The sequence below is a fragment of the Gymnoscopelus microlampas genome, assembly GCF_963454915.1.
Source record: "Gymnoscopelus microlampas genome assembly, chromosome: 22".
NCBI lineage: Eukaryota > Metazoa > Chordata > Actinopteri > Myctophiformes > Myctophidae > Gymnoscopelus > Gymnoscopelus microlampas.
In genome coordinates, this window is record NC_139959.1 from 29,741,823 (window position 1) to 29,813,911 (window position 72,089).

General features: G+C 42.0%; 6 protein-coding genes across 6 annotated transcripts; 1 reads left to right on the top strand and 5 right to left on the bottom strand.

Annotated features, from left to right (window-relative positions):
• Positions 1 to 14,609: 14,609 nt before the first annotated feature.
• On the bottom strand, positions 14,610 to 15,458 carry LOC311038581 (store-operated calcium entry-associated regulatory factor-like; the record flags this gene model as incomplete). The annotated part of the gene is made up of 1 exon (XM_084048154.1): positions 14,610 to 15,458. The coding sequence occupies one exon, from the start codon at positions 15,456 to 15,458 to the stop codon at positions 14,610 to 14,612; it is 849 nt and encodes a 282-aa protein (XP_083904280.1).
• A 2,445-nt stretch (positions 15,459 to 17,903) lies between these two features.
• Positions 17,904 to 18,926, bottom strand: LOC311039435 (phosphatidate cytidylyltransferase, mitochondrial-like; the record flags this gene model as incomplete). Its single annotated transcript, XM_084049317.1, has 1 exon — positions 17,904 to 18,926. The coding sequence occupies one exon, from the start codon at positions 18,924 to 18,926 to the stop codon at positions 17,904 to 17,906; it is 1,023 nt and encodes a 340-aa protein (XP_083905443.1).
• A 1,620-nt stretch (positions 18,927 to 20,546) lies between these two features.
• LOC311038582 (proteasome subunit beta type-5-like) lies at positions 20,547 to 21,350 on the bottom strand (the record flags this gene model as incomplete). Its single annotated transcript, XM_084048155.1, has 1 exon — positions 20,547 to 21,350. One exon carries the CDS (start codon positions 21,348 to 21,350, stop codon positions 20,547 to 20,549), a length of 804 nt encoding a protein of 267 aa, XP_083904281.1.
• A 1,006-nt stretch (positions 21,351 to 22,356) lies between these two features.
• On the bottom strand, positions 22,357 to 24,240 carry LOC311038583 (putative lipid scramblase CLPTM1; the record flags this gene model as incomplete). The annotated part of the gene is made up of 1 exon (XM_084048156.1): positions 22,357 to 24,240. The coding sequence occupies one exon, from the start codon at positions 24,238 to 24,240 to the stop codon at positions 22,357 to 22,359; it is 1,884 nt and encodes a 627-aa protein (XP_083904282.1).
• Positions 24,241 to 27,005: 2,765 nt separating this feature from the next.
• On the bottom strand, positions 27,006 to 37,271 carry pdia4 (protein disulfide isomerase family A, member 4). Its single transcript, XM_084048418.1, has 10 exons — positions 37,049 to 37,271; positions 35,819 to 36,011; positions 35,056 to 35,261; positions 32,977 to 33,115; positions 32,435 to 32,640; positions 31,294 to 31,452; positions 29,964 to 30,115; positions 29,518 to 29,674; positions 28,385 to 28,618; positions 27,006 to 27,662 (listed from the first exon to the last, which is right to left on the bottom strand). The coding sequence occupies exons 1-10, from the start codon at positions 37,122 to 37,124 to the stop codon at positions 27,247 to 27,249; spliced, it is 1,938 nt and encodes a 645-aa protein (XP_083904544.1). The 5' UTR covers positions 37,125 to 37,271; the 3' UTR covers positions 27,006 to 27,246.
• Positions 37,272 to 43,895: 6,624 nt separating this feature from the next.
• On the top strand, positions 43,896 to 71,991 carry LOC311038584 (methionine synthase-like; the record flags this gene model as incomplete). The annotated part of the gene is made up of 33 exons (XM_084048157.1): positions 43,896 to 43,932; positions 44,714 to 44,925; positions 46,213 to 46,302; positions 46,594 to 46,663; positions 46,911 to 47,003; positions 47,206 to 47,312; positions 47,422 to 47,481; positions 47,666 to 47,760; positions 48,456 to 48,556; positions 49,292 to 49,353; positions 50,479 to 50,546; positions 50,812 to 50,891; positions 51,630 to 51,742; positions 52,807 to 52,947; positions 53,625 to 53,810; positions 55,445 to 55,624; positions 57,776 to 57,892; positions 60,360 to 60,500; positions 61,074 to 61,163; positions 61,552 to 61,704; positions 62,221 to 62,328; positions 63,505 to 63,605; positions 64,179 to 64,246; positions 65,648 to 65,768; positions 65,904 to 65,985; positions 66,634 to 66,732; positions 67,266 to 67,341; positions 68,454 to 68,609; positions 68,931 to 69,130; positions 69,652 to 69,852; positions 70,820 to 71,015; positions 71,645 to 71,757; positions 71,890 to 71,991. 33 exons carry the CDS (start codon positions 43,896 to 43,898, stop codon positions 71,989 to 71,991), a joined length of 3,819 nt encoding a protein of 1,272 aa, XP_083904283.1.
• Positions 71,992 to 72,089: the final 98 nt, after the last annotated feature.

The window sequence follows — 72,089 nt, forward strand, 5'->3', positions numbered from 1 at the left end:
AAAAGTACTTTTTTTACTTAAGTAAAAGTATCAATTCTGCAATGTAGAAATACTACTGTTACAAGTGAAAGCCCGGAATTCAAAATTTACTTGAGTAAAAGTGCAAAAGTATTGGTATCAAAAATGTACTTAAAGTACCAAAAGCAGAAATACTCATTATGTAGAATGTCCCATTTCACAGGTTTTCAAATGTATACATTGTATAAAAATCTTTTGAAAATAGCAGATTTAGTGGAGAAGTAAAAGTACTGAAAACTGGAGTAGCCTACTCCAGTAAAGTAAAAATACCTCAAAATTGTACTTAAGTATGGTACTTGAGTAAATGTACTTAGTTACTTTCCACCACTGGATTTGAGAGCTGTGAGTGACTAGATTTAAAATTATTTTTCCTTCACTCTCTTTCTCCAACTTCAAGTATAACTTGCACTCTTCTTCCTCTCTCATCGTCTTTCAGTCTATTACCTTTAATGCACACAGCCAAAAGTCTTATAGTGTTAACCACAAAGAAAAATATAGCTGCAAGCAGCGATAATACGGGGCCAGGAGAGAGAAAGAAAATTCATTTAACAGGTCAGTTCATGAAAGTCCTTGCGGTCTTGTTTCCAATGAGGGCCTGTGAGCAATTAGGGGTTAAGAGTCTTGCTCAGGGACAAATTTCATTGACACATTTGCTGACCTGGCCTGGAATCGTACCTGGGGCAACCAGAGCCTCTGGCTCCCTAGGCGGGCTCACTAACCACTCAGCTATGGCCGACCCTCTGAGAGAGAGAGAGAGAAGAGAGAGAGAGAGAGAGAGAGAGAGAGAGAGAGAGAGAGAGAGAGAGAGAGAGAGAGAGAGAGAGAGAGAGATAGATAGATAGATAGATAGATAGATAGATAGATAGATAGATAGATAGAAACGGAATAGATTGAAGAGAGAGAGACATGAAAACGGAATAGATTGAAGATAGAAACGGAATAGATTGAAGAGAGAGAGAGAGAGAGCCATGGAAACGGAATAGATTGAGTCATGTTTTTTGCAATTCAACTTAAATGAGTCTGCATCAAGTGAGGCTTGAACCGGCAACCTTGCGGTCGTGAGGCACTCTTAGGTAGCTGCAACACCACCTATAGTGCTATAGCTTTGTCCAGGCTGATATTGTCTGTTGAGGATCACAAACTCTTGCCTTCTGTCATGACCCAAGCCCCTGTTTCACTAACACTAAGATCACTCGTTCACAAACCATTTACCATTGAAGAAATTGTAAATCTCCTCAGAACCAAAACTAGTGAAAGTAGCCGATCTACAAGCTCACAAACCATTAAAAGTTGTCAGATTGTACATCGGCTATTTTCACAATGAAGTATGTTATACATTGAAAAAAAAAATACTCTCATTGCTATCTGAAAAGTTGTGAGATTGTAGATCAGCTATTTTCACAATGTAATATGTAAAAAAAAACTCAATTAAGTATTTCATGTTATCTTTAACAATTGCAAATGTATTCATTGATAGTCATGTTGTGTGAAATGCAACTTAGATGAAGTCTGCACCAAGTGAGGCTTGAACCTGTGACCTTGAGGTTGTGAGACATACACTTAAGCGGGACGCTATTGGACCAACAGACAAACCTCTGAAAAAAGAGATCACGCTGATCATACAGTTTCACGCAAATAGCTGAAAAATCCTGGGTTTAAGTGTTTTTCAAACTGCTCAAGATTGCGGACAATCTAAGGGCGGTGCTTACTGGTCAACGTGATAGATGTGTTCCTCATTAGTCAAGGCACATGTGTAAGCAGGTCTAATGGCTGTCGGCCAAACGAGGCATGACTTTTGCCTGTTTAAAGTTTCAATTTTCAAAAAATTGCTATAGCGCCCCCGTTTGACCAATTGGAGTAAGATTGGTTTCAGTGATATTTGGAATGGCCCTTTACATTTCTGCAAAGTTTCAAAGAATGGTAAGTCTGCATGTATGTGTTAGGGGCAGATGAATAATTGTCATAAAACTGCAATATTCATTGGCTCATTAAAGCTTCATTTTTTCACTTATGGAAGATATTTTGCAAACGTTTTTTGGTATAGGTCCAAAGTTCATGTGTAAAAAGTTTCGTGCAGATTACTCAAAAATCCCAGGAGGAGATAGGTTTTAACTGTTTTTCATATAATTCGAAATGGTGGGAGATCTAAGGGTCAGAGGTCAAAAGTCAGAGCGTGAAAGTTGTTCATCATGAGGAGACGCATGTGTGTATTGAAGTTTTATGGCTGTAGGTAAAACAGGGCATGAGTTGTACCTGTTCAAAGTTGGCATTTTCAACTGAGTGCTATAGCGCCACCTTTTGACGAAAGATTGTGAGATTTCTTTTTTGATCGTTTTTCATGACCATCTATCATATGGCCGAGTTTCATAAAAAGCGTATGCACGGTTCAGCCAGAACTGGCAAAAACGGCAGAAGAAGAAGAAGAAGAAGAAGAAATGGAATAATGCGAATAACAATACGGGTCCATGCTGGAAGCCTGGCCCCGTAAAAACAGCTGTGGTGTATTATAGCATTCTTATCTTGTCTCACAAGCCCTAGGCTTCTCCTGAATATCTGCTTCTCTCTCGGGTTGTACAAACTAATCCTCAGTAATCCAACAGAAGACGATATCAATTCACATAAGTGAATAAGTAAACAACATATACACATACACATATATATATATATATGTATATATATATGTATATATATATATATACACACACTCACACACACACACACACACATATATATATATATATATATATATATATATACACACACACATATATATAAACATATGTATATATATACACACACACACACACACACACACACACACACACACACACACACACACACACACACACACACACACACACACACACACACACACACACACACACACACACACACATATATATATATTACTGTACATAATTGTCATATCTGCTGCCAATCAAACGAAGCTATAGGATAATGAATGAAGAGGAATGAGTATGCCAGCAGGACCAGAAACCGAAGACTACAGTTATTTATGTACAGAGCCATCACCCTGACACTGTTTGACATTGATGGCACAAATCCTTATATGGTAACACCAGTACAGGACGTACCATTAACCTCCCCTATTTACAGCTTACAGTATGTCAACATGATGTTAGGGGTCTGATGGGGTGGACCCAATAGGCTCTATGCACAGCAGCCATATTATCACTTCCTTCACAGGTGTTACCAATGATACTAATGAAGGCTCTGTTCCATTTAGTGTAGCACAGTGGTTTCCACGACCTCCATAACTCTGAGAGTGTACAAATGGAACCAAATGGACCCTTACGGGTCCATTTGCACACCTGTAAGGGGTCATTTGGAAGCCCATTTGGAAGCCCATGTAGACCCACTGCTGTAACAGAGTGTTTCCAGTGAGCCAACATGCACAATACCAGCACCCTGACTCTGTTTGACCAGAATGGAACAGAGCCTTCATCAACAACCCTAAAACATGTGAATATTAATCAGCTGGCCCACTTGTGATATAGTCCAGACTCAAGATAAATCTCTATGACCCGCAGCATCACCAACAGTTCTTTCAAAAACACCCAGGTCAACTAAGGAAGTACGATTTACTCTCTACCCTCTGACTCAGCTCTAGAATGATGCACATAATATGTACAGTAAGTGGATTCCAGACGAAGTGTGCTAATATTAGGTTTCTCTACAATATTTATCTTTATTCCATGGGGCGGTTTAATGTTGTAATCCATCGTCAAAGTAAAAATTTGTCATTTCACAGCTATTCCATAATGGGAAACATGTACCTCTTTGTGCTATAATGTTCCGTCTGTCCAAAGTCAAATTAGACTCAAAACAAAACAATATACTGTATGTACCTAACCAAGGTTGCCAGTAAAATACGTGCAGTACCATCAATCTTATAAAGCTAATAAAAAACTGCTGATGGATCTGTTTTTTAATTTATTAATTTCTAAGGCATGTAGGGGTTAGGTAAGTGGGTGGGTGGGAGTAATGTGCTTCTTGTCTGTTTTTTGTTCAGTTTTTTCTTTGTTATTGTTCACTGTCATTTCAATGTATTTTTGTCTTGTGATAGTGTGTTTATTTTGTTGTCAATGTCTTGTTTATTTTTTTTTAAGAATACAGAAAGAAAGAAGCCTTTGTTCTTGCATTAATAATAAAACATAAAAAAAGATTTAAATGACCAAATCGCCATAACAAGGATGTCACTTATAGGCGGATTTCTGTACTGTCCACAGACCAAGTACTGTAGACAAATAATGGTACCACATTATAACCAATTATATGAAGATGAGTGAAGTCATCCTTTAAGTAGTTGAGAGGCTGATGAAATAATGTTGGTGCCTGAGTTTTATTTTTTAAGGTTTAATTCCAACTACATTTCCTCACATTCCCCTGGCTGTCTTTCCCCAGGCCACGGGGTTCATATATACATTTCCTAATGATTGATTAGAACTGGAGTTCCTAGCCTTTTCTCGTCTCACGAGGAGAAACACCTGGTAAGGAACTATAGCTGAAAATCATGTTCATGTTTGCTCAGTTATTGATTTAGTCTGGACCACAAGAATCTAATGAATTGCAAATCTATGCAAATCTAAGGAATTCCTCCCTTTAAGAGCCTTGAACCCTATAGCGTCCCTATTCTGTGGCGAACATGGTTGTGAAAATAGGTGATCTAGAAGCTCACAAGGCATTGCAACGCGACATGTTGTTAAGTTGTAGATTGGCATATGGGATTGGTTCAAATACCAGGCAGTGATGCAGTTTTCAGGATGCTCTCGATGCGGTTGTAGAACGTCCTGAGGACTGAGGATTTTTTTTCTTCCAGCCATCAGAGGTAGTGCAGGCGTTGTTGAGCCTTCTTCACCATGTGTGTGGCCTAAGTGAGGATCTCGACGATGTATGTGCAAAGGAAATTGAAGTCACTGACTGTCTCATCTGTGACGCGTCGATGTAGATGGGGAGTGCCCTGCAGTCAATGATCAGCTTCTTGCTTTTTTTGATGTCGAGTTCAAGGTTCTGTCAGTGATCTGACCTCGTCCCTGTAGGCCGTGATCAGGCCCATAACCGTTCTTAATAACATTGGAGCTGTGCGATACCACACAGACAAGTGCACGTACTTGTCGGAGTAAAGGATTCAGAACACAGCCCTGTGTTGAAGGTCAGTGTATCTGAGGTAATGCTGCCCAGTCTCATCACCTTAAGACAACCTGACAAAGGAAGTCCAGTATGCGCATGCATGGTCGGATGCAGGCCCAGATCTCTGAGCTTTGTCTGATCTCTTAAGCCTGTCAGGACCACAGCCTAGGAGAGGGAGAGGTTGAAAATATTTGCTAACACTCCTGCCAGCTGGTCTACACATTCTCTGAGGATGCAGCTCGGGATGACATCGTTGCTTGCCACATACTCCTTATGTCGCCACTATTTATTATTTAAGTGGTTAACTAAGCGTAGTCATTAAACCACAACAAACCCATGCCTAAACTTGACTCAAATAAATTAAACCATACCAAACAGCATTTGGTTGTTTGTTGGAGGCATTGTCAATAATTCTTGCATTCCTACACTTTATGGGATCTACCTCTAACCTAATAATCAATTTCCCCCTCCGTCATATCCAACGTTATTGTCATTTGGCTGAAGACAAATGTTGTATTTGATTTGAAGAAATACAAGTAAACACAATAAACTTGTACTGTATGTAGGTACAGTACAAGTTTATCCCCATATGTGCAGATCCTCCGTAAAGTCACATGAATTTCCAATGTTAATGATGGATTCCACTGATCCACTGTGTTTGATTACTCTCCAGATCTGCAGGTCATTGATTGGTCTCCAACTATCCAGAGACGAAAGTGCCCTTAAACACATTAACCTATTTTTCTTCTTCTAAAGTTCACATGTTCACAATCACATGTTCTTGGTGTTGCAGCCTAGTAGAGTCTACCAACTGTAAACTACTTGACTATACCAGTTGGAGTGATACCAATAAGCCTTAAAGAGATTTTGTTGCTATATGAACCGGATAGGAGACACAGCGAAGACACCAGAGGTTGCAATAGTGGGCAATTTCATAAATAAAAAAAACCATAATGATGCCACTAAGACAGTAAATGATAAATGTTCCTCCTTGACGCAATAGCAGATTTAACTCCAATACTACCATCAAAGAGCAGAGAATGTATCCACACAGCAAGAGAGCCTTCACTCATTAATAAGAAGTAGTTTCACAGCACCACAAATAGCAATACACAATAAATAGTTTACAACACTTTTGATGATGCCCAGACACGCATACAAAGTGGGTGGACCAATTATTTGTCTCCTTTGGGTTATATTTACCAGGAACATTCCAAAAATAGATAAACAAAATAAATACACATAAGGTTGCAATAAACAATCTGATATCATATGGACATTGGACATAATAGAAAAACATGCTTACCTGGATTCCAATTTGACGCCATATGACGTAACATGGCGGTGAATGTTCAGGTCCTTACACACCGGGGCGATTTTTTCGTGCGAATAATGCGTTTTTTTAAAAAACCTTATAAAGTCAATGGCTCCGTACATGGAGCGAAAAAGCGAAAAAGCGAAGCGAAAAGGCGTCTTTTAATTATTCGGAACGAGTCCGAATTTTTCGTATATTCGCCGGTATGTAAGGACCTTTAGCGCTCTGTGGTGTCTGACTCCAACCCGGCACAGAGAATAGAAACAGTTCAGGCTTTAAAGCTCAATTTATGAAGGGAAAACTTAACAGTTCATGGGGCATGCATCTCAGGCAAAAACAAACTTAGGTTCTTCCCACATCAGGGGTTAGTAGGGTTTAGGAGAAGCAGTGTAGGCTTCATGAGCGCTCGTACATTGCCTACAAAACAAAAGAAACATAACATGAGCCTTGTATTCAAACATAGCATTGATCTCTAATAACACTGAGAAATGAGTGGAGTGTATCGCTTACCGCCGGACGGTGTTTCCCCAGGGAGAGTCAGGAGTGAGTAAGCTCAAAACTCAGCCCAGCTGCCTTCTGATTGCCTAGCACGCAGGTGTCATCATTTCCAACTGATTGAGGATGCAGAGTGGCACATATCGCCCCTCAATCAGTTGCCCTAGGCAACAGGGCTGTCTGAGGTGCTGGACTCTAGGCTCACCGGCGGGACTGGAGCGAGACTCCACAGCTCGAAAAATGCAACAAAAGTTGTTCACTCGACAAATTGCTGTTCATTTACGGTAAAAAAAATAAACTTCTTGAATACTGTTTTTAATTCTCCAAAATGATCTTAAAGGACCACTTCAGTCATTTTCAACCTAGCTTCATATAATTAGCACGCTATCGTTCTACTCACTCTCAGGGGAGGGCTGTGGACAGTTAAGAAACATGCCAGTGCCATTATAGGTACGCAGGTTTGCTCATCCAATTAATGTAATGTAGAAATAAAAAAAGAAATAAAGTCCTGAGGACTTTTTTTGTGTTACCCTTTTAGCTCAAATGTCTGACAGTACCTCGTGCTGTTTACATATCTGTCTAATTAATTCAACCAATCAATCAATCAATCAATCATTCTAGTTGTATGCCTAATGTATAGTTCAAGTGTGGGTTTTTGGATGCAGCAGAGTATTTTGTATTTTGTTTTCAGCCTTCAAGTGTTTATAAGCATAAAGATGTGCGTAGAACTGCAACCAATGATATGAGGTTTTTCCCCATCTGAAACCTCATATCAAAGAGGGAAAATGTGTTCCGTGCCGTTTCTACCAATGCAGCCGTTATATCTACTTTTACATCTCATAATATGTGTTACGACCCGGACTAGGGGAGCCTACGGTCGCAACACAAAAGTGGACTCCCTCCTTCCCAGTCCCCAAACAGCCAGACAACACAGGTTCAAAATACCAAACACTGAGGATTTATTTACTAATAAAGATAAAAGTCATGACAATAGATACATATTACCTCAGGGTGGGATCTGCAAAACAACTACTAATACATAAGAGATTCCTCACCCCTACACACAAATCTTTTAACACATAAACATTAATACATTACAGAACACTGGTGTTTGGAGGCTGGCTAGGAGAAAGACATCTGAACTTCTGGAAGCAGGAAGCTTTATAGTGACGCCCAAGAAGATGGGAGCCAATCACCTGCGAGAATCTACATACTAGTTAGCGTTAGCCAATCACACTCAGCCACCATTCACACCAGCTGGTACCCAAATCACTCACTCCTCACCACACACACACACACACACACACACACACACACACACACACACACACACACACACACACACACACACACACACACACACACACACACACACACACACACACACACACACACACACACACACACACACACACAGGGGGAAAACACAGGAAAATACACAATATGACCCTAGGGTCATAACAATATGTATGTAAGAAAGCATAGATGGTATTCTTTTAAACTGCCAATGACTAACACATTTTCTTATTCTCTAGTATAGAGTTATTTGAAACTGCTGAATGCCATCATATTTTATCACAACCTCAGATATGAAAAGGCACACTTAAGTCATGAAACTCAATGGGTTAACATCTAGAAAAAGCCCTCATGATGGCTGGCTCATCTGAATATCAGTAGTATCAGAAATACTATAAGGTACATGAACGGAACCATCCAACTCAGAATAACACCATCCACAGTTTGGCTGTATCTGAGAACGCTCCCGAGCGTTGCACTAACAATGAACACTTTATTTATACCTGTAGGGTTTAGTGACCACAAGATGATCAGGAGAACCAAAATCCATGTGGTGTCAAAATTACACATAAGGGAATGTATGAGAAATTCATTTCTGAATGCTTTTTTCAGGATGTCAGAAATATAAACTGAGATGATGTGTATGCTACTCAGGACCCAGAGGTTTCTATACAGAATTGCAAACAAACATGCTCCAGCGTACTGCCAAATCCAGACCGGCTCCATGGCTGAATGAGAGTTTAGAAGACCTAATGAAAAAAGAGATGATGCCAAATCCTCATTAGGAGGTTCTCTAACAAAGAAGGATTAGGAATAAATGCAGCAAAACAAGATGGCAAGGAACTCTGGAAAACCTTGAATGAAATACAGTAAAAGAAAACCGTGAGCCCTTCTGTTGTAGAATCAGATGGCAGGTTTTTAATCAATCCATAAGACATAGCAAATCTTTTTTTTATGATTATTTTGTAAATACGGTCAATTCACTAAAGAATATAGACATAAATGAGTTATCTTTAACTGATAAGAAGCTTGTGTAACAGGAGTTGTACACTCTAATTGAACAGTGTGGATGAGAGTGAGGTAGGCATTTGCACATTTCTTCTAAAATGTCATTTGTATTCAAATTATTTAGCCTATTCTTTTGAACTAAAATGAGTTGCTTATACTGTGATATTGTCGCACCACCAAGCACTTTTAAGAGCATCAATGCTAGATCCTCACTATCTGTGCACTATCTGGCTGAGACACCAGGTACCCTGACAAAATACTCATCATATAGAAAGATAATCTGTTTTTGCCAATTATATTATGATGCTGCATTGTGATGCCACCCTGTGGTCAAATCGGAGAAGAGACAATACTATGAAAGGCCCAAATGTCATGGTGGGAGATGTAGGACCCAAATGCGGAGAAGACAGGCAGAAACAAACCAGGTCAAATCAAATGCACAAGGATTTATTCACCAAAAACCCAGCAACACATTGAGAATAAACATGAGGAGTAGCACTGCATATACTAGGCTAAGGGACCAGTCGAAATTTACAGAAGGGGGGGTATGGAGGAAATATATGTGCCCTAATTTAAAATGCCATGACCCTCCCTCTGAATGGGAAAAAAAATCAATGACCCTCCCCAAGTGATTAAAAAAAAACGAATGACCCTCCCCTAAAAATATCAATGACATTTACCTCAGTAAAATTCTGTCTATTATACATTAATCTTATTCCTAACCTTAACTTCGAGTAAATAAATTGACCGTAAGAAGTAACGTTGCTTCGCGGAAAATTATTAACTGTAGTGGGATTCGATCCCGCAGACTAAGGAACGCACGGATTCAGAGTCCGACGATTTACACATAAGCTACCCGTGCTGATGGAAGGACCAAGTTGTCAGAAAGACTTGAATTTAGCACCGCCCGTCTGGCCATGGAAGTGACTACGTTCTTCAAAGTAGCGCTGCTTGAGACGCATCATCAGGGGTGCAATGCTCACTAGACGGCCTATTTGACCAGGAGCACGCGCAGGCACACGCATAGATTTAAAACTACTTTAAATTCACACTTCAACAAAGTTTACAAAGGCTACCGACTCACGCCAGGTACATTAACATAGGAATTAGCCTGTGCATATCAAGTGTCCATTGTGTGACCTATATAGGTGTTAAGCGACGTGCGCGTCACATCATTAAAATACAGTGCAAGCACTTCCCAAATGAGCATAGCAACACTGCGCATCATCAATAGAGAACACTTGCTGTATTAAAAACAAATATGAAAGGCAAGCGCGGTATAATGAAGCAGGTGCCTGGAGTGCACAATCTGCACATGTGATGTGTACAGAGACGTGCAGAGAGATTTGGAGAGGCAGGGGCTGGAATTTCAAAAGGGCACCTACAGTATTGCTGGCGCCGAAATGTCAGCTTCAAAGCCCGTACTTCTCCAAACATGTACAAATGCTAAATATAAGGTGCTTACCCGCTTTCCCCAAATGTTAACTCGGTGTCCGTTGTGTTTGTGTAATGTATAAGTCCATATTTTCCCATGAAGAAGTGTTTTATTCCCGTTTGTTGCCGAACGCCATTTCCCCCCTCGTTTACTTTCTGTTTACATTGAGTGTAATTCTGGATTTCACCAGATGCGCCCCGTCACCAGTACCACCGCCCATTGGGAACCTCCGACAGAATTGGCCACAGGCGGGATCAAAACACTTATTTATTGAAAGATATGGACTAATACATTGCACAAACACGCCTTACACCGAGTTAACATTTGGGGCAAGCGGGTATTGCACCTTATATTTAGCATTTGTACATGTTTGGAGAAGTACGGGCTTTGAAGCTGACATTTCACAGCAATCTGGGGGGTGGTAGGTAGATAAGACTCGTAGAGATACAACATGTTACTTAAAATCGATGAAATACATCTACGAGAGATTTTATCTAAGGCTATATTAGATAAAGAGCGAGAGAGAGAGAGAGGATATGAACAGTATAATTATTTTTCGTCCACAAATACCTACTGTAGGCTATCTGTCTCAAATTAAGACGGATCACTGATTGTCTGCGCTTCTCTGTGTGCGTCTGCTGCTCTTGTTGAATGGACAATGGACATGTGAGTGCGTGCGCCCGGCAGGGTTATAGGTTTCGGTTGGACACTTTGTTGCGCGCTGTATCGCGTACCGAAAATAGCCGATCTACAAGCTCACAAACTGCGTCGCGCTGGGACGTGTTGTGAGCTTGTAGATCGGCTATGATTATGTGCGTGACACAGCGCTCAATTAGTATACTCAAGCTTTACTGGAGATGCGCGTTTAGAGAGTTAGGGCAATGTTCTTAGCCTTGGAGGAGGGCATTGCGTTTTTTTCACCATTTATTTTTCACCATAATAAATGCTACATTCATGGTCTGGAGAGGGCACCTTTTGGGAAGTACCATTGGGGAGAAAACGGAGGGGTAGATGATGTTGTGTTGATCACAGTTCTCCTGAATTCAGAAAAACTGTAGTAAAAACAAATATATAAAAACCCGGACTATTTTATTAATTTAAAAATGCATGACCCTCCCTTGGACTCAAAGTAAAATTAGTTGACCCTCCCTCGGACTAAATTTAAAATGGCATGACCCTCCCCCATTTTCCTCCATACCCCCCCTTTCCTAAATTTCGACTCGTCCCTAACAAGAACTATCACAGAAAACAGCAACAACATACAAATGGCAGTGAACTGATAGAACTGTGGGTTTATATACACAGGGTTAACTGGACACAGGTGGACAACATAACTAATCAAAGGGTAGGTGAGACAAGACAGACAGACAGACAGACAGACAGACAGACAGACAGACAGACAGACAGACAGACAGACAACAGCTACAAGGAGAACAGGAAACACTAGAAACATTACTACAAAATAAAATGTACACAACAGTAAAGTAAAGCCTGTGCACACCAGACAACAGGAAACAATAAACACTACAAAATAAAACATATGGACAGATCCTGACACAAAGTAAAAGAAAAACATTAATGCAAACAAACACTGACACAAAACAGCAACGTGTTAACATATTGTGCACATGGATGTACCTTAAACAAAGAATAATAGAACAAAATAATTGTATTATTAAAATTAATATTAAGACCATACCCGGTCGACGCATCCGTGGGGGGATATGCGCACATGATCTGGCAACCCGGGAGGCAGTTCGTCCCATAGCTGGGCAGCCCCGTAACCATGGCGACAGTGTTTGACACAAAAACGCTAATAAGAAGCTGAGATTTGATGAAATTGAGAAACGGGCTTCACAGTTGTGTTCAGATGGTAATGGTCAATGGCTGTGTGCAAAATCAGAGCAATTGGTCCAGCCAGTGAGGAGAACCGGGTGTCTTCACCACCACCACTACAAACGCACAGAGGTTACTAGAATTATAGTAGGATATTTTATATATTTTTGGGCGGTGCAACCGCCCCTATATGTGAGGTTTGGACATCGACATTCGCTGCACTGTGATTGGCCACCATTGTACCCCCCTAACCTTACACATTCAATGCAAATCACTGGCCACCATTGTACCCCCCTAACCCTGCACCGTGATTGGCCACCATTGTACACCCCTAACCCCTACACATTAAATGCAAATCTATTGGCTGACTCTATTCAGGACTGTGATTGGCTAGTGAAACACATGACACATGTGCATAGCCCTATAAATAGGACTATGCACTTTAAAAAAAACACATTTATGTTTTTTTTGTAAGTGAATCACCCATTGTGGACCAACCATTGTTTATTTATTGTTTATTGTTAATAAATAGCACCACACACTTCAGAAATATTACTTTTCTTTAAGTGAACTTCCATCACTGTGATGACCACTGTGACCACACCGCCCACTTCACACTGAGTGTGATTTTTGGGGCGGTGTAGCCACCCCCTATAAGTGAGTTTTGGACACTGACCAAAAGATTTGTATACCCCCTAACCCTTCCATTGTTAATGCAAATCGATACTTTTGAAAAGTCAGCCAATCACATTACAGCTAGTGTCATCACCACTAACTGTAATGTGATTGGCTGACTTTGCAAATTCAGGACTGTGATTGGCTAGCGAAACACATGACACATGTGCAGCCCTATGAATAGCAGTACGGACTTTTAAAAAAGTCATTTATCCTTTTTTAAAAGTGAGTCATGTTGTGATGACCACACACCGCCCACTTCACACTGGGTGTGATTTTCTAATATATATTATATATTTTTAAATCTTAGGCATCTGCAGGCCTATGCCTTTATTTGCCTAATGCCTAGATTTCCGGCTCAGAAAACAAGATGTTTGTGCAGACGGGAAGGTTGTACTCTCTTGGTTTGAGAATGTTTCAGTGGGGAGTAATAACGTTGAAGTACATTGACACATGATGCTGGTTGCAGTGACATGTGTATTTTAACCCCACTTTGCTGTTTGCTTCCTCTTCCTCCTCTGATACATACAGGTGGCTCAGTCTTATCATTCAAACACGCCACACCATCTCAAACTACACTGAAGGGTTTTGTCATTATATTTTGGTTCGAGTTTCTCCAGGATCATCAGTACATTAGATGGACTCCCAATGAAAAGATTTTGTTGTAGGGGCCCCGGACCCTCATAAGAGAAGACTGTTGTTGTTAGATATAGTACAGAATTCTACAACTATCTATACGGTGTAGACATGATGAGATGAGGAGTGAAACCTCTGATCTGAATGTTTTACATTCTATCACACACTATGAACACAAGTTCTATCTGGTGAAATAATAGAGAAATTAAACTGTTCCAAATGTTGCTGGGAACACCCTGGAATTCCACCAATGATCCCTGGGGGTCCTCCCTGGACCACACTTTGAGAACCAATGCTTGAGAGAAGCCTTGTATACTGTATGTACTATGTAGCCTATGTACATGTAAGAAGGTGAATTTACTTATTGATTGATTGATTTGTTTAACTCTGTTTAACTCTGTTTTACATTTGTTTCCAATAGTTTTTGATTTTGTTTTAGAAACATTTACCTCTTCCTCAATATGAAAATAAAAAAGGGGGGACACATTCCCCCAAACCACAATTGAGCCAAAGCCAATTACTTTAAAAAACAATGTTTGGAAACCAGAAATTCATAAATCACGCAAACTCCATTGTTTGTTTCTTGTTTTGCAAATCTTGACTGGCCTCCAAGTAGAAGTAGTAGGCCTACAATACCTTTACTACTACGTTAAAAAAAAAAAGGTGGTAAAAGTTACTTCCTTGGCCTACTGGCGCGCACAAGAAATGTGGTGCTGTCAGTCCAGCAGTTTGACACACAGATCCCTATCTTCGTGTGGTTCCTCCAAACCCTGATGCAGTGCGTGTCCCTGTGCTGTTGGTGGGCGCTCTAGCAGGTTTGGGTTCAGGTCTGCTGTCTGTAAAGTGGGTGTAGCTGTAGGGCTGTCTCCTGTGGCTTCCAAACAGGTATCCCAGTATCCCTCCTGTCCCCAGGCCTGTCCAGAAGCCACCTCCTCCTGTTCCTGTGGAAGCACATCCTCCTGGGTAATGTTGTTGGTTGCTGTAGTAGTCACTGTGGAAGCCATAGCCTGGATTGACACCATAGCCTGGATTGGCACCAGGATAGCGTGGAGAAGGCCGAGTGGGTTCTCCAATGAGGAAGATTTGATAGATGGCATAGAATAGGAGCAGCAGCACAGCCACTCCTAGCAGACATTCCAGCAAGAACCCGACTTCCAGTGAAGAACTCTGGTGATGTCTCTGTTGATGATGCTTGTTGCCAAAGAAACTGTAGGAGCTGCCGGCCCCTTGAGCTCTCTTGCGGTGGCCCTCCTCTGTCAGCTCCAGCTTGTACTCCAGCCCACAGGAACCCGTCAGGACGTAAGCATCATTTGGATGGCTGTAGCCCTCACAGCTCACCTCTATTTGACCAAACCGGTATGAATTGTCCATGTCTGCCTTACACTGCCACTGGACATCGACTCCGTCCCACCCTTTATTAATGCACTGGACCACTTGGGGAACAAAGGCCCCACAGCCTGCGGAGCCGCCAACACATTTGAGCTGGGAAACAGGGCTGGACCGGCGGCCTGTGGTGTAGCGATCTTTGTAAAGTGTCAAGGCATTGACATCGCGAAGCAACACACTGGTTCCTGGAGCGTCATTCCAACTCATTGAGGCAAGAGTTGAAACAGCAAAGAGAAGCTGAACAAGCAATATGATAAATCTCTTCATTGTCAGGTTGTTAGACTACCAAACACTTGAAATACGAGTAAGATGTAATCCCTCAACGAACAACATCCACCTCTGACAAGATGAAAGCAAGTCTTTACAATTTAAAGGACAAATATGGTAGAGATGATGACGTTGTGATGTCATTCCATGACGATGTTGGGTGTGTGTGTGTGTGTGTGTGTGTGTGTGTGTGTGTGTGTGTGTATGTGTGTGTGTGCGTGTGTGTGTGCGTGTGTGTGTGCGTGTGTGTGCGTGTGTGTGTGCGTGTGTGTGCGTGTGTGTGTGCGTGTGTGTGTGCGTGTGTGCGTGCGTGCGTGCGCGTGCGCGTCTTCATGATGGTATATGGAGTTCCCTGACGTCATAAATATAGTATGATGTCATAGCGCTGACATCATACTGCTTACGTCATAGACTATAGTGCATACAGTACGTCATTACATCATACATCAATACTTGGCCTATTCCGTTAACGGGTACTGATGTCATAGTAAATAGTATCTGCTGACAAGTTACAATATTATATTGTATTATTGTATAAATACTAGAGGGTCGGGGCGCTGCGCGCCCCTCCCCCCTATCCGCTGCGCGGTGCTTTGTGTTTGTTGGTCTCTATAATATATAAAGCCATAATAGGAGATGTTCCCAATGGAGCTATGCCCAAATATGGAGTGTGTTGTCTGACCTCACTTGGGTCTCGTTGGGCGGTGGTCGGCGATGACGCTAAGGAACAACATGGCCGACTGTAATGTTGTGAGTTTGTGTTGGCCGCAATTAATTATGCTGCGAGGGGGCAGATGTGTGCTGAGCAGTATGAAGTGGCCTACAGACTGCGCGTAGTAATTCTGCACGTTGTGGCGTGTCTTGTTAGTGACATTGATATGTTGTTTTTGTGTTTAGTCCCACACAGTGGCAGTTTTTTTGGGGGGGTTTTGGGTTTAGAAATGTATTATAAGGAACATTGATATGTTGTTTTTGTGTTTAGTCCCACACAGTGGCAGGTTTTTTTGGGGGGTTTTGGGTTTAGAAATGTATTATAGGATATATCTTTTTTTAGCTGTGATTCACATTGACTATAATACACTGCCACACATTCTATCATTGTAGTCTGTCCTCCCTTTTCCTTTTCAAGCAATCTTGTTTCTCAAAGGATTGAGGGGAGTTAAAACAAGGGCAAGCGGCAAACACAGCTTGATACATGGTCAGCAATTCCACAGGGGGCAATTCAACCAGAGGTTAGTGTGTGTAATTAAAGCAACAGTTCATCAGAGTAAGGACGGAGGTGTAGGTGGGTGTCTGGTACACATGGTAAGTCAAAGTGCATGTCTACTCAACACTCAACACTTCAGTTAGAGTGTAGTTGGTTGTATTCATTTATTTATGTTATTACTGCGACTATTTCATTTTTTTCTGATGTTTAGATTGTGTATATTTTTGAAGAATTGTGATAATTATCAGTGAATAGAGTTTGCATTGGCAAAAGTTGTTTTTCTGTTTGTCTCCGCCAGGCCGAAGGCATGGTGGAGAGTATGTTTTCGTTTGATTTTCGCTGTGTCCCCCCCTAGCCAAGCTAACATTGGTCAAGCTTCACGTGACACGTGACAATATGTTGAAAGGGTGTGCTTTGATTGGCTAGCGAGACGCATGACGAAATACATACCTATAAATAGGTGAGTCACTTCGAAACATTGCGGTGCATGTTTCGAAGTGACATCAGTGCCATCAGCCAAGCTAACATTTAGTCAGGAGATATTAGCAGAAAAAGTTCCAATCTTGGAATAAATTCCTTACCAAAAATCCTGCTGCTGGCGGAGACTTGTGCTCAGGAACAGTCAGGAACAGTACTTTCCAGTTCAAGGAGCACATACCAAGGAACAGTACTTTCCAGTACTTTCCAGTACAAGGAGCACATACCAAGAAGAGAGGAGTGCGTACCGAGAGGAGAGGAGCGTACAGCGAGAAGAGAGGAGCGCACAGTGAGAAGAGAGGAGCGCACACCGAGAATAGAGGAGCACACCAGTACAAAGTGAGATCACAGCTGAGATCACACAATGCAACTAACTCTCATTACGCAAACTGAAGAAGCAGGAAATTATCGTCTGAAACCTCATGAAGAAGCAAAGGCGCAATGCCGACAGCAGAAAGCCAAAGCTAAGAAACAGAGACAAAGACCACTTGAATCCCTAAATGACAAAAAACAAAGACGAGCCACAAATGCTGACAACATGACACAGCAAAGAGTGCTACATTCTCTGGAAGAACACAAGTCTGCTGGCGGAGACTTGTGCTCCGTGGAGCACATTTTCTAGTTTGTAATTTATTTGTTTGAAATAAACTCATTCATTCATGTCTGACTGACAAGTACACAGACAGACAGATTCGGGACAGTTACGAGACGGAAGGCTTCCTCCTCCATCCCCTCCACACCTTCATCAGTTTCTTGGAACTGTATGACACAGTCTTCCACAGGCCGGCCGTGGCTATGCCTTTGAGGCTTTGCGTTACACTGGAGGACTTGACGATGGATGAGATTCCTTGCTGTACAACGGCACCACAGTCTGGATCTTGGGCCACCTGCAGTAGGACTTCCTCCACATCTCGGTTCATCCCCGGAGGGTCTACAAGCCATGTGATCCTTTGCTGAAGGGTCCGAGGCAATGCCATTAGTTGGACAAACTGGCCCTCGGGGCTCTTGTCCACCTGTAGTTTTCCCTGCTGAGGCTTGCAGACCACTTGAGGGCAGTCCTGTAAAATGCTGCTGTATAGAATCCGGAAGTGCTGGATGTTATCTTTGACAATATTGGCCACCTTGGACTTATCCTCTCCAATCACCATTCTGAAATCCCCTGCATAGGAGAGACCGGCTATCTGAAGGAAAAGGGCTTCTTCAGTGAAGCTCTCCGGCAGCATGAGGGAGGATGCGATCACAGCACTTTTCAGATTGCCCACCAGAGCGGCAAGTAACTTCCCATTGTCACTCTGCATCAGCATCTTCACTGGTTTGTGCAGTCGCCCAGCAACGTGCATCGTCTTCCAGTGCATCAGGTCATCAATCAGAGTCTCTGTGCTAATGACTCCATATTTGATTAACCTTCCATCCACAGGAACAAGAGTGTTGTAGTACACTCCGGCCCCGTAATCACTCTGTATGGAACTGATCCTTTTGGCCCCCAGCATCTTGAGAACCGAGTAGTGTTTGCGGTTCTGCAGCAGGTTCATGGTGTGCCATGTCACAGGGTCGTCCACTGCAAACACAAAGTCCAGCATGTTTTTCCCCATTTGTTCTTGAGTGGTCCCACGCTGTTTGAAAACACCGGACCCGTAAGCAAAAGCTAAACTGATGTCCTGGGGAAACTGAGACATGATCCTCTTATAAAACACCCCCATGTTCTGCAACGCTGGAAGAGTCATGTTGACATTAGCTACCGTTACTAAATATGAGTTACTTTAACTTTACAGACGAAACACACCAGAAATCGTTACTCAAGACCAAGGGGGCCAAGTACCTCCAAACCTCCAATATCAATTGTGTTATTATTATTGTAGCCGCATGCATTGGGTCAGCTGTATAACATCTGCTGACAAACATCAGCTGTTTGTCATCTGTGTGTGTATGTGTGTCCCTTCATGGCTGTATATGGAGATCCCTGACGTCATAAATATAGGCCTAGTATGATATCATAGTGCTTACGTCATAGTAAATAGTATCTGCTGACAAGTTACAATAGGATTTGCTCAAAAAGCGCCCCTTAAAAAAAAGAAACATCATAGATGACTTGATGTCATAGAATGGCAGCCATTTTCATAGTGTTTTTTAACAGCGTGGTGTAGAAGAGATATTTAGAGGAGCGTTTTTCCATGTATGTACTACTGTATGTCCCCTGAATTGTTGTCTGTCTGTCCGTGTCTGTCAGGTTTCTTATACCAGTATGCCAAGGACATCACGCATGAATATTTCGTATTATTAACTTCACATACAGTAGGTGAAAAAAAAATACAAAAAAGAATATACAAAAGAATTAAGGGGGGTTTCTGAATCCATAAGCTCAGATTCACCGTCTCACATCCTCCATACAATTTATAAGTTAGGCATTTAGCAGACAGTAGCAACTGGAAGCCAATGAAGGGAATGGAACAGCAGCCTTACTGCAGAATTCTTGATAATTTGGGCATCATTATGACAGAGATCGCATGGAAGCCACACCGTTGTTAGACCCTGTCTTGTTTTATTGTGATGACTGATTGCAACTGCAGTCAGACAACAATGACTTCTGCTGCTACTCTGCCTGTGTCTGGCTATTGACACCTTCTCCAGTGCTATGCGCTTTTTGAAATAAAGTAAAGTTGTAGACCGGAGTCTCTCAGGGCTCTATACTAGTAGCCTCGGAAACCCAGCCTTTTTTTTTGTTTCACTATACTAGTGACTTGTCTGTTTTCGCTCTTCACTAAATATCTTTGCTGAGAGTCTATGTCCTGCTAAAGTTTCCCACAGAATACAGATGCGAGGGTTTTAGACCTTAACACCATATCTACCCCAGTTCCCCCCCTGGTGAACCCATCAACTAGCAGGAGATGCAAGCACACCAAAAAGGACAGTCCACTGCCAACTGAAGCACCCAGCCATGAGGCAACTGCTGCATGAAATCGCACCCAGGTCTATGGCAGCCAAATGTGTAAAAAAAAAAAACACAACCCCATACACACAAAGCTCAAGCTGAAGGCACCGCTTGCTGGGAATTGAACCTGGGTCTCTATGGAAGTGGGTGAGCATTTTGCCTCCACACCACCCAAACATATATAAAAAAACTTGAGCTGGAGGTACTGTTGCTGGCAATCGAACCCAGGTTTCTGTTTTTATTTTGTATGTGCTATTACATTAGTTAGACTTGTCCTCATCAGCTAGCTGGAGGCTTGAGCTGCTACAGATTAGGCAGGGGCAGCAGTTGCTGCTATTTAACGTGATAACAGAATAATTCCCGAGACGCCCTCCATCTTGACAGGGGTCATAACCCCCCCACCCTGTTCCGCCGCCTACTTGTACTGCTGGTGCAACATGAGGACATCCTCCTGGGAGACCCTGGTCCAGCCCTTGCTGTGGACATGGTACAGGTTGACCTGCCCGCCGCTGTACGCATCACGATATGTGGCCTGGTAGATGGCACGGCGGCCCAGCTCGCATGCTTCCTCCACTGTGAGGTCCTGTCGGATGCCGCTGTCCAGCACGCTGTAGGCATACAGGGAGCCTGAACCCACTGCAAACAGGTCGCCGCACACCCGGTTCCCTTCAGAGTCCACATAGTACAATCCTGGCCCTCTCTTGTCCCAGCCACAAACCATGGTTCCCATGCTGAGGCCCATGCCTTTGTACTGGTAGACCATGTTAGCCAGTAACTTGGAGGCTGCTGCCACTGAGATGCGCTCGTTGTTGCGAAGCTCATAGATACGACAATGGCGAGCCAGGTGGCGCTCCCAGAAGCTGCAGTCTGCAGCACCTCCGGCCATGGTACCCAGGAGGTAGGGGTTGATTTCAATCACCTTTTTCACCGTCTGAGAGGCGATGTAAGAGCCAGCTGTAGCCCTGGAGTCCACAGCTATAATAACACCTTGCTCATCACCATGCTTGAACTTGAATGCCAGTGTGGTGGTCCCGTGGTGAAACTGTATTTTCTTTTCGACTCCTTCATCTGACAACTTGAGCGAAGCTTTAACTGCAAAGCTAAGATCTTCTCCAAGCGCAGCTCTTACCTCGATCTTTTCAAGTCCATTGTCAAAGCCAAACAGTTTATTATCAGAAAAATCTGCATAATCAGTCTTCAACACACTATCGAGGGCCATCTTGGAAAGTGTTGATGCTATGTCAAGCAATGATCTGTATATATACAGATGATTACTTACATGGCGTGACATCATCAGCTGTGCCCATATGCGTTTCCATAGTCACACCCCTTCTTAGGGCAGGCATTACACTACGGAAATAGGATAGAGCTTAAATTGACTCCCATCACTTTCCCTGGCTGGTCAACTGCTTGTTTTAGTCCACTCAACGTAAGTGCAAATACTATAACCATTTAAACACACTTTAAAACAAGGCAGGAGTGCTAACAGCAAACCCAAATACCCAAACCACAAAATGTTTATATATATATTTTTTTACTTTTTAGAACTTAAATTTGTACTGGAAGTTGAAGGGAGGTCAGATTTGGCTGAATCCTTGCCCAAATATGGAGATGCCTGATGTCATACAGTAATACTGTATAGATACTGTAGTACTGATGTAATAGATGACATCATAGAAGCCTCCATTCTTTAAAAATAATTGTCTTTTTCCATAAAAAAAAAATGTTTTCATTCAAATTCATAGGGGCTCGGATCGAGATGAAACTTGCTCAAATTTGGAGTCTTACGTCACAGATACATCATAGCCGAACGACATCACATGCTGGCTGCATGTAAGTCCAAGATCCACACTGTTATTAGGCCCCATCTTGTTGTTGTTTTTTCGTATTATTCTATCAATTTTTTTATTCAAGTTTGGAAGAATTTTAATACATTTTTTTGTTGGCAGTGATTTAATGGGGCCATCTTGCTTCTTTCACCACCTCTCTTCTATTGGCTCCAGCCCCTTCAAGTTTCCGGGTAACCCGAAAAAGATCCCCACATAGAATTTAGAGGGAAAGTTCAAACCATTTTTCCAACTTATCTTTTTTTGTAGCAGTGCCCATGGAAGATAAACAATGACTCATCTCCTTTGCAAACAAACCTTTAAGCCTGCTTGGCTTAAAGGTCCTCTTTGCCCAAGGAGTGAGGGCAGGGGAGATGGATGGGGTGTGGTCTTTGTTAATCATTCTTTTTTTTTCTCCTGTTCTTTGTCTGTGATGGCTGCAGGAGTGGTGGTAGCAGTCTCTCCCTGTGCTCCGTTGACCTTGGAGGGTTCTACTCCGCTGGTGCCAAACTCATTGACCCTGTTGGGATCGACCCCGTAGATCCACCACTGGTACACGTAGACAAAGAACACCACATCATCTCTGAGGCATCCTATCCTGTACATCAGGGGCGTCTTGATGACAAAGGCAAAGAGGTCATCGATGAAAGTGTTGAGTGCCTTGTAGGTGAGCATCCTCCACGGGAGGTGAGCCACCGACTTCATCTTGTAGTTGATGAACAGCTGTGGCGTCATTGTAATGAAACCAAAGGTTAATATGAAGCTATAGAGCATACCGAGTACCCATGAGTACCAGCCTCTCTGCTCTACATAGAGTAGAGTGTAGACCCCATAGCAGCCAAACAGCGGATACAGCAGCCACGACAGGTATTTGAAGGCCATGTCATCATAGATCTTTGTTGAGGACTGAACATATGTGGACTTGTCTGTGAACACCAGCCGTGGAACTATCCCTGCGATTTTGTTCTCTCTGTCCAACTTCACATCCATGACCTTGGTAATCTTCCAGGCGTCTATGAGGAGGCCGATGAAGACGCTGACCTGGACCATGAAGTTGGTTTGGTTGTCCAGGATGTAGAGCAGCACCACCAGGGACTGGAACACACCGACGATGATGGAGCGCACCGACAGGCCTTCTAGAGATTGACGGCTGTTCCAGAACTGGATATCATTTTTAAAGGCCAGGAACTCAAAGATACTGTGTGTGATGGAGACAACAAAGGTCAGTCCCAAGAGGTAGGCGTTGGTCTCCAACAAGGTCACCTTGATAGAGTCCTGTTCCTCATCTGACTGTTCCATGCCTAAACCACTCCATGCCGAGCGGCTATTCAGGCTAGTATACAGCTGCCAGCGCCACAGCGCCACGGGGCAGTAGGAGAGGCGCAGTGGCAGAGATGTCAAGGTGCCATTGATGGGATAGTAGTCCTTCTGGAGGTTCCAGTAATCGTTGAAGTACACAATGGGGTAGTAGGTTCCGCTCTCATCCTCAAACTTAACATGTTGGTCAAGTGCCTGGGGGACCGAGCCCTTCACCCACGGTGTATGGTCGTCCACCATGTTGATGGTGAGGTTGGGGTGCCAGTGAGAGATGGTCTCTACAGAACCATGGGTCTCTGCCCGCTTGATCAATTCGGGATTTGCTTCCGTCTCTCCTGTGAGCAGATTCTTGGTCTTCAGGAACGTTCTTTGCTTGTGTTTAGTCAGCATTCTTGATGCATGTACTGTTGCCAGTCTATTATACAAGCCCTCGCGTTTGGGGTCTGGGTGGAATCCACTTTTAGTGAAATAGACATGCATGTAAAGAGAACCATTGTTCTGCACTGTCTCTGGAATGTCAATCTCCTGGTAGTGTTCATAGCAGCCATCCCCGTTCTTTCCTGAGTTCCAGTCTCCATAGACCAGGTCTCTGTGGAACCAGAACAGGGACTCTTTGTTATTGAAGTCAGAGAAGACCTCATCCGGGGACATATAGATATACATGTCCATGAGGGTGTCCGGGTCGAAGAGATTGAGGCTGGGAGAGCTTTGGATTCCTGCCGGGCTGGAGGGAGTGGATGGCCGTTTGAGGAGCAAGTTAAACATTGCCCATATCATTAAAATAGTTTTGATGACCTGCCATGCATTCTTCCATGCTGCATTAGGTGTTTGCTGCTGCTGCTGCTGCTGTCGTCTGTTGCCAGCGGCCCTCTGCACAGCTAGGCCATCTGCTGCTGCTGCAGCACTTCCATTTACCTCACCATTTCTCATAATAGCTTGAGTTGCTTCGCTTCCCTGTGCCTCCATCTTGTTCGGCTCAGACACAGGCTCGTTGACTTGTACAGCACATATTTATGTCAGGATATATGAACGTAATCCTGCAACACAAACAAATGACACATTCTGCCCAAATATGGAGTTCCACATGTCATCAAAATGTCCAGACTGGCCTCTAAATACTCTGAATTGAATGGACATATCGGTGTCCATAGACCCAGACACCTTCATTCACAAACTGCACAGTAATGAGTCATTTTTTAAAACGAGAGCTTTAGTCAAAATAATAGTCTGGGAGGGTTAGCGTCGGAGCTTGGACAGCAGGGGCGCGGCCACTGCGTTGTGATTCAAATCAACAGCCAATGAAGAAAAGGGGGCGGGATCCACATGCAGTGGGTGTTGCATCTAAATAGGATCGATGGGAAGCAATTTCCCCTTGAGAAATTTCGGCCGCCGTTGTTGTGTACTGCTGTTTGCCTCTCGTCTGACTTTTTAGACGAGTTGCACAGCTCAGACCGGTAAGAGGCGTGTCCGCTCAGATTCTGAGCGTAAGGTACATCCCGCCCACAAATACCAGGGCTCTGGCCCAGAAGTTCCTCGCCAGAGCTGGCGAAAACTTCTGGGAACTCAGATTATCAAAATAATGGCATAGGGTATCCACATCCTAATCGCATTCGTCACTGTGTCACAGTCTGCGTGAAACACAGCTTTTCAAAGTTGAACTTTAAAGGATAATATGATATCGCTGTGTAAATGTTATTCCTGGATCAACACAATCATTTGTTTTTCCAGGACTCACAGCGGTAAAGTTAGAAAGGTCAGATTTCCATGGTTTGTGTATGGTAACATAATTCTGAGTTCAATTCCAGCAATGGGTATTTTCTTTTGGTTTGATTGATTGAATACTTCATTAACACAATTTTAACAGTACAGGTAGTACAGTCGTTATGCTAAAAGGATAACACACAAAAATCCAGGGGGCTTGTTTCCGTTGTGGTCCATTGTTAATCAGCCATTTTATTTATTTTATTTTGCTAAGGTTAGGCAGTGATATGCTAAAGGATATGCTCTGGTTTTTGTGTCGTTTCATTTGTTTATTTCATGTTGAAGTTTAAAGACACAGGTTTGGTAAAAGTTTTGTTAAGGTTAGATAGACACTGTTCGTATTTTTAAGTTTACACATAGGATGTGGTTAAGGTTAGACACAGTATGCCTACGTTTAGACATGGGGTTGTTGTGGTTTAATGCATTAACTTTAGTTGAAGGACCAAAAACCTTCAACCTATCTTGATTCATGTGGTCCTCACCAATGCTCATTATAAGGTCTGCTCGTCCCAGAGGATGGCTGTGGACAGTTCAAAAACCAGTCCGTCTACCAGTGAGGTTTTGTTAATTGGGTTTGTTAATTTCAAATAAGATTTAAAAACATTTTTTTATTGATGCAAGAATTGGCTTCCGTTTCAGCATGCTAACTTTCCAGGAAGAGAAAGCTTGGAATCCTCATCGATGATGTCATTGGTAGGCAGGTTTCTGAACTGTCCATAGCCCACCAATGAGACACCAGTGAGTAGATGGAAATTGTGCCATATTATAATGTGCATTAGTGAGGACCAATTGTTATTATCATTAATAATACGTTATTTCATAACACACAGCGGTATCAGATCTACCTATGTACATACAGTATGGATCTCTAATGGAGCTGGTTCCACAGATTCCTTTATCCATTTTTATAGCCAATGTCAAGTCAATTTTATTTATACATTTCATCCCAACACATCCAATGTGGTTCACTTTCAAACTAATGATAACAAAGGGTTATCCTTGGATATAACAGACAACATTCCTCATTGTATTCTGTCTGAAATAACCACAATTAATTGTACCAAGGGGTGAGGCACGTTTCCTACAAGCTCCAGAACCAAGCTTGTCATACTACCACGCTCGTAGGTCGGCACGTTCTCCAAGAATGTTTAAGGGAATTTTGCTCTCCATTTTCCCCAAGGAGATTTTACTATAATTGCGAGTTGTACTGTAGTCTGCAGTGTTATGTTCTACCTGTCCTGCCATATATCATGTCCATGTGGCATATATTGAATATCCAAACTAGTTTGAAAGATCTCCTGTCATGTCATGGGGCTTTATCACACAACCCTTTCGACAAGCATCCTCAGGGTCCTGCAACAAAGAATAAGTGAGCCCCAACGTCGATCTGGGGTTTGCGGTTCAAGGTTAGAACCAGATACAATATGGACTTTCCATGTGCCTGAAGCACTGGAAAGATGGTGCCATGACTGCCATCACTGTTTAATACCGTCTTTAATGTTTAAATCTATAGTAATAGCTATTTTCGACTACAAGAACTAAGTGAACCATACCGTGAAACGTATTTCAGAGGTTATGGATTTGTTTCCATATGATACGGCTTGGTAATCAGAACCTAATGTGGGCCCTTCTCTGAGGTGGTACTAACCCTGAGTTCTGGGAACCCAATACTCAGAACTTAAGAAAAGACATTTCCCCTAAAATAGCAAAAACAGCTGGCTGAGCTTATAGAGCTATTTTAAAAGAATGCCAACTTTCACAACTCATTTTAAAATTCTTTGGAAATTGAAAACAAAAATGTCTCCATCACAGTATGTTGATAATTATATACCATCAACTCTTAACATATTTGATAGAAGTAATGCTGACTTAATTTGGTGATGGTAATTACAAGCTGTGTAATGACAATTTTATTATGCTAAAAGCTTCCATGCTGGCCCTACCTTGTAACAACACCCAACACCATAGGCTTTTGTTTACATTTTATTTAAAAAGACTTAGAAATCTCAAACATAGTGCTAACATGCTTTTAGAAATGGAAGAATGCAGAATCTCTTGGTATGACCAGAAACAATAATGATTCAACACTGTAATGACAGTAATTCAGTAACACTTTTATCCTCCGCTCCCTTTCCAAAAGGGCTCGTTAGCTTCCCAGATGACTCCGCACTAGCATGAGAACAGTTCTTAGCTACTTTGTGAGACAAATTCTCAAAGTTCGTCTTTCTTCTGTGACAGCTTTGTGGCGTGCTTTTCCAAGAACTTGCTAAATCCCTCTATCGTTCTGTCGCCGCCCTCAAATTTGATTGGGCTCTGCTTGCTGTCGCTGGGTGCAAAGTATATCGTGGGGAAGCCCTCGGCTTTGTAGCTGTCGTGCGGAATGTCGTTCGCCGTGGCGTCCATCTTGGCGATGACGATGTTTTTCTCACCTTTGTACATCTTACCCAGAGCCAGGTAGTCTGGCTCCAGCTTCTTACAGTGGCCACACCAGGGGGCGTAGAACTCGATCAAAACGTCCTTCTTGGTGTCCATGACAATGTCATTGAAGGTCTTGCCTACCACCACCTTCACTGGTCCCTTGTTGCTCTTCGGTACAGGCTGGGACTTGATGATGGGACCGAGTTTGCCTGTGACAAGGAGAGACATACACAAGGGAAATTCCGAGACATATATATTTAGGGTGAATAGTGAGAATAATAAGTAGGTAAGTAAAATGTATTTGTAGAGCACCTTTCACAGGCATTCAGAGTCACAAATTGCTTCACAACAATAAAAGTAGGGAATAAGGATGAAAGGTGATGCAAACTGGCATTAGTTTACCCAAGAGAAACTTGTTTATCTTGTGATGCAGTCTAAAAAAAGATGGATTACTTAACCACTATCTACTTAGCTGACCAGGGTCCCCCAGGGGTCTGTACTTGGACCATCCTTTTCCCCCCTCTATACGAAATCTCTTCACCAGAAATAGTCGATCTACAAGCTTACGGTTAAGAACTTGTAGGCTGGCTATTTTTGCTGAATGTTCGTTCGCCTATTATGACATGGCCAGAATAGGGACACTTGGGTTCATGTGGTTAACCACTTTCAACCTGGTGTCCCTATGTTGGCCATGTCATTATAGGTGACATTTCTCAATAACAGATCAACAAACAGATCTACAAGCTCACAAACGCTCCACAATGCAAGCTTGTAGATCAGCTATTTTCACTATCGTACAAAAAATAATTATTAGGCGTAAAGGGAAAGTTCACCCCCAAAATTACTTTTTTTCACCCCATGGAGACTTGAATTCATGGATATGGAATGCGTGTAGTTTTTAAGTTTAAAAACAAAAACTTCTAGAACACACCTTTCTTGAAGGCCATAACAAAGTCCCTGAGCACGTCGGCGTCAACTTCCTCGGGTTCCATGGCGTACTTTTTCCCTTCCTGTCCAAGAATGCCCACGTTGACGTCCTCGCCGCTGTCACTCAGCCCCAAGCTCTTCAGCTCGTCTGCATAGTCTTCCTCATCGGCGATGGCAAACGTGTATTCTGGGAAGTCCTTGGCCACCTCTAGCACCTTGGCCCTCCAGAACTGAGTCGCTGTGAATTCAAACAGGATAGAGTGATATGAGAATCCTACTAACCTATTTAGACCTGAGGTCGATTCTACAAATGTCTTATAAAATCTTATGTTGCTATTAAATCAGTGGTTCTCAAACCTTTTCATGTCAAGGACCCCCCAAATTATATGTATTTGGCACCCATCTCAAAATAGTTAGTTCCACGGACCCCCAGAAGCATTTTTGATTTGAGTTACAAATGTTCGCTTTAAAAAAAAAATATATATATATATATATATATATATATATATATAAATATATATATATATATATTCAAAGATTTACAAAAATGTTCTTGATTTAAAAAAATAGCAGATCTACAAGCTCATAGCGTTCATATGGACCCTTTCGGGTCTGTAACTCAGAGTGTATAACTCAGAGTTAAAAGGTTAATGATTTATATAAAACCATTATAAATCATACAAGCTCAGTGACCTTGCGGTTAGAGTGTCCACCCTAAGATTGGGCGGTTGGGGTTCGATCCCCGGCCGGGTCTACCAAAGTAGACCCGAAACTAAAGACTAAAGAAAATGGGACACAAGGCCTCCCTGCTTGGGGGTAAATCGCTGCAACATACTAGCGTCTAGCTATGGGCCACATGACTCGGCAAGGCTTACTTATATCAAATGGAGGTAGATTGTGGTCCCAGAGATAAAAACGAGGTATGTGGCATATTAAACTGGGGGTCCTTGAAATTCAAAAGGTTGAGAATCATCGTCCTGGTGTCTAGTCTTGTGTTCAATTTATGACATACTGAATATATGATAGGGTTTTGTAAAACCTGCAGTAGCAATTTAGCAGCGCCCTCAAAATAACGATGGCGACAAAATGGCGACCGTGTGAATATGGTAAATGGAAAAGCAGCTTTTGAAAGCTCACCTTTCTTGAAGTCAAAGCTGAAGTCCACGCCATAGTACACAACCACTAACGGTCTCTTGGTGTACCGCTTGGCGTCGTTGCTCTGCTTCCTGTGGCCTACCAGAGGTAGGATGTTCTTTTTAAAGAAGTCCTGCACCTCAGACACTGCCGTGGAGTCCTGTATAGACAACGAATAAAGAAAAACTATGTTGGAATTATTTTCTCAAATACAGTGTGCCATTTCAAGGTCTTGACTCCAGAAAGCCTGGCTTTCGTCTTGCACATACAATTACACTAAATTAAAGCTTGCCATTTAAAATTAAGTTTCATGTGCTACTTAAGTAAACAATTTGAGTACATTTTCCACCACCGCTTCAGTATAGCATCTATAGGTCTCCTTTTATTTTAACTTGTATAGAAACCGACAACGGACAGTTCAACATGCTAGCAATGAGTTAAAAACAAACCTCGACAGTAAATGTGTGTGATGCTGGCTCATATTTGGAGCGGAACTTTTCGGGCTGGACCATGACAACCTGCCCCGGCGAGGCTTTCAGCAGTTTGGCCACGTCAGAGCTGAAGGTGTGGAGGAAATGGAAGTCCTCTCGCAGATTGTTACCTGCCAGACAGAGATAAGAGAGAACAGACCACAGTAAGGACAATACCGGAAGACATGTCAACTAGCTTACTAAATGGATTTGAGGCCGTAAACATTGCCTTCCAGATGATTGTATGTGTGTGTGTTGATTTATTACACTACTGAAACTTTCTTTCCCACTATTGTCAAATTGATTTGTGGTATAAATCAAGTCGTGGTGGGTAGTAATTTCATCAGCCATTGAACGCATGATAAACTAACGAGAGACACCGAAACAAATATCCCCACAAGACAAGAAATTGTCATGTCTAGATAGGGCTGTGGCAATATACCGTTATAGTGTGTCAACATCCTGATGTGAGAAAGGATATGGTCTGGGATTTGGGATATTGTAAAATTGTAATTATAAGAGTTGCGTTTTCCTGCTTTTAAATCATTTAAGCCATATTTTATGCTTTTAAATAAATTGTCACGATTCGTCACAATATTGATATTGAGGTATTTGGTAAAGAATAGTGTGAAATTTGATTTTGTCCACATGACCAAGCCCTATTTCATACCAAAAGACATGCAAAAATAGGGCCCATAGTGTTTGTATTTGTTGATGACATTAACATTAACACATATTATTGTGTTAATCCCTGTATGCTATGTTGATTAATTGAATACATAGGACCACAAAAGTCCCCAGGACTTTTGTGTTATCCTTTTAGCTTTAATGTCTTTACTGTACCACGTGCTGTTTACATTTCTGACTAATAAAGTATTCAATCAATCAATCAATCAATATTTCTAGGATGCTTTTTAACTCTTTGACTGCCAGAAATAAAACATAATTTTGCCACGCCACTGCCAGCGATTTTTGAGTGTTTTCACCAACCTTTGAAAAATCATAGAATATTTATCTCCAGTATGATCGATCCCCCGATCGCTTTAAAAGACGTAGTTGTGGGCAGTTGAATGTAGGCTGTTTTCGCCCAAAAAGCATCAGAAACAGAGGAAAAGCCATTCTTCCCCGTGGAATTACAAGGAAGAGAGCGGGCTGTTTGTTTTGCGATCACGTGCCCCGCTGCTCCTCTCCTTCTCTGGGAGCCAAACGGTGACCAATAGGAGAGCAAACAGCTCATCATTGGCAGGCTACACCGTAGCAAAATGCCAATGGCAAAGAGTGAAGAGACTCAGCTCAGAGTTGCGCTTACAGGCTTCCATGTAGGTCTCATAGGCTGCGTCCTGCTCGGTGGAGAACACGCCCAGTATGACAGCGTCATCACCATCCTTCATCAGCTCCTGCACCTGTTTGACGGCCTGGACCGGCTTAGACGGAGGACCGGCCTGCTCGCTCATGTAGTCCACGATACCTACAAATAGAGGGGCAGTACATGGTATGAGCTAGGACACAGGTGTTTCAAAGTGGGGGCCGCGTCCCCCAGGTGGGAAAGAAGAGGGGAAAATGTCAGCTTATAGATCAGCCATTAACACAAATGTTTGCCATTTCACAATGGGGGGGGGGGGAGCAGCAGCCAGAAGCTATGGTTATTTGGGGGTCCTTGGTTCTCAAAACCAAAATGCAACAGAAATTGATACACATGCACACATAAGCATGCCTATATAAACCATGTACACATAGTTTATATAGCTTTAGTTTATACCCATATTTAGTTTTAATAACTTCGTGGCAAAGTTTTTTTATTTTTTGAAGCTGCAATCCATTAAAACAAATTGTGTGTTAACCAATCTGTATGAGAATGTTAATACAATATAACTAACACAACTGCAGTGGTTGGAGGTGGTCAACCTGCTATTCTATTGAGACATTAACATCCTGTGGTCGGGTAGGACACCTACTGGTTACCATGAGGTACTGCATTAAGGGAAACAACTTGTGTTCCAAAACGTGTTCTCCATTGTAAATAAATAATATTTGTTGCCATTCATTACAATTCCCCAACCTCACCAAGACTAATTCCTTAAAGATAAAGTAAAGAGTCCTTATTGTGTGCATACATTAAAATGGGAATTCTCTTTATAAACACGTCTGGGCTGGGCCATATTCACATCTACTCACACATTTGTGTGCACCCCAGACTTTTTTGAAGTTGGTCATTTCAAACATGCTTTTTGCTAACTTTCCAGGGATAGAAAGCCTGCGGTTTATTTAGCTTGGGTTTCTGAACTGTCCACAGCCCACCAATGAGACACAGACAGAGTAGACAAAAACTGCACCATATTCTGAGCATTAGTGAGGACCATTTATATGAAGATAGGTTGAAAATGGTTGAAAATGTTGTTGTTTAAGTACAATGCAACAGGCATCTCTACTACTACCCTACAGACACCTACCAAACTTCTCTCTGGGTCCGTTGTAGTCAAACATTTTGCCCTTCCTGAAGATCTTGAGCGTAGGATAGCCGGAGACCTCGAACCGAGTGGCGATATCCCCCTCCACGGTGGCATCCACCTTGGCCAGGGGAATGGGCGGAGAGCGCTTGCTCAGTTCCTGCGCGGCCTTCTCGTACTCTGGAGCCAGGCTCTTGCAGTGTCCACACCTGGACAAGTTTTCATAACACAGAGTTAGGTGATTAGGTTAGATTGATTATTTTTTATGTTAAATGTTATTCATTGGCTGTACTGTTGAGCACATTGTGATTTGTTCCTGATGTCCAACAGACCAGGATCATTATTAACTGATTCTCTCTAGTAAATTGCAACTTCAAAAAAAGGGTCTATAAATAAAGTTACTAATTAGGGATGGGCAACAATCGATATTGTATCAATATCGTATGAAATATGGATTGCAGCTTAAATGGTCATTGCATTTCATTCCGAAGCACCGCTGCTAATTTTTAGAGCTGTTCAAAGTCTTTCAAGAGAGGAGGACTGACCATGGGGCGTAGAACTCCACCAGGATGATGTCGGCATTGTTGACGGTCTCGTCAAAGTTGTCCGTGGTCAGAACCAGCGTGGCCTCAGGAGGGGGCTTCCAGTCTGGATGAGCCACCTCTTTGACCCGAGCCACGATGGCTGCAACAGACAGGCAGTTGTCACATTAGCAATGGTGATTAAGAGAAACTGGATGGACACAAGAGCCATAATGGCTGGAGCATACAGTCGGTGAAAACATGAACATCGTATTACATACTGAGTTGACTTTAAGAGAAACTGGATGGACACAAGAGTCATAATGGCTGGAGCATACAGTCGGTGAAAACATGAACATCGTATTACATACAGAGTTGACTTTTTTTTAAAAGGTCCATAACAGTGCCAACAGCCTACATGTCACTGTCTATTCACTTCAGCCATGTATCCTTCATAAACATAGACCATTTTCCAGTTGATGGATCTATTTTTAGATTTCATGTTTGTTTACATTTTCTCCAAAGTCAATCTGTTATCTGAATGACTGACTCAATGTTGTCTAAAGGCAGCTGCATGGTTAATTAGTCACAGATATTTGAATTTAGCATATACAGTAACTCCCCCCAGGGGACTAGACGTTTCAAATCAATCTGGGCTTTAAAATATAACGATAACATAACTGTAGGATAAAGAATAACCATGCAGTCATATTCAGTGTGTTGAATATAATGATACAGCGCAGCACAGGCCGTGCTACATTGAGACACGTCTTGGTTGCATTTCGAGGAGTGCATTCTGTGTTGCAGGAAGTACATTTTCGCAGACTTTCTTACCACCCTCGCCCATAACCACAAAAGCGTTCCACAAACACATTTGACATTCCACTTCCTGGGGGCTTTTGCTCAGCTCACTATACTTTCCCTTGTAGTTTGTGTTTCACCTCGCTAAATGGTGTTGCACTGCAGGCACTGCACTGCACTTGAGATTGGCTGCGTTTCAATCAGCTATTAATGACATGTGGCTCATTCAATAAGCTATGGCTAGATATGGCTTTCAGAACGTAATCACATTTAATATGTTTAATTTTAAAAACCCAAGATCAAAGAGTCTAATATGGAAATAAAGCTAATCGGGTCCTCACGGGTCGATATGGCTAAATCCATTTCAGATTAATTTACACTTGAGCCGCGGCAATTATAATTGTTCTGACCCGTACCCGAGAAGTAAGTCAATATTTTGGACCCGGACCGCTCAGGTCTCCGGTTTTCAGTTCCGAGTGGACCCATGGTAACCTCTAGTGCAGTGGTCTTCAAGGGTTTTCAGGCCAAGGACCCCTAGCCGAGAGAGAGATGAAGCAGGGACCCCCTCTATATTGTATAAAATTGTGTTTCAGATTAAACTTTTCTTTTTTTACTTGGTCTCCTCTTTTTTACCTTTACACCTATACCTCTTTGCCAAAAATAGCCAATCTACAAGCTCACAACACCTCACGGTGCGAGGCATTGGGAGCTTGTAGTACAGAGGTGAAGGAGGAGAATGGAGTGCTGGTTTTGACTGACGGCAACTTTGAAACATTCATGGAGGGCAGTGTTGTGTTCTAGTTTTTTTCGGAAGGTATACGCTACGATACGATGCGCGTGGTCGTGGGTATACGCTCTCGCGTTTTCAATGGATGAAACAGTTTTTGAAGGTATACGGTAGCGACGAAAAAAATCTCAAGGTACACGCCGTACACAGCATCTGACGGTAGAACACACCACTGATGGAGGGCAAGGACACGGTGCTAGTTGAGTTCTACGCTCCATGGTAAGTTGGTTCGTCTTCCCTTATCTTGAGAAAATGGCTTAAACTTTTGAATCTGTTTTGGTCTGTTTGTGTTTGTGCTGTCTACAAGCTCACAACGCCTCACGGTGCGAGGCATTGGGAGCTTGTAGATCTACTATTTTTGGCTAAAAAGAGATGATAAAAAAAGAGATGCTAGGGTTCAAGTGGTTAATGTAAAAAAAAAAATCCCCGGCCCTGCAGTAACTCTGAGGACCCCCTGTTGAACACCCCTGCTCTAGTGTGACACAAGCATTGTGATTGGCGGGCAGCTCTCCTACCCTTCTCATTCCTGTCTCCATCATAGTCCACAGGCTCTCCCTTCTTCAGAATCTTGATGGTGGGATAGCCAGAGACCTCGAACCGCTTCCCCAAATCACTGGCCTTGGTGACGTCCACCTTGGCCACAGGTATAGCTGGGTCATTCTCCTTCAGAATCTGAGCGATCTTCTCGTACTCTGGGGCAAACGACTTGCAGTGACCACACCTAGGAAGAGAACAGAAGAGAAAACATGTGTTACAGTTCAAATGTCAGGGATCACAATGGAAGAGAACACTAATTTGTTTCAATGGTTCAGGACTATTATTTTATGGAATATTGCAATTTAAACTGCAATTCACAAAATCTTCTTTGTTGTTTAAAGAAAGTGCTTCGTAAAAAGTAATAACATTTAAAAGTCACCAAAATCACTATGATATAATCACTGTGTTTATAAGTCCATTTCCCATCTCTCTTGATAGCAGTCTCTGCGATTTGGAAATTGCAGTAGTTCATATTTGGATTTTTTTTTTACCTTGTAAGGCCTACTTTATACTTTATACTTATACTATTAAAAAAAAGAACAGTTCTGTAAGCCGTGTTGTTACTGTAGCTTGTTGATCTGCTATTTGTTAAAGCATTTGGGATGCCAGGGGTAAAGTGATTAAATGCTCAGCCCCAATCAAACAGATTCACAGACCAAAACAGCACAAACACAAACAGACCAAAACAGATTCAAAAGTTTAAGCCATTTTCTCAAGATAAGGGAAGACGAACCAACTTACCATGGAGCGTAGAACTCAACTAGCACCGTGTCCTTGCCCTCCATGAATGTTTCAAAGTTGCCGTCAGTCAAAACCAGCACTCCATTCTCCTCCTTCACCTCTGTACTATCTTCATCATCATCATCACTGTCGTCGTCGTAATCCTCTTCATCATCACTGTCGTCATCAGTCTCTTCACCTTCCTCTGCAAATCCTGACACATGACAAAAGCAATAGATGCATCTACTGGTAAATGAAGGGAAATGGCCGATGATGTCAGAATGCTGCAAACCCAACTAGAGAGCACACAAGAATGTCTCTTTTTAATCAGTTTCACAACATTTATACCTACAGTATAAAGGAATTCTGAACCAAATACAGACAAAATCTGAACAAATAATAATGTCTAACCGATAAGAATGTTCTTAGATTGGGGTCCTATAAGAATCTAATGTACCATCTATGTGGTCCACAAATGTAACAAAATGGACTGGTTCCTCACCCATTTGTAATCCTGAGATGGTACTGTATACATTTACACCCTCCCAGTGTTAAATGTAACTGTTTTGGCAATCCTAACATAATATTATTAGAGCATATCACCATCAATGTGGGCCAAATATATAACCTTTAATCCAATTGGTTACATTTGCATCCTCTCAGAGTTACATTAAGTGATTACAGTAGCCCTCCTAACAACAGTCAGTGTGCACATGAACATGAAGTAACTAAGTACATTTACTGAAGTACTGTACTTAAGTACAACATTGTTGAGGTATTTTTACTGGAGTATTAGCCATTTTCTAAAGATTTTTCAACAATTTCGACAATGTGGAAACTTGTGAAATGGGACATACTGCATAATGAGTACTTTTACTTTTGTACTTGAAGTATATTTTGATACAAATACTTTTGTACTTTAACTCAAGTGAATTTTGAATTCCAGACTTTTGCTCGTAACAGAGCATTTCTACATTGCAGTATTGATGTATTGATACTTTTAGTTAAGTAAAAAAAATGTAATACTTCTTCCACCACTGGGGCCACAGCACTGCTAGTTATTGGTTAACATGCTAACAGGACCATAGCATAATGATAGCAGGCTTGCAGGGGGGGGGGGGGTGCACTGTGCAAGGGAGAGGTTCGAGACACACACACATACACCAGTGATGACAACATGCTGCTATAACAGCAGCGTTTCAATAAGCATGATGTACACAAACAGATCATTATAATAAACAATAGACTCACCATCCTCACATCTGATGACAGATGCAAACTGCACCACACCAAGCAGCACAATGAGCAGCAGTGTAACCTTCTTCATGATCAATGATCTTAATACTTCTAATCAACGATCATCAGTGTAATTTAAATACTGATCAATCAGTGCAGCAGAGTAATACTGGAGGTGTTCGTATCTTTCATGTAAAGTGAAATCACTTCATGCATCCAGGGTCCTGTCTGCAACTTGTCTGACTTGCCACCGTCCGATTGGTCCGCGTCATCGGCTGTCGTCCAATCACGGCTCGCCACTCAATTCCTGATTGTCGTACGTTGGAGCCTGCCATTGGATGATTCTGTTAGTTCCAGCGTTGCCATGTCCGCTTATTATAAGGGACTTTGGGCTTGTTTTTCCTATAAAGTCGCTTGTATGTAGTGGTAGTTGCGGCGGGGGGGGGGGGGGGGGGGGGGGGCTTGCTTCTAAAGTGTAGTTGCTTAATTGGGCTTGCTGTCTAATGTTGTTTAAACCAGTGGTTCTCAAACATTTTCATGTCAAGGACCCACAAAGTAATACTCAAAACATATTTGTTGTTCAAATGTTTCAAAAACATTCGAAACATACTACATTTTTATTTTTCTCTTTTTGAAAATAGCAGACCTACAAGCTAAGCTCACAACGTTGTTGTGAGCTTAGAACAAGATCTGCATCTGGCTCTCCGACAACAAACTTTCATTACACCTGGGTAAAACTGAATCCATCCTCTTTGGGTCCAGTCCTAACCAGCAAGGCTGAGAGTTTCACAATCAAAGTGGGTGATGATGTTATCACAAGAAAGGAGGAAATTACCTACCTGGGTTCTATCCTGGAGGCAACCCTCTCCGGTAACAAAAACGCCGAAAAAGGTCATCCAAGCAATACGCTATTTGTGGAGGATTGATCGTCTAGTCAGTAAGAATACTCTGAAAATTCTTGCAGGGGCCCTCATACAAGGTCATTATGATTATGCATGCACTTCATGGTATCACAACACCTCCAAGGCCTTAAAAACAAGGCTCCAAACATCCCAAAACAAACTTGTAAGGCTACTACTTGGCCTCAATCACAAAACCCATCTAACCCATGCTCATTTTGCTAGGATTGGATGGCTTAGGGTTGAGGACAGAGTACAGCAACTTGCTATGGGCCTGGTCTTCAAGATATACCACAACATTGGGATCCCCCTGTATTTGTCAAAGTACTTCCAAAATGTTAATGAAGTCCATGATCATAACACCAGAGGCAGCTCCACAAATCATGTTCAACCCAGATTTGGCTCAACAAAGGGAATGAACTCGTTCTCATGCTATTCATCAAAAATGTGGAATGCCCTACCAAAAGGAGTAAAGGAGTGTAAAACCCTACTCACTTTCAAAATTGCCTTAAAGTTACACCTTCAGGAGGCTGCAATTGAAAGATGGCCCCTGTCCAAGTCCTAACCTACCCCACCCCCATTCTCTCTTTCTTCTTTGTACATATGTTTCACTCTTCATACCAGTAACCTGTAAACTGATTGTATGACCTTCTATAGTAGTGTGTATATCTGTCTGTCTCATGTCATCATGATTTGTGTGCGTGGGGAACTCATTTGAAACAAGCTCAGTGCTTTTATGAGTCTTCCAGTTTAGTAGACCTCGTATTGTGAATTTGTACTTCCATGTACTGTTGTTCTCATGTCTTACTAAATAAAGTACATCAATCAATCAATCAATCAGATAGATTGACTATTTTCAAATAGCCTATGGATAGGCTTCTTTTGGGCTTGTTTTCCTAGACTTCATTGCTTATTTCTCTCGCAAAATCTGGCAACCCTGGTTGGTTCCTGTTCATGTCATTGGACCTTTGCCAGGGTTTTCACTGTTTTTAATACTTTTTTCTTTTCTTTTTTGTTTACTTAACCTAATCATTCTGGTGTCCTAGAATGACTTAAATTCTTTATTTCTCCCCCCCCCCCCCCCCCCTAAATTTGTCTTTCTTTCTTTCCGTTTTCCACGTTTGTCCACGTTCATTCAGTTAATAAAACATCAACTGATGCACAAACCTTTTTGGATGATGAAGTATTTAATCAAAAGTAATGATCTTTATTAGTCTACTGCAGTTCACATGCTGCCTAAATCCATACGTTTGTTAGATCAATACTGACACAAAACAAGTAACAACACAGATCTTTAACCTTTCAGGTCTTCCATTGAGTCCAGTAGGCCCATATTGGTATGCTATCACAAGATTTAAATACATTTCTGGACCAAACCTTGATCTAATTTATTAAACAAAGATACATTCCATAATTCCTTGTACTTCACTCTTGCTAGAGATGGAACTACTAAACATTACAATGATTTTCATTTAACAAGGCCCATCAAATTCTTAACATTTCAGATATGACTAAACTTTGACAAAGTGGATGACAAACAGCAAATAGAGTGCCCCCTGTCACAATATGACTTTATCTATGAATCTTCTGAACCCATTCAATTAGTTTGAACCATTTACTGTTGGCTTGCCCTGTCCTGTCCTGAGTCTTGAACATCGTCTCACCCAATGGTGGAAAATGTACTTGAATAAAAGTACAAAAGAATTGGTATCAAAATGTACTTAAAGTACCAGAAGTAGAAAGTACTCATTATTCAGAATGTCCCATTTCACAAGTTTTCAAATGTATGAAATGTATAAAACATCTTTTGAAAATGGCAGATCTACAAGCTCAGAATGCTTCGCAGCAGCTTGTAGATCGGCTATTTTCAAATGTCTGAAATGTATATAGGGCTGAAGTGGTTAATGTATGTTTTGTAATAATAATCAGAATCTACAAAATAGCTAACTATTAACTAAAGTTTTCAAATAATTGTAGTAGAGTAAAAGTACAATATTTGCCTCTGAGATGTAGTGGAGTAGAAGTAAAAGTATTGAAAATTGGAAATACTCAAATAAAGTGAAAATACCTCAAATGTGTACTTAAGTACAGTACTTGAGTAAATTTACTTAGTTACTTTCCACTACTGGTTTCACCCTCCTATAGGAAACACTTCAACTAAACACACACAGAATATCTCCTTCTGAATGTAAATATTGACATTTCTCTGTCTCCCCTTTTTCCCTTTTACTATGAACAGACACACCTGCAGAGACAAAGACAGCAAGAGTGAGAGAGAGAGAGAGAGAGAGAGAGAGAGAGAGAGAGAGAGAGAGAGAGAGAGAGAGAGAGAGAGAGAGAGAGAGAGAGATTCAAAGTTCATATCTGCTCTATCCTCTATGGGTGGAGGCCATAGTTTGCACTGCAGATAATTATGTTTGTCTGAGAGAAAAAGGTTAGTTTGTCCTTGTGCTGTGCAGGTCACTGTGGTAGACACAGGTAGACTGTGTGTGTGTGTGTGTGTGTGTGTGTGTGTGTGTGTGTGTGTGTGTGTGTGTGTGTGTGTGTGTGTGTGTGTGTGTGTGTGTGTGTGTGTGTGTGTGTGTGTGTGTGTGTGTGTGTGTGTGTGCGTATACAGTACGTAAGAGTACAAATATATTGTTCTCAAACATTGTAGCAGCAAGTAATAATAAACATACAACAGGGAAACAACAGACAAAATAAATTATCACAGAATCAAATAATAGCAGTTAAAGCAACTTAGACAGTTTGTCCATTGGTCCATAGTTCATAAGGTGCTGGAAGTTAGGCTATATACAAGGTTTTTACTCCTTACTAGTTATAACAATCTACACAGTAGATTGTTATAACAGTAGATTCTACTGTATATGTGCCAGTGATGATTGCTATTAGGTCATGACAGCCAGGTAATAACATAATGCTTTCTGAAAATGTTCTATATGGTATTACTTTTCTGGCAAGAGGTGCTGAGTATATTGGGAGAGTGGTTTACCAGTTCCCCATAGTTTTATCTTCTGGAAGATTACACTTCTACCACAGGGAGTCAGCGAAGTGCAACTTGGACTAATAATGGTCTCACTACTGCAGCATTCTTTGAGGAACTGGACCAGCTCATGTAAACCAGGACTCTTAAGGAATGGACTCAACTTAACTGAGACTGCATGCTTAATTGTTGGTATCTTAAATGTAAAAGGGAAGTGCTTTAAGGGTACTTTGAAATCTACAGAACATCATGATAGAAATTATCATACAGGTGTATTAGGCGGGTGTCCTAATAGGTTTGATTTGATTATTTTATTTTTGGTCTTTCTGAAAATTAATAAATACTTTAATGACAAAAAAGAAAGGTAGTAAGTGACATATCTGGCAGACCATAACTATATAATCCCATACAGCATTGGTTCTCAAAGGGTCCTTGACGTGGTTCCAGGGTGTCCCCAGCTAAATGTATGATAGTGGGAGCAAAATGGAACGTTACAGGTCTGTAATTCCTTTGCATACTCTCAGAGTTATGTGGGTCTGTGGCCTAATGCATATCAATCTGGGGGTCCTCACACTGGTGAACAGGTTGACAGTGGGGCTATTTTTTATAGGAAAGCCTCTTTACCCACCTAATGGCAATAATTTAGTGCATCGAACCTTGTTGGTGATTGCCTAATTTTGTTGTTAAATCCTACTCAACTTGTTTTACAATTGCTTCTTTGTTTTTATTATTGTACAGCACTTTGTAGCACTGCTAAGAAAGGTGCTATAAATACAGTTTTACTTTTATTATTATCATTATGAGTAATATATGGACCTTCAGGGCCTGCCTGGCCAGCCAGTCATCCAAAATCACATACTAATTTGTATGCTATTGTTCAACATACTTTTTTTGGTAGTATTTCATTTTGGACATAGGATAATCTGAATCTGAAACAGAAAATCAGCCCGGGTTGTACAGTATAATGTGACTGACAGCCAGGGCAAGAGTTTACGATCTGGCAGTCTAGTTTGGTGGAAGTTGAACACCGCTGCCCACCTGTCTCCAGCTCCACTCCTGTAATGACACAACAGAGAGAGAGAGTGAAATACCTCCAACATGAAAAATGAAATCGGACACACCTTTGTTTGCACCTCCAATACAGGTGACATCGATTCTCTTCCCCTATATTCGTACGTCATTATTCTTCTGCCTACTCATACGTCATGTCCTAGTATGAGCAAATAGGGGAAGGGGATCAACGTCACGTGATGCCTTTGTTTGACCCGGAGAAGCTGCCCCGGCGCCGGGTCAAACAAAGGTGCTTATTGGTCAAAAGACCTAATCCCTGAAACTGACAACTGAAACTGGTTATTTTATTTCTTAGACGAGAAACATTTTCTCTGGCTTTTAACTGTTCCTTCCCAAGTTTTACTGTATATTTTATACAACTTCAGGTTGCATACCTTGATCTCTCTCTCTCTATTGTAGATTTTCTATTTTTCGAATAGCTGAAAAAGAAAATGGGGCTTAAGAGTTTAAACTGTTCCATGGGGACATCCTGGAACCGCGTCAGGGCCCCAGACTTCACTTTGAGAACCACTTGACTATACTCCAGCATGCCTCTGTACTCGCGGCCTGACCGAGTACCCGTGGCCGGGAATCACTTGCACATTCACACAAAACCAGGGAAGTGTCAAAGACATGGGAACAGCAGGCTACCTTTTCTGTTTGTGACATAGATCAAATACGTCAAATACTAATTTAAGGTGATTTAAAATTGAACAAACATATACATTCAGCAAAACTGAAACATATAAATTGTCTTTGATTTAATTTCTTTCTCACCACTGATTTATACAAATTTGAGTAAGGCAAATTACATGTACAGTATAAAAACAATGGTTTTGCGTATTTGTTCAAAAGTGCATGTGATCAAATCTATATTGGTAAAACCACCAGTCACCTCAAAAAAAGGATTAGTTAACACAAACGTTACATAAGATGAAAAGATGCAAACAACTCTATCCAATCTCCTCCCTACCTTAAATTCCAGGGCACAGAGCAGATTACTCTTCAGATGGGGACTGATGTCGATAGGCGATTATGTCAGAGAGTGTTGCTTTCAGTGCTTTCCGAGGTCTTAGAACCTAAATAAGCCAGCATATGAAAGTGGATACGGGTCAATCTGTTGATATACGTCAAGGCTGTACATACTGTACTGTACTAGCTGCACGGATATTTCTATATGTCTGTCATGTACCACAAAGACAAAATTCCTGGACAGCCAGCTGAATCCTGGATGGATGGCATTATGGCAATATTGTGTGAAAAGCCTGGTGACACTAATCTGATGGTGACACGAGGTTAGGTGGCAACCCTATCCTTCAGACATTTAAACAGAGTGGATGTGAAGACAGCTGAAGACAGGGTAGTTGTGTAAGTAACGCTTGACCCACGACTAACCTGCTGAATACTTCTAGGAATCAGAATGTCACCGGGTCACCCCCCCGGCCCGCCCATTTCCATTTGTCTCTTCTCAGCTGCAGAAGATCGTCCCCAAAGACTTGGAATCAGAACTAAGAGAAGCAGTGGAGAAGCAATAGGGTCTCTCTGGAGAAGCAGCGTTTGTTTTCTATTCACCACACAAATCTGGAACAAACTCCCAGAAAACTACAGGTCCGCTACAACTCTTTAAGTTCTTTGAAATCAAAGCTAAAGACCTTTCTGTTTGCCTCTGCATTCAATTTGTACTTGTTTCAATCTTCTATTATTCAAATGTCCTTTCTTAATGTGTTTATTTTGCTGTCATCATTTTGCTGTCTTGATGTCTTAATGCTTAGTGTTTTTTTCTAGCATTTTCATTTGCCTTGTGGTGAAATGTGCCATACAAATAAATTGCCTTGCCATGCCTTCTCCCCTTGCCCTGCCTTGCCTTACTTACAGACAGTTGGACAAAGTGGAGAGTGGAGACGTATAGCCTACTCCAGTTGTGCACAAGATGGCTCCAAATGCCAGTGAAAGCTCTTTAGAAACAGGTAAAAGAACTCACAACTCATTAGCATCTGGTTGCCTGCTAGCTTTCTAGCTAAAATGTTGTTTATATCCATGCAAGTCCTCTCAGTCTGACCACCTGGCTGACCCACAGCCATGTGTATTCCTCTTTATGACAGTTTAGGGATCGATAAATGTAGACTACTGTATGACCTCTAAGGTTACTTACCTTTAATATAAGTCATTATAACTCAGTCAGTCATAACTTAAAGAGAACTGTGAACTATTCTTCTGATGAGTGCTAGCCTCTCTCTTTTTCAAGAACATAGGGTAGGAACACTGTTTATGTTTGGCTTTGATACTGTAGCTACAACTCAAACACTTGGGGCAAAGGGAATAAGAAATCCCAGTCATGGTGTTAGCCATTAACACATATCAACACAAATGACTGCACAAACACCGTACCATTGCACATTAAGTCAAACAACATAAACCCATGACACATTCCCAATTAAAAAACTAATTACACAAATAAGAACACATGTGCCTGCGGCCCCAGGCATGATGGGAATTGTAAAGCTCCCTTCTAACCACCCGGGATGCTATATACGCATTGTGACTATTTTCACTATCATTGATATTTTCTATACTTTGTCATTTTACTTTTGAATACTTGCAAGTATTCCAGTTCTTTAACTAAAGTACAAACTTTCACTTGTAGTGAAGTAACATTTGAGCAGGAGCTATACTTTGACTCAAACACTGAGGTTGAGTACTACAGTTAACACCGTCAACGATCTTGAAATCGTCACATTTTCTCCCCAGGAAAGCAATGTCCCCTGGAGGTGGAGCTGCGATCGGTGCTCCAGCACAGGATCATGGTCCTGGATGGAGGCATGGGAACTATGATCCAGAGGGCCAGACTGGAAGAGGAGCACTTTAGGGGGGAAGAGTTCAAAGACCACTCTCACTTGCTGAGGGGAAACAATGACGTGCTCAGCATCACCCAGCCGGATATCATTTACCAAATACACAAGGTACTGAAACACATTAGCCCCATGCACAAGATGTCATCATCAAGAAATAATATTTAATATATTATTTAAAAGATAGGGTGAAACATCAATGCTGGAAATTCAAATACTGTGAAAAACAATAACCATGTTATAATTTGGTAATCTCATAAACAATAAATGTTTAGATACTGTTCTTGCTTAGGAGGGATTACAATTCCCAGCATGCCTAGAGGCACAGGAAGGTGGTTATTGTGTTCTTATTTGTGTTATTGTTTAAATTGGGTATGTGTCATAGGTTTATGTTGTAGGATTTAATGTGCATGTGCTATGGCATGATATTCGTGCAGTCATTTTTGTGTTAATGCACCATGACTGGGGTGTCTATTTACTCTCATGACCTTTCTCCCTTTATAAACCATGAAATTGCGCGGGAATGTTGTGAGCTGTCAAAGCTAAAAATAAAGAGTTTTCATAAGTGCCGTTGTCATGGCTAGGCTACTCCTTTGCTTTTCAGCAGTTATGTTGCTGTGTGATACGTTTTGAGCTTGTAGATCTGCTATTTTTGCCGTTTGTCGTACGCCGAAGTAATAAATACAAGAGGCAATTGAAACGCCCCTCCATAAACCTCAAAATTAGAGTCAAATTTCAAGGAATTTTCACACAGCAAATCATCATTGCCATGTGAGTTTTGTAGGATTATGTCTTTGAATGAGAGCGACAACGACAGCAAGATAGCTAAACGTGTGTTGTAAGTAGCGTTGGGAGCCAACGGTTCCCCATGAGCTGTGTAGTTGTACTTGTAGGGGAATGTCGAGTTTGAATGGGACTAGTGCATTGAGTATAATCGTACATTCCCAGTGACAACTGCCTCAGTGCCTCTATGAAGAAGCTCCAGGCCTGGCCAGCAATGTGTTGAATATGACTGGTCGAAGTGTCCTTGAGCAAGACACTTTACCCCTAAAACTACTCTGCGCCCCTTGTGGGCAGCGATTAGCTGGGTTGAGCTGAAACCGACTTTCCCCCGCGGGAGCAAGTGGGTCAATATATTATTATTTATCAGTGCCATTGTGTGTGTGTGTGTGTGTGTGTGTGTGTGTGTGTGTGTGTGTGTGTGTGTGTGTGTGTGTGTGTGTGTGTGTGTGTGTGTGTGTGTGTGTGTGTGTGTGTGTGTGTGTGTGTGTGTGTGTGTGTGTGTGTGTGTGTTTCACAGTAGGCTATGCTGATATGATGCAGAGACACACTATAGTGTATACATGTACGGTATGTGTATGAGGTAAACCCTGTTCATTCCTCTGTGTTTGTCCATAGGATTACCTGCTAGCCGGTGCTGACATAATAGAGACTAACACATTTAGTAGCACCAGCATTGCTCAGGCTGACTATGGACTGGAACACATGGTAAGAACTACTGTATGTTACTGCATGGTCATCAACACACATTGCAATTGTCATTGAAGGGAAGTTTTAAAGAAGCTTACCATCAATCACAAACCAAAACTACTCTTAATATGACATTCAGAAGGTTGTCACTACTTTTAACTTGTAGGTGAGCTTGTAGATCGGTTGTTTTTGAATAGCCGAAACATTAAATGGGTTTAAATTGAAGGACCTCTGGGGGTCTATTTTCAGTAATGTTCTCCAAGTAATTGTCTGTCTTTGATGTTGAACAACGCTGTATGTGACTTGCAGGCATATCGCCTCAACCGGACATCAGCGGAAATTGCCAGGCGAGCGGCCGATGATATCAGCAAACAGACAGGTCAGCTGTGGTGGTTGGTTCACAGATAGAGGGGCTGCCTATGACAGAACGTATGGATAACTGTAAGAACAGTAATATGAAGCCCATCCATGCATGGTTCAAAGCCACAGTTTACTGATAATACAGTATATATTGTAGTTGTCGGGTGGAAACCTTAAATGTCCCAAACCGGAATTGGAAAAAAGAGCCTGTTCCAATGGATCCAGGATCCTCTATCTGTAACACGTGTGACCTTTTCCGTCACCAGGTTGTAAGCGTTACGTGGCAGGATCACTGGGTCCCACCAATAAAACTCTCTCTGTGTCGCCCTCCGTGGAGAGACCTGACTTCAGGAACATCAGTAAGAGAATCTTTGTTCTTCGTTCCGCATGTGGAGGAACACGCTATTCTTCACAGTACAGCACCCCACTGAACAGGCACCACCACCAACCTGTAGGAGTTGTTCAGTAGTGCTGATTGGCCTTTGCCTATAGTGACCAAAATAAGGATGCCAGGTTGAAAGTGGTTAACGTGTGTGTGTCCACATCGTGTGTCCTCCCCAGCATTCAATGAGCTGGCAGAGGCCTACTCGGAGCAAGCCAGAGGCTTATTAGATGGAGGCGCAGACATCCTATTGGTGGAGACCATCTTTGACACTGCCAATGGGAAGGTATGTCCTGACTGGTTTAACCCACCCAAACGTATAAATAGATGAAACAGAATTCTACTGTATCTACTGTAACATGTGAATCTTGTTTGTCCTTGGTTTTATTTCACAGGCAGCCCTATTCGCCATCAGCAACCTTTTTGAAAATAACTATGAGCCAAGACCAATATTTGTACGTAAATAAGTATCAGACAAGTATCAGACACCTGTATGCACCTGTATTTAATGATGAAACGGTTTGCTATGCAATGTCAAATCAAAGGGGTGTTCTGAACTATGAAATATTCCTAGAATAAATCGGTCCTAAATTTTGTATCAAGGTCTATGGTTGATAATTTGGTGTTCTGTTCATCAAGATCTCAGGAACAATCGTGGACAGGAGTGGACGCACTCTGTCGGGGCAGACGGGGGAGGCTTTTGTGGTCAGTATATCCCACGCTAAGCCACTATGGTGAGTTACATCAGGAGAAATGATGTTTCATTGTTAAATAATATTAGTTTAATCTGTTTAGCTTATTAGGCGTGGTCGGTATGTTTTTGTATTTGTATTTGTTTTACCACTACTGTTTACCCTGACACAGCTCTATAGCAGTGGTTCTCAAACTTTTTCATGTCAAGGACCCCCAAAATGATATGTATTTGGCTGCGGACCCCCATCTAAAAATATTTTGTTCCATGGACCCCCAGAAGCAAAGATTGGAGTTACAAATGTGTGCTTTAAAAATATATATATTCAAAGATTTGCACAAATTTTCAAGATTTTTCAAAAATAGCAAATCTACAAGCTCATAGCGAGGCACTCGTGCCACGCTATGAGCTTGTATATCTGCTATTTTTGAATGGCCAAAGTACAAAAGGTCATAATTATTCTGATGCTATATTTACACATTTTGCTGGGTACCCCCTGGAACCCCCTCAAGTACCCCTGGGGGTCCCCGGACCCCACTTTGAGAACCAAGGCTCTATAGCATGTTTAGTGTTAATAAAACACAGGGCATATGGTTGTGGGCAGTGTGACCCATGTTAAAGTCACTAAGGAGACACGGTACATTTCCAGTACCGTTACTTCTACAGTACATTTACTTGAGTAAAGTTTGTTGAGTATCTGATTCTGCACTTTACTTGAGTATATATTTTTGGTTTCAGTATTGGTCTGAACTGTGCACTGGGGGCGACAGCAATGAGGCCCTATATAGAGGCCATTGGAAAGTGCACCACAGCTCTCACTCTCTGTTATCCTAATGCAGGTAAACCCACACATACTGTAAGCCTAGATGCCTGCTGTTAGCTTGAAGATCACATCCTTTCTTTTTCTAAAAACAAAACAAAAAACATGTCCACCAGCTCACTATGCATAGCTTGCACAGCAGCAATTGTTTTTTTATGTTCCAAAATGTTTGATACTGTTAGAAAATGCCTTGAAATTTGACTCTAATAATGAGGTTTATGGATGGGCGTTTCAATTGCCTCTCGTGTTTATTTGGTACTTTGTAATATGCAATGTTATGTACTTCGGTGTACGACAAACGGCAAAAATAGCAGATCTACCAGCTCAAAATGTATCACACAGCAACATAACTGCTGAAGAGTAAAGGAGTAGCCTAGCCATGACAACGGCACTTATGAAAACTCTTTATTTGTTTAGCTTTGACAGCTCACAACGTTCCCACACAATTTCATGGGTCATTAAGGGAGAAAGGTCATGAGAATAAATAGACATCCCAGTCATGGTTGTTACCCATTAACTAAAAAATGACTGCACCTGTTTTTATGAATGAAGACATTCGGCTGCCTAAACTTCAGCTGGTCTTGGTATCTATGAATGCAAAACATCTTGCGACAAAAATGGCTTGAAATAAATACTTGCCTGGTAATGAGATTCCCTGATAAAGTTTATGTTTGTGTCTTAGGCCTCCCCAACGCATGTTTATGTTTGTGTCTTAGGCCTCCCCAACGAACGCATGTTTATGTTTGTGTCTTAGGCCTCCCCAACGCATTTGGAGGGTATGACGAGACCCCAGCCGTGACTGCTTCGAATCTGAAGGTATGTATGGAGCATGAAATTCACACATACACATATCGTTGCTGTCGGCCAGAAACCTCTTATTCTCCATATTCAACTTTTGTGTTTTGAGTAAATTAATGCCCTACTTGATCATACTACAGCGTCACACAAAAGCATCAACAGTAGCAGATCCGCAAGCTCGAAGCGCGGCGCGCAATTTTTGAATTTGAATCCTGAAAAGTAACAGTTTTAGACATATGAGGTTTCCACCCGACAGAGACGATATACTCATACATACACACATACTGTACACACAGTGTAAACAAAAAATATATTGATTTGCCTGACATCGATTTTAGTCTGACCGATGCCATATTTTGACTGATATGCAACATTTTGTGATACATTTTATATTTGAGAACATTTAAAGCGGCACTATATAACTTTATTAATGAATAAAATGTAATTGTGTCCAATCTGTATAGAGTATGTTAATACGATATAACTTATACAAGTGGTGGGGTTGTATAGTCTCCCTGCTCTTCTATTGAGACATTTAGATCGTATCAAAGGTCACGTCTCACCTAGACACAGGATAAGACACGAATTTTGACCTGATGGTCAAGATTCAATTTATCCCCTGAGCAAGCAGGCAGCCTCTATTAGCTCAATGGTAAAAATGTCAGCTCTTGCGCAGGAAACTGCATTCAAATCCGGGGTAGAAGAGGAAAGTTACGTAGAGCAGCTTTAACTTATAAGCAAACAAATAAATAAGAATAAACACAAATAATGGTTTGATAGATGTGCAAATACATTTTTGTATCAAATGTATTCAACGAAAAGAACATTTAACTTATTATTTTTTTCCTTCCAAAATAGCAGTTCTACAAGCTCAGAACGTAGATCTGCAATTTTTTTGAATAATTTAAAAGGTTACTAAAAAAATCATAATTGGGCTTTTGGCATTATTGTGTAACTGGACCACTGTACTTTTTGCAAACTGTTAATAAAGTATTCAATCAATCAATTTAATCCATCAAATGAGTTAACAAGTAATCAACATATCAACATGATGATAACTTTCCCATAGGTTGAACCCTAGTTAGAGACACTGTTCTGGAGCAACTGTTGGGTAGATGTTTTGTATTCTCTGTTTATCTGTAGGCGTTTGCACAGGACGGTCTGGTGAATATAGTGGGAGGCTGCTGTGGGACCACGCCAGCTCACATCAGGTCATTAGTGTTATTATTCATTACTGTCTTTGTTTATTACTGCCTGTAACAAACTATATATAAATGAAGGCCATGCATTTTTTTTGGTTCATCGCTGTCCTTCAAATGCAAACACATCAGACCAAGTTATTCTTGTCTTCATTCCTGAATACACTTTGAAAACATTATTTTTGCTCTCTCTCTCTCTCTCTCTCTCTCTCTCTCTCTCTCTCTCTCTCTCTCTCTCTCTCTCTCTCTCTCTCTCTTATTACATTTGTCTATCTAGGGCCATAGCAGAGGCAGTCAAGCATTGCAAGCCTAGAGTGCCCTCTACTGATGTTTTTAAGGACTATATGCTGCTCTCAGGTAACAGAACCTCTTACTACACAGTAAAATCGACTTTAAAAACTGAAATTAGCCTACTTTCAAATACAACATTGTATTACTAAGGCAAAGTGCTTCTCAAAGGGGGGTACGGCGCTGTGGTAGTAGGCCTACTACGGGGTAGGCCTACATGGCAAATCAATGTAATGATGAAACATTGGGAACATGTGTGTGAACCTGCTGATCTGTAAAGTGTTAAACCAAATTAAATCAAAAACCTGACTGACACAACTGTTAGCAATACTTATTTGCATTACGCTGTTTTATTGTGAACATATTTACGTCCAAACTGGACTTACTTGCTATGACCACAGTTTTAAAACTTTGGTAATTACCACTCTCTCGCTCCATTGCTAATGTTCTTCAGAAGGTGAGTTATGATTCATATAAGCTGTGGTTTTCTCTTGCAGTTTTCTAAGTAAAATGTAGTCAGGTAAAGAGGTACTTTAAAGATCAGGGAAAGGGGGTAATAAAAGCCAAAAAGGTTTGAGAACCACTGCTGTAGATCAACCAGCCTGGGAGATTTTTTCATATTTTTTTGACAGAACATGATTCTAATAAATAATCATGTATTGTCTTTGAACTGTGTTTGCTAGTGTATTTTATTCAATACTTCAACTTACTACAAAGCTTACTGGAAAAGGGAACTGTGCCTCTCCTACAAATCAATGCAAAGTCTGAGTCATTTGATTGTCTTTGTTTAAACTCCCTGGTCATTAGGGCTTGAGCCGTTCAGGATTGGTCCCTACACTAACTTTGTCAACATCGGAGAGCGCTGCAATGTGGCAGGCTCGCGGAAGTTCGCCAAGCTGATCCTGGAAGGACAATACGAAGTGAGTCTGGTTTCCTGTTGTTTGAATATTTACACCGAGTCTGATTTAGAGCCATCGGTTTTACCACATCGGTATCGACAAATATGCAGCCCCTGTGTCCCGGTTTCAAAGGTAGGGTATTAAAGTGATTTTCTTTTATATTCTGATAGTAGGCTTTATATTCTTTATATTCTTTATATTCTTTATATTCTTTATATGCTTTATATTCTTTATATTCTTTATATGCTTTATATTCTGATAGTAGGCTACTCAGTGTTTGTTCAATAACAGGAGTCTCCATATGTCTCTCCAGCTTTTTATTAAACAGAAAATGCATTTTCAAGTCAAGTCAAGTCAAATCGATTTATTTAGCACATTTAAAAACAACAGCAGTTGATCCAAAGTGCTTTCCATTTTCAGGTCAGGATACCAATTTTATCCAATCAGGATAGAGAATTCAGTCAGGATACAGATTTAACCAGTTAAATTGGAAGTGATGACACAAAGAAATGAGCAGACAAAATTGGAACTGGAACACTATAAAAATGAAGCTGATAAATGGGTATCCTCTCCTGATTGGCTGACATTTTGTCACCTACCTGAACATTTTTTTCAGGTAGGTTTTTTGTTTCTTAAAGAGCTGGAGAGACAGGAAGAACCCTGTTACTGAACACTATAGCAGTGGTTTTCAACCCTTTTCATATCAAGGTCCATTATTTATTCGGCATTTGAGCAGCGGACCACCATTTGATGAGATTTAGCCTCTCAGACCCAAGATTTCGAATATTTTGTTATCGTTGGATAAGATTTTGTCCACAATTCCATGCTGTATTGATGTTGGTACTTGGTACCATAGGAAAGATAACAGGCCAACGTTAATAAAAAATATCACTTACCCTACCTTTTAAGCTTAAAAAATCTTTAAAAAAAATAGCATATCTACAAGCTCACAACTGTGTGCTTGCTATTGTATTTTGAGCTTATAGACCGGTTATGAAAATGTAAGTTCAGTTTATGTGTATTTTATATTGTTTGAATGTTTACAGTGTAGGGTAAGAGGTTATAACATCTCCTCTCCTCTTCAGGAGGCATTGAGTATAGCGAAGGCCCAGGTGGAGATGGGAGCCCAGATTCTGGACATTAGCATGGATGAAGGGATGCTGGATGGTCCGGCAGCCATGGCTCGCTTTTGTAAATACATCGGCTCTGAACCCGACATAGCCAAGGTGAGACATGGACATTAAATGGAACCTTTATTAGATTTTCAGCTTTTCAACTGAAAATCTTCTTTGGGGTGTTGCTCAGTTGAGCTTCTAGGTATCACGGAATAAGCAACGTTTTGTTTAAGTAAAAGTAACAATAGCACAATGTAGAAATGTTCTGTTACAAAGTGTTACTTGAGTAAAAGTGTAAAAGTATTGGCATCAAAAATATACTTACTGTACTTTACACAGAATGTCCCATTTCAGTCGCAAATAGCAGACCTACAAGCTCACAACATTGTCTGCTTGTAGATCGGCTATTTTTGAATAGCCGAAGTATAAGATATGGCTTAAGTAATTATATATTTTGTAATGATAAAGTTTTCAAATAATTATAGTAATTAAAGTCATTTTGTTTTCAATTCAATTTTATTAAAGTTGTCTCAAGACACTTTACATGTAGAGCAGAGACCGGACATTGTCCCACCCTGAGCAAGCAATTTTGCAACAGTGGCAACGAAAAACTCCCGCTTAACTGGAAGAAACGTCAGGCAGACCCAGGCTCTAGGGTGGGCAGCCATCTGCCTCAACCGTGTCTCGACAGTGCCTCTGAGATGCAGAGGAGAAGTATAGAAGTACAGAAAAATGGTAGGCTACTTAGCTACCTCACACTGTTCTTAAGTACAGTTATTCGCCCCCAGGTTCCTCTCTGCATCGATTCGTCCAACTTCGCAGTGATAGAGGCGGGGCTTCAGTGCTGTCAGGGGAAATGCATTGCAAACAGTATCAGCCTGAAGGAAGGTGAAGACGAGTTCCTGAACAGGGCGAAAACTGTGAGGCGCTACGGGGCCGCTGTGGTGGTCATGGCCTTTGACGAAGAGGGACAGGTCAAACACACGCACGCAAGCACGCACACACGCACGCACGCACGCACACACGCATGCACACACGCACGCACGCACGCACACACGCATGCACACACGCACGCAAGCACGCACACCAACAATACAGATGTTGACATATACACAGACCGATGTGTCAGAAAGGCCATAAACATAATGGGCCTGATTCACTAAGCTGGTCGTAAATAATGTGTAAATAAAGTGACTAAAGGAGGGTGTATTTACTCCGAAGCACAAACAACTGACGTACGATTCACAAAAGTGTGTGAAGATCAATGATTATGTGCGGATCACAGGGGTTCCTCATTTTTGCCTGAAAGTCAGCCCACTTGACAACGTAAATCAGCGCAAGCGAGTCACGTGTAATGGGAATAAGAAGTTAGTTTACACAAAGTTTAACCTCACGACCAAAGGCTAATAAAACTTGGAACGGATATTATATAAGCCCTTCTACTGAACAATTTCTCACTCACCTTTGCCGAGGTAAAAAGATGATGTTGGAATCCAGCAATAATATCCAAAATGTTTTTATCAGAGTTTTATTGATAGGAAAACGTCCTTTAGACGGACACTGTCCAACATCGGAATTGGAAATGGAATAATGGACACAGCTAGATTTCATCCATACTGTATCCTCATGATGGTAAGACTGCGTTCATGTGATGTGGTCAATATTATAAATGAATAGCACAAGGATTTGGCATGAAATCCCAATAGGCAAAACTGTAGCCACACAACACAACACGCCGAGGGATCTGATAATTCAGCTATAAATGCGCCAACTGAAAAAAAAAAGAAATCGTTTGAAATTTCATCATGTCTACAATATGCATACAAGCTAGATCGTTTGACAATTTAAAAAAAGATAAATTATATGTTGATAAATGTTGGGCACATACATATTTTATTTGAGGTTTGGCGCTATTGATGAAGAATTATAGCCTGGCTCCAGCCCGTGAATCGCTAGCCACGCCCATTAAAAAAATAAGTTCAGGCGATTCTGGTCTGGTGACGCTCTCATAGGAGGTCTCAGCCTCGGTTGAAAATCTGTACGACGAATCGGGATCGGGATAATCCAGTATGAACCAATCGCCAAAGAGTCTTTGAAAAAAAATACTTTGGCCACGCCCCCATCTCAGCAATCGGCTGCATTGAGAGGGCTTTCAGACTGAATAATGGAGAGAAACGAAATGAAAATTCAGGCTGAGTGTCAGGCTAGAAGAATTAGGCATTCTAATGACATACGCAAGCTTTGGTCCCATGTAAGTCTGCCTCTGAGCAGACGTGAGTTTGAGCGGACGTCCGTCAAAATTCACGGACAAAAAAAGATTGATGAATCAGACTTCTAAAGTGGGAATTTGCATAAATGCCGGTACGTACAAAATATTGGCGTAAACAGCAGATGAATAGCACTTTTTGAATAGTTCTGTTACTATATTGCACTTCGAATGCATCAGCACCTTTTCTTATTTTTTACCAATGATGTCTGCTCTCTCTCTACTTTTTTATGTTTTTAATGCCTTTGCCTCTTTTTAAGTTGCTCTAAAGCCTGGGTCATGATGTTTTTTTTGGGCTGTGCACTCACAAGCCTTTTACCTTTGGCCCATCTTCTCTTGCAGGCAACATTGGCAGCGACTAAGGTCCGGATCTGTACTCGAGCCTACCACCTGCTGGTGGATAAAGTGGGCTTTGACCCCAAAGACATCATCTTTGACCCCAATATCCTCACCATTGGCACAGGCATGGAAGAACACGATGACTTTGCCATCAACTTCATCAAATCCACCAGGCTTATTAAGGTACTCACACACGCGCGCACGCACGCACGCACGCACGCACGCACGCACGCACACACAGCCATGCTTGTTTGAAGACCCCTGTCATGACTGGTTGATAAATATGGGTGGTTTTAAATTATGGGGCTTGAAAAATTAGTTCAGAAATCTTAAGGCCTGGGGATATAACTGCGCCTGAGCCTGCTGGATGGAGACCCTGATGCTCCGTTACCGATTGCCAGACAGCAGCAGAGTGAACAGTCAATTTCTGGGGTGACTGATTTGTGTTTTTTTCAAAAATGAATGTACAAGTGTATCGCACAAAAGTAGAGAAAATAGCTGATCTACAAGCTCACAATATGGAGCATCGAGACACGCTGTGAACCGAATGACAGTGATCGATAATATCGGCTCTACAGATGCAGAAAGAAATACTGTAGCAGCAAAGGAAAGCCATCCATATAGCTTTTCTTCTTCTTTTCCCCTTCATAGCTCATTAAGTCATTGCATCATGTGGCTTCGAAGACTGATTGGCTGTCCTCTGTATAGCCGGTGACGTTCAGCATGCGATTTAGTATCGGAAGGGAAGTGGGGCGGTGGCATTTTCCACACAGATAACTAATCTGTTTGTTTCACAAATGAGGGCTTTCCACTGTTCTCAGCCGACCGTGGGCAAAATCCAACATTGATTTTGTGGTCTCATGTTCCACGGCACACTTGACACGTGTGTGTGTGTGTGTGTGTGTGTGTGTGTGTGTGTGAAAAAGATCCAGCCGCCAAAACCATCAATTTTTCCTAAATACGATCCCACTAGAACAAACAAAAAACTATACCTACCTTGGCCTAAACATCAGCAGCACAGGGAACTACAACCAAGCTGTAAAGGACCTGAGAGACAAGGCAAGAAGGGCATTCTATGCTATCAAAAGAAACATCAAAATAGACATCCCAATTAAAACCTGGCTTAAAATACTGGACTCAGTGATAGAACCAATTTCCCTCTATGGTTGTGAGATCTGGGGACCATTAGCAAACCATGACCTTGAAAAATGGGATAAACACCAAACCGAGACCCTACACACAGAATTCTGCAAATCCATTCTCCGTACCCAGCGAAAAACACCAAATAATGCATGCAGGGCAGAACTAGGACGATACCCACTCATAATCAAAATAAAAAAGAGAGCACTTAAGTTCTACAACCACCTAAAAGAAAGCGACCTAGATGCACTCCATAACAAAGCACTCACACACAGCGAAACTCTAGAGAGATGCCCCCTCAGCCAGCTGGCCATGGAACTCCGGGCACAAACACAAACAGAGCCACGAGATAGAAAACCCATCGGACCAAACAAAATTATAAAACAGCAAAAGGAAAACTACCTGACACATTGGAAAGAAGCAACACAAAAGCAGAGTAAACTAGAATGCTATCTGGCCCTAAACAGAGAATACGCAGTGGCAGAATACCTGAGCACCGTGACCGACCCAAAACAAAGAAAAATCTTAACTAGGTACAGACTCAGTGAGCACAGTCTTGCGATCGAGAAAGGTCGTCACAGGCAGACCTGTATCCCGAGAGAAGACAGACTATGCACCCACTGCACACAAAAGGAAGTGGAAACCGAGCTACACTTCCTAACCGTCTGTCCATTATACCAAGACATCAGAGACACATACTTCCCACAGATTACAACCACACACAGAGATTTTGAAAACATGACCAATGACAAAAAACTCCCATATCTGCTGGGCGAAGTACAACAATGTGCAAACACAGCAGCAAGATTCGTGAGCTGCTGTGATAGGAGAAGGATATCGAACGGAACACAACCACCCTAAAGACGAATCATTGTGTATATTCCTGCACTATATTTGCACCCAGTGATCTTGGTACATAGAAATTGATCTATTGAAGATTCTGACTTTCAAATGTACATTTTTTGTCTTGATTGTATTGCTGTATTGTTGTATTGTGCTTTTTGCTTTGGCAATGTAAACGTATGTTTTCTCATGCCAATAAAGCCCTTTGAATTGAATTGAATTGAATTGTGTGTGTGTGTGTGTGTGTGTGTGTGTGTGTGTGTGTGTGTGTGTGTGTGTGTGTGTGTGTGTGTGTGTGTGTGTGTGTGTGTGTGTGTGTGTGTGTGTGTGTGTGTGTGTGTGTGTGTGTAGGAGACATTACCGGGGGCCAGAATAAGTGGAGGTCTGTCCAACCTGTCGTTCGCCTTCAGGGGGATGGAGGTCATCAGAGAAGCCATGCATGGAACATTTTTATACCATGCTATCAAGGTACAACACAATACAACTTTTTGTTAGAATTCTTGATCATACTACAAGCGTCACACAAAAGCATAAAAAGCAGCAGATCCACAAGCTTGTAACGTGGCGCGTATATACAGTATACATACGTGTAATACGTGTATATAAAACAACAAGAAATGACTAAAGTCATAATATAGCCGCGAGCGGCAGGCTTTTTTTGCCCCAATCTGCCGTTGAGAAATTGAAATTAAAAAAAAAAAAAAAAAAAAAAAAAACTTTTTGAAAAAACATTAAAAAAAAAAAAACTTTTTTGAAAAAATATATGTCCTTTTGAATATGATTTGACATTCATATTATTAGCAGCTGTATTGTGTGTGTCCCCCCCCCCAAACTACTGAAGTTAAAGTATCAATACTGCAATGTAGAAGAACTCTGCCAAAAAATGGCATACCTCAATATGACATTTTGCGGCTATATTATGACTTTGTCATGTCTTGTTTTTTTATAGTGCTGTAACATGTTATGGCCTAATCACTGTCATTCAAGCATAAATGTCTTAACATTAAAATTAAAATAAGTAACCGGTATAGGACTAGCCTACCTATTACAGTACAAAACAAGTCCTTCTGCAGTGAATTACAACATTAGGATTGTGCAGAATTCAAGAAGCTTTATTTGTTACTGACTCATAAAGATACAAGCAGCGAAATGTTGTTGGAACTTGTACCACAGATGGTTCTACATATAATTGATATAATGAAGAAAAGAAAATATTAAGCAAGAAAATAAAATGGACAATAATAACTAAATAAAAAGAGCCTACAGATATATACAGTTTTAGGAATACTCTGGGACTTGTCTTAGACAGGCATGTCATCAGTGGTGTAAAGTAACTACATGTACTCAAGTACTGTATTTAAGTACAATTTTGAGGTATTTTTCACTTTACTGTTGTATTTCCAGTTTTCAGTACTTGTACTTCTACTCCACTACATCTCAGAGGCAAATATTGTACTTTTGCTCCACTACAATTATTTGAAAACTTGAGTTACTAGTTACTTTGCAGATATAAATTATTACATTATAAAACATACATTAACCACTTTAGCCCTATTTTATACCAAGGCTATTTGAAAATAGCTTATCTACAAGCTCACAAAGTGTCACATCGCGACGCGTTGTGAGCTTGTAGATCTGCTATTTTCAAACATTTGTGTACTTTTACTTTTGGTACTTTAAATACATTTGGATACCAACACTTTTGTACTTTTACTCATGTAAATTTTGAATTGCGGACTTTTACTTGTAACAGAGTACTTCTACATTGCAGTATTGATACTTTTACTCAAGTAAAACATTTGAGTACTTCCACTGCTCCTCAGAGTTAAATCAACACTGAAGCCCTGCGGCTGTTGGTGGCCGACTTTTTATGACTTAATGACTTTATGACTCTCAGCCTCTCACTCTGTCCTCTCACTATTACGGTTAGCATAGCATGTTGCTAACACATCAACAAAGCAACCACAAACTTTTCGCTGGAGCTGGTGTGTGTGTGTGAGAGAGAGAGAGAGAGAGAGAGAGAGAGAGAGAGAGAGAGAGAGAGAGAAAGAGAGCGTGCGCGCGCGTGTGTGTATGTGAGAGAGCGAGAGAGAGAGAGGGACTTGGGAGAGGGAGAGATGGAGACGGAGGGGGGGGGGTGCTGCAAGGGGAGGCGGGTGCTGTGAATGACGGCCGTCCATTGGCCGTCCATGGGCCGTCCATGGGCTTTAAAGTAGTGTCTCCCCATTGGCTGTAAAATAGTGAAGGACAGCCAGGACAGCCAATAGACAAATAGGTGTCCCGAAAACATGTCGAAAACATGTCGTGTCGCGAGTGACGATGTCTGAGGCTGTCTGTAGAGCCGCAGCGCTTTCAGCTCGCGGCTAAAAACACATGTATAAGCTGCAGTATTATTTGAAGAATTCTATATTTACTTGTTTTCTTGTTCATTGTTACGTCAGCCAATTATTTATTTGTGTTTATTTGTTTGCTTATACATTTAATATAAATATAAAGGACAAATCCTATGTTTCTATATCAGTGGTGATCAGTCAGGGACCACCAAAAATTATATGTATTTGGCCACGAACCCCCATCTCAAAATATTTTGTTCCAGGGACCCCTAGAAGCAAAGTTTTGAGTTAAAAATAAAACGTTTAAAAAATATATATATTCAAAGATTTGCACACATTTTCAAGATTAAAAAGGAATAGCAGATCGACAAGTTCATAGCGCGGCACGAAGTGGCGCGCTATGAACTTGTATATCTGCTATTTTTTAATAGCCAACGTATAAAATAACGGTAAAAGTGGTTCAAATGATTGTGACACAGATACTTTCCCGGTTTCAATGGGTTAAGACCATAATCAGGAGATCTTCAAAAATGTTCTTAATAAAATGATTTGGTCATTTTTTTTCCTCTCTTCCTGAACATAGCTATGCTCTTTGTCCCCAGGAGGGTATGGACATGGGCATAGTGAACGCAGGGAATCTGCCTGTGTACGACGACATCGATAAAGAACTGCTGCTCCTGTGTGAGAACCTCATCTGGAACAGAGATGCTGACGCTACTGAGAAACTGCTGGCCTTCGCACAGGTACACACACACACACACACACACACACACACACACACACACACACACACACACACACACACACAGACACACACACACAGCGGCTGAGAGTCAAAACCAAATTGCTGGTGCACAATACAAAACATATGTTTATTGTCTAATGCGTTTTTTGAATTCAGTTGAATTGCCTCACATGTGTTTTAATTAGGTTAGGTTGCATGCAACGATCATGCAGAGTGTGTAAACCCCCCCCCCCCCCCCACACACACGCATGCAAAGGCAATCAATCACACATAAACATTGAGATGCAGAAATTAGCACAGATGAGTGCTACGCATACGTCTACATGTAGAGCAGAGCACACGCACACTTGAAAGATCTTAACCACTCAGATATACTTTGTTGTATGATGATTCTGAATAGCAAAAATAGCCGATCTACAATCGCACAATGCATCACGCAATGCGTTGGGAACTTGTAGATGGGCTATTTTAGCTATTTATGAAAGATTGTTTAAAAAACTGTTTTGAAAATGATAACAAAAATTGCCCAAAATAGGAACCGAATCCTCGTGACCCGTGTTGTTGTGTACAGAATCAGAAAAAAGGAGGGAAGAAGGTGGTTCAGACAGATGAGTGGAGAGAGGGAACAGTGGAAGAGAGACTGGAGTATGCTCTCATCAAAGTAAGACAACCCATCAACCCACCACATGGTCCATTTAACCCATTAAAACAGCTGAAAAGCATTATTTTATACTTATTACATACATACTTATGAGCTTGTAGATCTGCTATTTTTGTCAAATCTTGAAAATGTGTGAAAATCTTTGAATAGATATATATTTCTAAAACTACATGTTTTAACTCAAATCTTTGTGTTTTAAAATATATAGGCACCGGCACCATTTTAAAAGTACTGGTTTGGCACCGGTATCAGATCAAACCCAAACGATACCCAACCCTATCCGTGTGTGTGTGTGTGTGTGTGTGTGTGTGTGTGTGTGTGTGTGTGTGTGTGTGTGTGTGTGTGTGTGTGTGTGTGTGTGTGTGTGTGTGTGTGTGTGTGTGTTTAGGGAATAGAGAAGTATGTGGTGGAGGATACAGAACTGTGTCGATCTCAGGTGGATCGTTACCCCCGGCCCCTCCACGTCATCGAGGGTCCGCTGATGAACGGCATGAAGGTGATTGGAGATCTGTTTGGAGGCGGAAAGATGTTCCTCCCACAGGTACACACTCTGTAAAAATAGCTTTTCCCTCAGTTGACACACAACGCTTGGTCAATTCGCTCTATTCACAGCAGCCATATTTTGAAGACATTCACAGGTGTTACCAATGACACTAATGAAGGCTCTGTTCCATTTAGTCTAGCACAGTGGTTTCCACGACCCCCATAACTCTGAGAGTGTACAAATTACGGGTCCATTTGGTTCCATTTGTACACTCCCAGAGTTACACACCTGTAAGGGGCCATTTGGAAGCCCATGAGGGTCCCTGGACCCCAACTGTAGACCCACTGGTGTTTCCAGTGGGCCAACATGCACAATATCAGCACCCTGACTCCGTCTGACCAGAATGGAACAGAGCCTTCATTAGTATCATTGATAACACCTGTGAATGTCTCACACTATGGCTGCTGTGCATAGGGCCTATTTACTGTATGGTGTGTGATATATATATATAAATGCTTAATTTTGTTGTGGTACGGGTACGATGTGAACCCTGGTGCACACGCGTCTTTGTAGGTGATCAAGTCAGCTCGTGTGATGAAGAAGGCTGTGGGCTATCTGATCCCCTTCATGGAGAAGGAGAGACAGGCGATGATGGAGGCCTCGGGAACGACAGAAGAAGTGGTCAGTCAGCAGTGCACCACGTATCGATACGTATAAAAGGGCATTATACAATATGCTGTACACCTATACCATACCAGTAAGACTCCCTAATCGGGAGATAAGCGACCGTAGGTCACATGTATACAGAAGAGGGCTGTAACGGCGATTGGTTCCTAGTTGTGTGGGCAATGGATAGTTTTGTTTGGTGATCTAAATGTGGGGTTAGCTGTGACATGGTGGCGTTTATGTGGGCAGAAAACGTGTAATGTGTAGCTGTTGCAAATGGGTAACAGAGTGAATGCTGAGAAATACGACTGGCACAGATTTTGTTGTGGGGAGCACAGTGGGAGATTGATGAGAATGCAGACAGGCGTATTCATGTCTGAAGTCCTGAAAGAAAGAAAAGCTGCGGGAAGGTTTCAGCAGTCGTATGGCAGACCAAAAGCAAAGGTGTGCAGGCAAGAGCTGTTGGTGTGTGTGTGTGTGGTTTGGGAGAGAGAGTGTGTTTATAGGGGAAAGGAGGGATTGTTCGTGGGGGGCTAGCCCCCGAGTTACGGCATTTTATGTGAGCTGCAGTGGCAGGGGGTCCTCCACTGGGGGCGCCACCAGGAGTGGGTGGTCCCCGGGAATGCCCCGTGAGCAGCCCCGTTGGGGTGGTCATTTGGTAATTTGTCCACATGTGCTCATTTTTTACACTTGGGGGTCCCCGAGGCAGCTGGGGGTCCCTGGAGCTCCGGGGGTCCTTGGAGGGTGCAGTTTGGCAGGTAAGGAGTGTGTGTGCAAAATGTGGCATGGATCGGGGCAATGGGTGCGGAGATATGAGCAGGGCAAAAGTGTGACGTGTGTGACGGAGTGACGGAGTGACGGAGTGACGGACGGACACCTGGAGCAGCTTTCTGTAGTAAGTGCGACCTACGGTCGCAACTATCCATCTTCCTCAGTCACGCTTCTCTACCTCCTTATCTTCCGTAAATCCCACCGGTTCCAACTCCAGTGTCAGTTTACTCATTGGTACGACCAATAATCACTATTAATCACTATTAAACCCTACGGTTATTTAAAAATAGCCGGCTTACCAGCTCACACCTGGTCGCATCGCGATACATTGTGAGAGACACATGGAGTCGCTTGCCGACAGAGGCAAGCGACTCCATGTACAGTACAAATCAGGCTTGACGCTCAATCCGTCCACTACAGGATCCGTACCAGGGCACCGTTGTGTTGGCGACGGTGAAAGGAGACGTCCATGACATTGGAAAGAATATCGTAGGCGTGGTACTGGGCTGCAACAACTTCAGGTAAATGAACTTAAGGGCAGTTCACGCCAAGCACTATAATGATAACCATAACTTTAAAGAATCGTTCTAACTCAAGTGGATGTCAAAATCCACACTACAACTATAACAAAGACAATGGTGAACGATATAATTATAGTTTTAGTCATCATTATAGTTATAGTGCTTGGTGTGAGTGGCACTTTCCTTTCTTCTGTTAGGTTTGCCACTATCACATCCTCATAGCCGCCTTTTGTTACATTTCTGCTCCTGGCCCTGTAGTGCCTTTTACACTTAGTAAAGTGTAAAAAAGTAACTAGTAACCAATAATTTTAGTGCCGTAAAACGTACACTATTTGCCTCTGATACCTATTTTTCAGGTTCCGTTTTGGTTCTCGCAATTAATTCTTCTTTCTTTATCCTTTATCCCTGCAGTATTTTGTTTGTGCATGTATGCATTGGAGATGTGCTTTGAGTATATGGCACTGGTTCACAAAGTGGGGTCTGAAATACACCCAGATCCCTGGGGGTCCCCAAAGTGATAGATGTGGTGGGTGTATTTCAGAGTGATGAACCTGGGTGTTCTGTGTCTTGCAGAGTGATAGATCTGGGTGTGATGGCATCGTGTGATAAAATACTGAAAGCAGCCGTAGAGCACAAAGCAAGTAAGTTTATACAATATTTTAAATTGTTTTTGAATGAATATTGCGATACTGGAATGAATACACAAAGACTGTTTAGACGTGTCTCCTCTCCTTTGCAGTGCAGGTTTTGGCCTATCCAGGTTGGACATTGGTTTGAAAAGTCTGAACAGCAAAAACCCCTCATGGAAAATAATATTTGCAATCCGATTTGAGCCACATTCCTAGATGGTTTAATATGTGGGATTTCTAAAGATGTCTCGGTCTGGAAACTCGAACACTGAAGCTTGATTTCTGCGTCGTTGTACGATGGAGTCGCTTGTTGAAAATAGCTGATCTACAAGCTCACACGCATCGCGACACATTGTGATCTTGCACATCCTATTTTTGGCGAGCGACACCGTTGTAGGCCAGAGTATCAGTTAAGCGTTACTCAAGCTTTACGTGAGTAATGCTTCACGTCATTACCACAACAACCAATGCAGTCGATGCCTGTATATATCTGATCTGATCACTTGCAAATAATAGTGTCCCAAAGATCATATTTGAGAAGCAAATCAAATTTGCCTGCAGTCTGAACAAAGCCTAATGGTCATTACACACCGGCGATTATGCGAATATACGCAAAATTTGGACTCGTTCCGAATAAATAAAAGGCGATTTTTCGCTCCGTGGAAGCTTGCATTGACTTTATAAGGTTTTTTTTTTAAAAACGTATTATTCGCATGAAACATTCGCCCCCGGTGTGTAAGGGCCTTAAGACCGTAATTATATTAAAACATTATTTGCTAATGAGAGTATAATGCTTCATGTTAATTCAGTTTTGAATAGAATAAAATATTATATTACCATACCCTAGGTGGGGTTGGCGAAAGGGCCTGTGTGGAGTTTGCATGTTCTCCCCGTGTCTCCTAGGGTAGGTACCCTCACAAAAACATGCAGTAATCCTGGTCACTATACTGCCTCCCCCTGGCCAGCCGGGGCGCCTGATGGAGGGGAAGGGAACTGGTTGGAATAACGTGTTCCTTCCACGTGCTACGTCCAACCAGGGAAACTCCCCCCTGTCAGGTGACAAGAAGGTCAGTTGGCTCTCATGCATTGAAGGAGGCATGAGCTCGGCCCTGGCCTCCCTAGGTTGGCGAAGGTAGTGCCCAGGATTACATAGCCAATTGGCACTGGGTGTTAAAGATAGGGTTACAAAATCGTGGGATAATTTTTTTTTGAATAAAATATTATGTTCTGTGGCCCCTGCAATTCTTCTCCATGCCAGAAGACGTTATGAATTCCGATCCGAAGGCTCTTTGCTTGCTGAGCTCAGTGTTGTGTTTACGAGCAGAAGCTAGCTTTCCAGATTAGAAATGGTCCGGGAAAAGTAATTTGCCTATAAGGAGAGGTTCTCTGTGGTCATGTGATGTGTTCCTCCAGACATTATTGGTCTCTCGGGTCTCATCACCCCCTCTCTGGATGAGATGATCTACGTAGCCAAAGAGATGGAGAGACTAGGCTTGAAGACCCCACTGCTTATAGGGGGAGCCACCACATCTAAGTAAGTCTCTCTCTCTCTCTCTCTCTCTCTCTCCCTCGCTAACACTCGAGTCTGCAGCAAAAATGATTTTTATTCTTATATTATTTCATATTTTTCATAGTTACCTTGTCTTTGGTTGTGTGTGATGTCGTGTAGGACCCACACGGCGGTGAAGATCACTCCTCGCTACACTTCTCCCGTTGTTCATGTTCTGGATGCCTCCAGGAGTGTAATTGTGGTAAGCTGAACATTTACAACCCACTACACACTACAATTCCTCAGATTTTGTAATTTACTCATTGCTCATTAGGCTTCTTTCCATCACCTGTGAATTGGTTCCAAATCCACGTGACAATAAACAGGGCACTGCTTTTCGTTTTAGATTGTATCGTTCATCAATTGGCCAGTGGCCACATCCAAAATGGACCCACATTTAGATTTTAATTAATTTCGAGGCATGTAACTGACACTTCACACAAGAGGAATGCCAGAGAATGGAAGTGAGGAAAAGTTTAAAATAAAAAAGGTGAGAAAAGAATGAGATTAGAGAAAAGTGAGTGAGAGACAGATATTGGGACTGTCGGCGACTGACATAGAGGGTTATAATAACATCAACATTAATACCCAGTGACCTGCCCTATTTTGGGGCAGACCAGTGCAGACATCATGTCATCATATGCAGACCAGGGTTACAGCAGGACTTAAAGTTATATAGTCTGTTCCCAACATCATGCTATTCTAGACTAGGGAAATACAACGCCCAGAGTTCTGCAATATTGATGGAATAACATTGCACAGCTTCTGGTAATGTGAACTCTTACCTCACTGTAGTTCTGACCATTGTGCTTCCGTCTGTTCCTTGCCACTAATGTACTGTACTGTACAGTGCTCCCAGCTCCTGGATGAGGACATGAGGGAGGAGTACTTTGAGGATGTGACTGAAGAGTATGAAGACGTCAGAAACGAGTACTACGATTCACTAAAGGTATGGAAGACTGCTGGGAGCTCCCTCTTTAGGACACACCTAGAATAAAGCTGCCAAGGATAGGACACTAAGGACAGTGACGTCACAATCTGCCTTTAAGGGATATTTCACTTTCAAACATGTTTGGGGTCATTTAATCGTCTACTCAGGCTTTTGTGAACACCCCAGGCAGTTTTTATGTTGCTTGATTCAGTATTTAGATATTTGATATTCATTTTATAAGACACAGCCCCTTCCAATACAAACCCATTGTAACTTCAAACTCCATTTGAACCTTTTTAAACTCATTGAGAACACACGTCCTTGGTTCTGGTGATTGATAACCACCTGATCAGATTGGTACGTTGATGCAACAAGAAGTAGTACTGAGACCTCAGAGAGGAACACTGTCAGATGTTCTGGAAGTTAGGACAGATTTGTCCTGAATCTCCCTGCCTATAGCTTCTTCCTTCCATCTCCTTCCCTGTCTCCTTTGATCCTCTCCTTGCTCCTGTCTCCATCCTATTAACTTCTTCCCGACTCGTCCACTTCAGGATCGTCAGTACGTGTCGCTGTCCCAGGCCAGAGAGAAGGGTCTGCATATAGACTGGCTCTCACTGCCCACACCAGGTAAGGACTTGAGGGAGAGATAAATGAATGTATTACAGCTGCAACATACTCACTGTACGCATATTATGAAAACAGTACCAAATACACAACAATACAATAGAACAAAGTGGTATGTGTAGAAGAAGGAAGGAACTGGCGCAAACTCGGGCAATTAAAGCCTTTTTTATTCACAGGGTGCAGGCCTGTGTGTGCGTATGTGCGAGCGTTCCCGTGTGTGTGTGCACACGGGAACGCGTGTATGCGCACGCTTCTCACACACGGTGCCAGGTGTGGGTGCGATCTTTATAAGTCTTGTTTGTGTGAGCCATAGATATAGTGTGAGTGCTGGGCATTAGTTGCTAATCAGTTGCAGGTGTTCATGCTACATGAAGACATAAATACAGATACATACATACATACATACATACACATACATACAATCACTTGCAGAAGTGACTGCCACCGCTTAAAAATATATAAATCAATAAAAGTTATTTTTTATCAATCTATATAGAGTATGTTAGGACAATATAACTATTACATGTGCAGTGGTTGGAGGCCAAGGGGCAAGGCTTGGATATTTACAATGAGGCCAATACGGAAGAGAGACAGTTCACATAAATGGCCAGTAGGTGGCTGCAGGTGTCAGAAAGAATATTCTCTCATTAAAGCGGATGGGTTTTTGGACGAACTTCAGACTAGATTTTCTTACCTTAATAAAAAATGTCATAAATACTATATGCTTCCAGTCGCTAGTTTAAAGTCTCCTTTCAATCATCATGATATGCGTTTTGCTAAATTATGGTCCCATTTATTCTAAAATTGAGGCTATGCATCAGGAGGGGCGGGATGATTTGATTGACAACCTACACAACCAATAGCATTCATTCCCCGCCCCGCTCTTGATTGACAAGCTACCCAACCAATAGTATTCTTTGGGGGTTGTGTTCCGGTTCCCTGGTCACAAAATGGTATCGTCCAGTACCTGGACGAGCAGGTCATAGGTCAGTGGTAGAAATGCTGTCTCCTGTGCAGGATACCTGGCTTCCAATCCCATGAAGAACATGAATCTTACAGAGTGCAGCTTTAAATATCAGGATTTGACTGTGCGTGTGCATGTTTGTGTCTTTCAGTGCGTCCTCAGTTCCTGGGCGTCCGTGTGTTCCAGTCATACGACCTGCGTAGTCTGGTAGACTTCATTGACTGGAAGCCATTCTTTGACATCTGGCAGCTGAGGGGCAAGTACCCTAACAGAGGATACCCCAAGATTTTCAACGACAAGACAGTGGGTATGTGGACACAGTTGTCACGATCATGACATTTTAGTTGCCGATTCATTGTCGTACAGATAATTGCGATTAACGATTAAATGTGTTTTTGGCATTGCACATTGGAACTATTACCTAAAAATTACATTTCTGTTTGGCTTTTTAAACAAAAATTCCACATGCCCGATATCAGCGATATGACAAATAACTTTTGCCTTGACATGAAAATGTCCACTGCTGTAGAGGAAGAACACATTCTATACATTCTGAAATATAAATCCATTATGCTGCTAATATTTCACAAAGTAATAATTCAAACGTCTTATCTTTTGAATGACGCAGGTGTGGAGGCCAGAAAAGTGTTTGACGATGGCTGGTCGCTGCTCAACAGTTTGATTGAGAGCCAGGCTCTCCAGGGGCGGGGCTTGGTAGGGTTCTGGCCTGCCCAGAGTGTCGACGACGACATACAAATTTATGCTGACGACTTAACGCTGCACCAGGACACCGAGCCCATAGCCACATTCCACGGCCTTCGGCAACAGGTAAGGTCATGGGAAGTGTAAAGAGAATGAACAGAACGTGTGCAAACACTTTCTCTTGTGTCTCTTGAGTGTGTCTTCTGCCATTTGACAGAGTATCGCTGACAAAAAAAATCCCATTGTGTGAAATTCCAGGAGTATACACAGGTTTGTTTATGGTTATGTCTGAGTCAGAGTGACGTGGGCGGGGTCCTGCCTATATGAGCATATCCAGTTTGTTTATGGTTATGTCTGAGTCAGAGTGACGTGGTCGTGGTCCGCCTTGACATTAGCTAATTTTGATATAGAATAGGACATATAGCCGATCTTCAAGCTCACAACACATCGCAGCATATGTGAGCTTGTAGATCTGGTTGAAAGTGCCTGACCCATTTGACAAAGGTGGCGTTTAGTATTAGTACGGGTCCTGATTCTACACATTGTGTGTGTGTGTGTGTGTGTGTGTGTGTGTGTGTGTGTGTGTGTGTGTGTGTGTGTGTGTGTGTGTGTGTGTGTGTGTGTGTGTGTGTGTGTGTGTGTTGCAGGCGGAGAAGGACAGTGGCTGCTCGGACCCCTACCTGTGTCTGTCTGATTTTGTGGCTCCCAGAGACAGCGGCGTGACAGACTACGTGGGACTGTTTGCAGTGTCCGTGTTCGGGGCGGAGGAGGCTAGTAAGAAGTTCCAGGAAGAGGGAGACGACTACAACAGCATTATGGTCAAAGCCCTGGCCGACCGCTTGGCTGAGGTATGTATGGAGGACGTTGAATTGGGCACATTCAACACTTACAATCTATCCCCAGTCAGACACATAATGCAGAGGAATTTCACATACTATATGCACAAATGCGCTGTGACAAAAGAATAAGCAGTGGGGACAATTATTATTATCATTGTGGGATCGCTTTAGCGATCATTGTGGGATCGCTTTAGCGATCACACTAATGTTATTGCCACTATTTATTATTCCGCCCGTTTTTGGATTGGTCATGGTCAAGCTTCACGTGACATCACAATATGTAATATAAATAGGTAAGACAGAATTAATCAGGAACAGTCCTTTCTAGTGTGATACTATCAACATTCTTAGCGATCCCACACTGTTTCTTCAGGAACAGTACTTTCTAGTTATTATTGTTATTGTTATCAGGGTTGGTCTGTATGTGTGTATGTGTCCGGAAGCAGCAGCGAGCGAAAGCACCGGCGGGCGAAAAGCACCGGTGTGAAGCAAAACGCGGTGCCTGTGGAGCTGACAGCGGTCACAGACAACAAGTACATCAGATAACAGGCATATTGTACAACGGGTGGACGTTTGTTCCCGACTCGCATGGCGCTCGACTTTGCATGGACCTATATTTCTAGTTCTTCTGACTTTTCCCTTGCGGGCACCGGTTCTGTTTGAAGTAATGTAAAGTCGACAGGCCTCGGATCGGGCTGAACCCCAAATATGGAGTCATAGATAATGTCATAGACAACTGACGTCATAGATTACTGGCTGGCTGGTCACATGAAGTCTGAGATCCAAATTGTAGCGACACCGTTCCTATGTGGATCCCCAGATCCATCTGATTCGAATCATTTTACTAAGCAAACATCCTCATTTCACAAAGCAATCAGGGGCTCAACAGATTCATGTTCTAAGACTTTCCTGAACAACTCTCTCCTCTTTCCTTAATCTGTCGTCGCCCATTGACGGAGATCTGGTCTTTTTCCAGGCCTTTGCAGAGGAGCTCCACGGACACGTTCGTAGGGACCTATGGGGCTACAGCACCGAGGAGGGTCTTCTGGAAGCCGCGGACCTCCACAGACTCCGCTACCAGGGCATCAGGCCTGCGGCAGGTTACCCCAGCCAGCCTGACCACACGGAGAAGACCACCATGTGGGACCTAGCCAGCATACACGAGAAGACGGGTAAGCACACAGCTTTTCACTTTAAAGATGAAAGGCTATTTTCTTAAGAGTTTCTGTTGACTCATCCAACATCTCATTAAGTATTCTGCCATGGACTTTGTCCCCGCCCACTTGTAGTCTCACAAAAACACTTCTCTCTACCCATCTGTTGTCTCCTGTTCTGCCAAATGGAAATAGTGATCTTTTTAAACTCTTCTAGTATTAGTTATAACTGTTCCACAACAACGATTGACAACAAACAAACGATGACCTTAGCTGCAAAAAGTAGCTTTTTACATGTTTGAATTACATCGAATATCCAGAAGTTCCACATTATCTTGTCCTATACATTTCCTGGTTGAGGTGCCTTTACATCGGGCACGACACCTTTTCATTTCTGGGGGTAGGTGCGCAAGGCTGTGTATTGGTTGGGTTTGCTTTCATTGTATGGACATGGATTCTTTTTTTTGATCAAAATATGACAGCGAAAGGGAATGTTCCATGTAGAGAACATTGTAGTTAATGATGTGGTGTGTTTCTTACACCACATAACAGTTGTCCTCAGAATAGCTTTTGAAATGGCTGCTATTTATTCTGTCAATGTACAGTATGTATGCTTAGATGCATTATGATTTGTGTGTGTATTTCAGGTATTAATCTGACAGAGTCTCTAGCTATGACTCCGGCTTCCTCAGTCTCTGGTCTCTACTTCTCCAACCCTCAGGCCTCCTATTTCTCTGTGGGAAAAATCACCAGAGAGCAGGTCAATGAACATCTTCTCACGGCTTACTTGATGTCATGTAACATATCATAGCTGTCGGGCAGAAACCTCATCGGTGTAAAGTATCTCTAAAGGCACATCTCTCTCTCTCTTCTGTTCTCCTTTTCCATCCAGGTGGAGGACTATGCGGAGCGGAAGGAGATGACTGTGCCAGACATGGAGAGATGGCTGGGGCCCATACTGGGTTATGATGCCGACGCGGAGCCAACAACCTGACTCCTCTCCATCACTATACTTGACTCTCAAACTTTTTGTTTTATTTCAAGGACCCCTATAACTCTGAAAATCTGTGGAGAATTCAGCAACAGTGGCCT

Excerpts from the sequence above, each read along its gene's own strand:
- pdia4 (XM_084048418.1), bottom strand. The coding sequence starts at position 37,124 with ATGAAGAAGGTTACACTGCTGCTCATTGTGCTGCTTGGTGTGGTGCAG. Across the intron at positions 32,641-32,976 it reads GTGGAGTTCTACGCCCCATG|GTGTGGACACTGCAAGAGCC; the intron begins GTCAGTCCTCCT and ends AAACTTGTCCAG. Across the intron at positions 30,116-31,293 it reads TGAGACCTACATGGAAGCCT|GTAACAATCTGCGAGAGGAC; the intron begins GTAAGCGCAACT and ends TCTGTCTGGCAG.